This window comes from Nannobrachium achirus, assembly GCF_963921795.1.
Source record: "Nannobrachium achirus genome assembly, chromosome: 1".
NCBI classification, from domain to species: Eukaryota; Metazoa; Chordata; class Actinopteri; order Myctophiformes; family Myctophidae; genus Nannobrachium; species Nannobrachium achirus.
Window position 1 is genome coordinate 833772 of NC_137810.1, and position 72089 is coordinate 905860.

The 72089-nt window shown below is 40.6% G+C and overlaps 1 protein-coding gene across 1 annotated transcript; it reads left to right on the top strand.

Annotated features, from left to right (window-relative positions):
- Positions 1–471: 471 nt before the first annotated feature.
- Positions 472–27619, top strand: zbtb37 (zinc finger and BTB domain containing 37; the record flags this gene model as incomplete). The annotated part of the gene is made up of 12 exons (XM_080749435.1): positions 472–502; positions 6751–6904; positions 7911–8041; positions 8734–8831; positions 14448–14584; positions 15502–15700; positions 18121–18283; positions 19522–19618; positions 20494–20576; positions 20739–20846; positions 22609–22720; positions 27224–27619. Exons 2-12 carry the CDS (start codon positions 6764–6766, stop codon positions 27617–27619), a joined length of 1665 nt encoding a protein of 554 aa, XP_080605561.1. The 5' UTR covers positions 472–502; positions 6751–6763.
- Positions 27620–72089: the final 44470 nt, after the last annotated feature.

Consider the following 72089-nt stretch of genomic DNA (forward strand, 5'->3'; position numbering starts at 1 on the left):
ACCCTCACAGCGTCACTTCCTGTATGCAGATCAGATGCACAAGCCCTCACAGTTCAGATCAGCAACATTTTAAATGGAAACAAACAACAAAGCGCGGCGCCGCTCGGGACGCTTTGATCCGCCGCGGGGGTCCGACCGGCCGTCCACATCAAAGGGAGCCGCCCGCCTTTGATGTCCACCTCCTGATCAGAAGATATCGATATGTTTTATAAACACAGTGACTCCTCCCTGTAGCGCTGATCTCCAAACACACTGCGGACAAACATCTGTGTGTCACACATCATGCATGGACAGTAGAGCACACCGCAGAGGGTTTGAAGATCTGTTTATTAGTTTATTGATAGTTATTGATCCGGACAATGTGTCATCATGATGACAGCAGGCAGCATGCTAGCAGCTAGCAGCAGCTACACACACTGTGGTGGCAGCTGTCAGATGTTCTATAGATCTGTGAAATCTGAAGCCTGTGAACTCGCCTGAACTGCAGGGCTGAAGCTGACAGGTAAGAGTTGTTCATGTCTTTTATAGATCTGTTAGTAGAGTTATAAACATCACTGGTACTCTTATGGTTGTTATTTAACTTTACAATCTATTGGTAGATTTATAAAAAATACATCTATTTAAACATCACTTATAAATCTATTGGTAGATTTATAAAAAACAGTTGTGTAAAGTAACTAAGTAGATTTACTTAAAGGGGCACTCCACCACTTTTCAACCTATGTTCATATAATTGGTCCTCACTCAAAAATAGCTTTTTTCTTTTTTTTTTTTTTTTCTCAGAGGAGGGCTGTGGGCAGGTCAGAAACCCATAGTCTTGTGACATCATCGATTGCCAATCCAGTTTATAGAAACTGCAGGCTTTCTATTCCTGAAAAGTTGCAATTTTAAAGTGGAAGCCATTGTTCTCGCGATAATAAAAATCTAAATATTTTTTTCAAAAATATTGATTACATTTTTTTTTTTGGAAAATGATGATGTCACAAGACTATGGATTCTGAACTTCCCACAGCTCTCCTAGGAGACTTGGACTGAGTAGGGGGAAAAAAATTATATTTTATCATGAACATTAGTGAGGACCTATTATATGAAGACAGGTTGAAAAGTGGTGAACTACTCCTTTAAGTACAGTTTTGAGGTATTTGTACTTTCCTTGAGTATTTCCTATTTCCAATACTTTCACTTCTACTCCACTACATTTCGGAGACAAGTATTGTACTTTCACTCCACTACATTTATTTGAAAACTTTAGTTTACTTTGCAGATATAAATTATAATTTTATAAAACATACATAAACCACTTAAGCCCTATTTTATACCTTGGATATTTGAAAATAGCAGATCTACAAGCTCACAACTCGTCGTGAGCTTGTAGATCAACTATTTTCAAACATTTTGTACTTTTACTTTTGGTACTTTAAGTACATTTTGATGCCAACACTTTCATACTTTAACTCAAGTACATTTTGAAATCCAGACTTTTACTTGTAACAGAGTATTTTTTAAGTTGCAGTATTGATACTATTACTAAAGTCAAACGTGAGTACTTTTTCCACCAAAATATATTGATATAATTACCAGTAAGACTCCCTAATCGGGAGATAAGCGCCGTCAGGTCGCAGCGTGATTTTAGAGCAAAATGTGTAGGAGCAGTGTCCAAAAAATGTGTTTGAAAAAATCGGCCTGATGGTGGCGCTATATGGGACAGATCCATGTTGAAGACATGAGTGTAGAGCAAGTGTGTACCGATTTGTGTGATTTTAGGGCAAAATTTGTTGGAGCAGTGTCCAAAAATGTGTTTTGCAAGAATCGGCCTCATGGTGGCGCTAGAAGAGGGGCATGTGAGAATTGATGGTTGTGGTTTGGCAGGCAAGGAGTGTGTGTGCAAAATTTGGCTTGGATCGGGGCAACGGTTGCGGAGATATGAGTAGGGCAAGTGTGACGTGTGACAGACAGACTGACGGACAGCTGGTCGAGGTTTTGATAGTAACTGCAACCTGACGTTCGCAACCAGAAGCAACATGTCCATTCATTTCCCCCCAAGCCTCGTTTCAATTAGGGATGTCAAAAATGGACCTTTATCAAAATCGATTATTCTATAGCAATAATCGAATATTATTCGAAAATCGATAATTAATTATTATTTATTTATTTTTATTAAAAAAAAAAAAAAACATTTTTTTTTTCTTCTGTTTTTTTTTTTTTTTTTACTGGATTTCAATGCACATTTACATAATGTACAACATGGCTCTTCAGGTAATTGGTAGCCTAACTACTACTCTTCATCTTTCTTTTTAGTGTGCCAGTGTACTGTTCACCTAATCTCTCAAGAACAGATTCTGTGATGCTTTACAATACAGAGGACGCTGTTTTCCCTTTTCTTTGATGATGGCCACCAAGTACCAAACAATCAAGCCTGAATCAATCACACCTGTGTCTGAGACAGGGGGGGAGGGGAGTGTGTAGCAGGCAGCTGCCACTCTGCTGTGCTCCTTCACTCTGTCTACACAGTTTACAGTTGGTGCTGGTGTGAATAATAAATCAATGGCCATTTACTATTATCATTAATACTATTGTTAGCCTATATTCTATATATTGGTTGAAACTAACTAAGCCAAAAAATAGTATAAAAAAAAAAAAATATATTAATATTTTTTCGATTTTCGATTATGAAATATTAAAATCGAATATTGATTAATCTAACGAATATTCGAAAATCGATTATTCGGTGACATCCCTAGTTTCAATCACCATGATATGCGTTTTGTGAAAATATGGTACAATTTATGTTATATTTGATGTTAAAGCATAGGAGGGGCTTGTGATGGTTCTTCTTTGTGTGCTTTCCCATGTATCCCTACGGTTGCACGTGACCGCCAATTGGCAGCAAATAGCATTCAAGATGGTACCATTTCTACCAATGAATGTTGTTTCTACAATGATGGCGGCACCTGTACAACGGATATGACTTTTATGTTTGGATGTATGGGCTGTCAAGACCAGAAAGTAGTTTTCTGTGTGGATGTATGGGCTGTCAAGACCAGAAAGTAGTTTTCTGTGTGGATGTATGGGCCGTCAAGACCAGAAAGTAGTTTTCTGTGTGGATGTATGGGCTGTCAAGACCAGAAAGTAGTTTTCTGTGTGGATGTATGGGCTGTCAAGACCAGAAAGTAGTTTTCTGTTTGGATGTATGGGCTGTCAAGACCAGAAAGTAGTTTTCTGTGTGGATGTATGGGCCGTCAAGACCAGAAAGTAGTTTTCTGTGTGGATGTATGGGCTGTCAAGACCAGAAAGTAGTTTTCTGTGTGGATGTATGGGCTGTCAAGACCAGAAAGTAGTTTTCTGTGTGGATGTATGGGCTGTCAAGACCAGAAAGTAGTTTTCTGTTTGGATGTATGGGCTGTCAAGACCAGAAAGTAGTTTTCTGTGTGGATGTATGGGCCGTCAAGACCAGAAAGTAGTTTTCTGTGTGGATGTATGGGCTGTCAAGACCAGAAAGTAGTTTTCTGTGTGGATGTATGGGCCGTCAAGACCAGAAAGTAGTTTTCTGTGTGGATGTATGGGCTGTCAAGGCCAGAAAGTAGTTTTCTGTTTGGATGTATGGGCTGTCAAGACCAGAAAGTAGTTTTCTGTGTGGATGTATGGGCCGTCAAGACCAGAAAGTAGTTTTCTGTGTGTATGGGCTGTCAAGACCAGAAAGTAGTTTTCTGTTTGGATGTATGGGCTGTCAAGACCAGAAAGTAGTTTTCTGTGTGGATGTATGGGCTGTCAAGACCAGAAAGTAGTTTTCTGTGTGGATGTATGGGCTGTCAAGACCAGAAAGTAGTTTTCTGTGTGGATGTATGGGCTGTCAAGACCAGAAAGTAGTTTTCTGTTTGGATGTTTGGGCTGTCAAGACCAGAAAGTAGTTTTCTGTTTGGATGTATGGGCTGTCAAGACCAGAAAGTAGTTTTCTGTTTGGATGTATGGGCTGTCAAGACCAGAAAGTAGTTTTCTGTTTGGATGTATGGAAGGTCAAGGCCAGAAAGTAGTTTTCTGTTTGGTGTTTGGGCTGTCAAGACCAGAAAGTAGTGTTTTGCCACTCAGTAGGCGTTCCTGCATAACTTCCTGGTATGATGATGATGATGTCACGTGCATACCCTCTATTGGTGGAGTTATAGACATTACTGTTACTGTATGTTTTTATTGTTATTATGTCAAATATAAACATAACCAGCAGATACATCTACTGTCAACATAATACACACATGACTTCATTCCTTTTTATTATTGTCATGTTAAAGGACCTATAGTCAACTTTTTCTTGAAAAACGGACGCTAAAAAAAAAAAAAAAACGAAAATATAAAAAAAAAAAGATTAAGCGTCATACATGTGTTTCTATTAAAAAATGTGTTAAATAATGATAAAATAATAATTGTCAGGCTGACTTTGTTTACATCCCTCTTCTATTCTTTTATATGGATTGATAAAGGATGTAAACAAAGTCAGCCTGACAACGGACAAAATGATTATTTTATCATTATTTTTTTGTGGTATTTTTTTAATAGAAACACATACATGAAGCTTAATCTTTTTTATAAAATATTTTCGAAACATTTTTATTTTAGCAAGAAAAAAGTTGACTAGCTACTTTAAATATAAAACATGACTTTATTGTTTTGTTAGTATTAGATATCTAACATGATATTTCAACATAAACAACTCAAACCAGTTTGTTACTTGGGGAACGGTGACGCAGTTGGTATTGCTGTCGCCTCACAGCTAGAAGGTCCTGGGTTCGATTCCCGCCGGGGGACGCTGTGGGCGCTGGGGGGCGTGTTCTCTCCTCTGTGTCATCAGCGCCCACACCCTAGGTGGGGTTGGTGAAAGGGCCTTTCTATGTGGAGTTTGCATGTTCTCCCCGTGTCTCCTAGGGTAGATACCCTCACAAAAACATGCAGTAATCCTGGTCTCTATACTGCCTCCCCCTGGCCAGCCCGGGGCGCCTGATGGAGGGGAAAGGAACTGGTTGTAATAACGTGTTCCTTCCACACGCTACGTCCAAACCGGGGAAACTCCCCCTGTCAGGTGATAAGAAGCGGCTTGCTCACTCCTCATGCACTGAAGGAAGCATGAGCTGAGTTCAGGGCTCTGCCCAGGTTGGCAGAGGGAGAGCAGAGCCCAGGATTACTGCGCAGGCAGTTGGCACTGGGTGAAAAATGGGTTACAAAATCGTGGGATAAAAATGTAGAAGAAAAGAAGAAAGAATTTAGATTGAAATAAACAATATATGTTTAATATTCCATCTTCTTCGAACTAGGGCATTAACCAAAAAGTCGACAAGTCGACTGAGTCGACTTCATTACACAAATCCACTCCCACCAGAGAAAGTCGAAAGTCGAATCCTTTGTATTTTTTTCTATCATTATTTTTTCTCCATGTGTGCGTCTGTACAGCATTCAAACAGTAGGATTGCTTATTGTCAAGGACGGAATGATCCAATATTACAGTGCTACATTACATTTGGTATAACATGGTTCTATTGTGAAAATAGCCAATCTACATGCTCACAACGCCTCGTGATGCGAGGCGTTGTGAGCATGTAGATCTGCTATTTTCACAATTTCTGCCTCTATAAATTTGACAATTTGGCCAATGTTTAATTTGTCATTTTAGAGGTATTAAAAAGTCCTTAAATTGTCACTTTAGAAATGTGCAGATACCCTCTATACATAAACTATACTTAAACCTTATGTTGTTTTTTTTTTTTTTTACAGTTGAGTGAGAAAACAATGTTTCACATTAAGTTAATCATCTGGGGACCCCCCAAAACAATTGGGGGGTCGTGTGTGATGTGATGATGTCATCAAACGATGAAGTCGACTTCAACTCAACTTTTTACTGAGTCGAGTCGACTTGCAAAAACCACAAGTTGTTAATGCTCTAGTGGGCAGCATACAGGCTGTATATATGATGTAGTGTTATATTCACAGATCTACATGCATCATGTGTTATATTCACAGATCTACATGCATCATGTGTTATATTCACAGATCTACATGCATCATGTGTTATATTCACAGATCTACATGCATCATGTGTTATATTCACAGATCTACATGCATCATGTGTTATATTCACAGATCTACATGCATCATGGATGGTGTGGGCAGCATACAGACTGTATATATGATGTTATTATATTTCACAGATCTACATGCATCATGGATGTTATATTTCACAGATCTACATGTATCATGTTATGTTTCACAGATCTACATGTATCATGTTATATTTCACAGATCTACATGCATCATGTTATATTTCACAGATCTACATGCATCATGGATGTTATGTTTCACAGATCTACATGTATCATGTTATATTTCACAGATCTACATGTATCATGTTATATTTCACAGATCTACATGTATCATGTTATGTTTCACAGATCTACATGTATCATGTTATATTTCACAGATCTACATGTATCATGTTATGTTTCACAGATCTACATGTATCATGTTATGTTTCACAGATCTACATGTATCATGTTATATTTCACAGATCTACATGTATCATGTTATATTTCACAGATCTACATGTATCATGGATGGTGTAGGGAGCATACAGGCTGTATATATTATATGATGTTATTATATTTCACAGATCTACATGCATCATGTTATGTTTCACAGATCTACATGCATCATGGATGTTATTATATTTCACAGATCTACATGCATCATGGATGTTATTATATTTCACAGATCTACATGCATCATGGATGGTGTAGGGAGCATCCAGCTGGACATCCCAGACTTTAGGAACTCAGTGCTGACTCATCTGAACTCTCTGAGGGTCCAGGGTCGTCTCTGTGACATCATCGTCCAGGTGGAAGGTCACAGCTTCAGGGCTCACAAGGTACACAATTAACCTTCTCACCTGGAGCCACTAGATCAGGGGTTTTATATATATATATATATATATATATATATATATATATATATATATATATATATATATATATATATGTATATATATATATATATATATGTATATATATATATATATATATATATATATATATATATATATATATAAAATACAGTATATAATAATTATGATTTACCTTCTGGTGGCCAACAGTGGACTCTCTGTCCACTGTTGGCCACCAGAGGGTGCTGTTCACCAAGCTATGCAGTCAGAATGACTCCCAAAACTGTAAGGCAAAGAGCGGTAAATAAATGAATACATCTGGCTAACCTCGCCTCGCCAGGCTTTCTGGGAGAAAGTCTGGTATTCGTTTACTAAACAGGTTGGTTGATCCGGTCTGGAGCGGATCACATCTTACATCATTTTGTATTCAAAACGGACTACAGTTTGGCTGGAACTACCGACCGGAATCAGTTTGAACCCAGTTTGCCTATGCTCAAAACTGTGTTAAAACTGATTCCGGTTGGTACAGTAGTTCTGGCCAAAGTGTAGTCCGTTTTGAATACAAAATGACGTAAGATGTCATCCGCTCCAGACCGGATCAAAAGCCTGAAATTAGAAGTGATCCCAGGCTAACGTCTGGCAGTAAATGACTTAACAGTGCTGGATTTTAAAAGTCGGTTGTTTCCGTGTGACCTGGCGGTCGCTTCTCGCCCTTAGGGCGTCTTACTTGTTAATGTATATCCAGGTGATCCTCGATGCGTCCTCTCCATACTTCAGAGATCACATGTCTCTCTCCCAGATGTCCACAGTGTCTCTGTAATCATAATAATAATTATAATAATAATTATAATCATTATATTTATATTTCTAGGTGGTCCTAGCAGCCTCCTCTCCATACTTCAGAGATCACATGTCCTTGTCCCAGATGTCCACAGTGTCTCTGTAATCATAATAATAATAATAATCATTATATTTATATTTATATATCCAGGTGGTCCTAGCAGCCTCCTCTCCATACTTCAGAGATCACATGTCTCTCTCCCAGATGTCTACAGTTTCTCTGTCCGTCATCAGAAACCCCAGCGTCTTCGAGCAGCTGCTGTCCTTCTGCTACACTGGGAGGTAGGTTACCATGGTTACTGTCCTACTGTCTTCCTACTACACCAGGAGGAGGTATGTTACCATGGCTACTGTCCTACTGTAGTTACCATGGTTACACTGTCCTACTGTAGTACACTGGGAGGTAGGTTACCATGGTTACTGTCCTACTGTAGTTACCATGGTTACACTGTCCTACTGTATTTCACTGGGAGGTAGGTTACCATGGTTACTGTCCTACTGGAAGGTAGGATAATCCCTCTAGGGATGGGACCATATGAACATTTCATATCATGATTATTGTTTCTAAATAAATGGCGATTTACAATATCATCACGATAATCCAAATATCCCCAACATCCTTTACCCTGAGGCGGAACGTTTGCAAAAAAAAGATTAGATCTAAAAGCTCACGACGCGATGTAGATCGGCTATTTTTTGTACAAAGACATTTGATAGAGAGTGAAAAAAAGACTGTATCAAGTATATGGTATACGTATATTATTAAGTACATTTTACCAATAGAGGGTTTAAATGGTACCGGATATGCAGCTGGGAAAATAAAAGGTGAATTGATCCCAGTGCATGACGGAGGACGATATCACCATAAATTTCAATCTCCAGGATAAGATTATCGTCGATAAACGATAAAATGGATTATCGTTCCTTACCTAACTGTACACTTCACTGCTAACAATGGCCCCTCCCCCCTCTAGGCTCCGCCTCCAGCTGTGTGACATCATCAGCTACCTGACAGCAGCTTCCTTCCTGCAGATGCAACACATCATAGACCGCTGCACGCAGATCCTGGAAGGTACATAATAATAATATAATATATTACATCATAGACCGCTGTACACAGATCCTAGAAGGTACATAATAATAATATAATATATTACATCATAGACCGCTGTACACAGATCCTGGAAGGTACATAACAATATAATATAATATATTACATTATAGACCGCTGTACACAGATCCTGGAAGGTACATAACAATATAATATAATATATTACATTATAGACCGCTGTACGCAGATCCTGGAAGGTACATAACAATATAATATAATATATTACATTATAGACCGCTGTACGCAGATCCTGGAAGGTACATAACAACTATAATATAATATATTACATTATAGACCGCTGCACGCAGATCCTGGAAGGTACATAACAACTATAATATAATATTTTACATTATAGACCGCTGCACGCAGATCCTCGAAGGTACATAACAATATAATATATTATATCATAGACCGCTGTACGCAGATCCTGGAAGGTACATAACAATATAATATATTATATCATAGACCGCTGTACGCAGATCCTGGAAGGTACATAACAATATAATATATTATATCATAGACCGCTGTACGCAGATCCTAGAAGGTACATAATAATATAATATATTATATCATAGACCGCTGTACGCAGATCCTGGAAGGTACATAACAATATAATATAATATATTACATTATAGACCGCTGCACGCAGATCCTGGAAGGTACATAATAATATAATATAATATAACACATATACCAGTAAGACTCCCTGATCGGGAGATAAGCGACCGTCAGGTCGCAGCGTGATTTTAGGCCAAAATCTGTAGGAGTAGTGTCCAAAAATGTGTTTTAAAAAATCGTCCTGAAGGTGGCGCTAAATGGGACAGGTCCATGTTGATGAGATGAGTGTAGACATACTGTGTACCGATTTGCGTGATTTTATTAGGCGACCCCCATACCAACCCTATCTTTCAAACATGGCAGCCATGTTTGTTTACATAATGTAAAAACATAATGGCTGATATCTCATGAATGCCTGAACGGATTTCCAAGCTGATTTTTTTGTTTGAAAGCTGTGAACAGCGTGCACACACGTGGTGCAATCCGTGCACTATGAATTAAACCATGGAAGTCTATGGAGACCATGGCATCGCGGACCTTCAAAGAGATTTAATTGATAGCAACAAAAGTGTTAATATAATATTTTAGTCAAGGGGCCAAAACTGAAAAGTGCTTCAGAAATGACTTTTGCGGCTATGTTTGGGTAGAAGCTGACAACCTTTCTTTGTGTTAGAAGGTACCTATAGTGTTTATTGTGTGTTAGAAGTTACCCATAGAAGACGTTTTAAGGTGGTTGGCATTTTGAATTTATTTTCTGGTGACTTTTAGAAGCCCTTCAATAGTTGAATGCCCATTTCATGCTATAGTCAAATAATCAGATTAAACATCATAAGCATTTGATTAATTATTTACTTTTAAATGTATTTCTTTCTATGTTATATTAACTCATTGAGTGCCAATCCCGAACTAGTTCGGCTTTATTAGCGTATCGTAGTGTGCCGATCCCGAACAAGTTCGGCTTTTAAAAAAAAAAAAAAAAAAAAAAAAAAAAAAAATTTTTTTTTTTTTTGGAAAAAATTTTTTTTGAATTTTTTTTTTTTTTTTTTGGACCCCATCAAATCTGGTGAACATGATTTCAATCGCGATTTTGCATGTTCCACCCCCATACAACCCCATCTAACATACAGGGCAGCCATTTTTGTTTACATTACATGTAAAACATAATGGCGATTATCTCAAGAATGCCTGAACGGATTTCCAATCGGATTATTTTGTTTGAAAGCTGTGAACAAACTGCACAAATCCACTCCAATGCAATCCAGGATTGCATTGGATTTTTTAGAGCTCATTCTTCTCTGTTTTTTTCCCATGCATGAGGTGTGCAAGGTTTAATCATGGCTAAGTTGACGAAAATAAGGCTTCTAAAATGCTTGGTAGCCAATAGCTAACTTCAAGCTAACTTCATCCTCTTCCTGTACATGCACAAAGGAAAGTGTCCTTTCCTTTGTAAAAAAAGTCATGGCTCCAGGGCTTGGGCATGCATTACCAGCATATCTCTATTATTCTCTGGTCACTGGGCGCCCTCTAGTGGTGATAGGCTGGCACTCAATGAGTTAAAGGAAATAGATAAAATAACAATATGGAAAGTTATTTTGAATGTCATTGCAATAGATTTGTAAATATTATGGTAAAAGGCAACTTCTTAAACTCATTGCATGCCAGGCCCGATAGTCCCGAGATTATTTCAATGTCTTTCCCCGCCAAGCCCGATAATCCCGAGAAGGAAAAAAAAAAAGAAAAAAAAAATGGGGTCAAAAAAATGTTTTGCTTGGGTGTTGGGTGTTCAGAGACAATAAGGACAGACCTTTAAGTTAAGGCATAAGAACTGGTACTTAATAGAGCCCTCTAGATCATAAAAAAAAAAATAGATCATAAAAAAAAAAAATAGAGCCCTCTAGATCATAAACATTCTCCTATTGGAAGATGTGATATCTATATATATGTGATATCTATATAGATGTGATATCTATATATATGTGATATCTATATAGATGTGATATCTATATATATGTGATATCTATATAGATGTGATATCTATATATATGTGATATCTATATAGATGTGATATCTATATAGATGTGATATCTATATAGATGTGATATCTATATATATATGTGATATCTATATATATGTGATATCTATATATATGTGATATCTATATAGATGTGATATCTATATATAGATGTGATATCTATATAGATGTGATATCTATATATATGTGATATCTATGTGATATCTATATATATGTGATATCTATATATATGTGATATCTATATATATGTGATATCTATATATATGTGATATCTATATATATATGTGATATCTATATATATGTGATATCTATATATATGTGATATCTATATATATGTGATATCTATATATATATGTGATATCTATATATATGTGATATCTATATAGATGTGATATCTATATAGATGTGATATCTATATAGATGTGATATCTATATAGATGTGATATCTATATATATGTGATATCTATATATATGTGATATCTATATATATGTGATATCTATATATATATGTGATATCTATATATATGTGATATCTATATAGATGTGATATCTATATAGATGTGATATCTATATAGATGTGATATCTATATATATGTGATATCTATATAGATGTGATATCTATATATATGTGATATCTATATAGATGTGATATCTATATAGATGTGATATCTATATAGATGTGATATCTATATATATGTGATATCTATATAGATGTGATATCTATATAGATGTGATATCTATATAGATGTGATATCTATATAGATGTGATATCTATATAGATGTGATATCTATATATATGTGATATCTATATATATGTGATATCTATATATATGTGATATCTATATATATATGTGATATCTATATATATATGTGATATCTATATATATGTGATATCTATATATATGTGATATCTATATAGATGTGATATCTATATATATGTGATATCTATATAGATGTGATATCTATATATATGTGATATCTATATAGATGTGATATCTATATATATATGTGATATCTATATATATATGTGATATCTATATATATATGTGATATCTATATATATGTGATATCTATATATATGTGATATCTATATAGATGTGATATCTATATAGATGTGATATCTATATATATGTGATATCTATATATATGTGATATCTATATAGATGTGATATCTATATATATGTGATATCTATGGAACTGTACAACAAAGTTGCATGGCATCAGTATGATCTCTTTTGATTCTTCATCAGTCCAAAAAATGATCTGGTATCCTCTGCCAAGGTTAAACATTCATTGTAGGTGATGGACCAACGGTTTAACCAGGGCATCATGTTCTTGAAATAATAATATTCATCATTACTCTTGCCAGCATCAACTGATAGGCTATTAGCTTTGCTACCTGCATTTTCATTACATTACCACATTAGTAGTACATTTACATACAGTATGCAACTTTGCTCAACATTATTGCAGCAAATTTAAAATAACTTGTCAGTACTGATTTGTGAGATTACAAACAGGCTAGAATACATGGCAAGGGTTTAAACATTAACACTGGATAGGTTGTCTGCTTTTACCCAGAGGTGTTATCTTACCGCTAGGTCAAGTCAATAACAGATTTGGCTCCCTGAGAACTAGGTGTGACTGCCCACACAGAATCAGCCATATCCTCCATCCCACCCCCCCCAAAAGATATTCATCAACACTTTAGCCAGCATCAACTAATATTAGCTTTGCTACCTGTATTTCCATTACATTACCACATTAGCAGTACAATTACATTTGCAAATCTGCTCAACATTATAGCAGCAAAATCCGATTTTACCACTTTTAAGTATACAGTGATAAAATGACCTAAAAGTTATTTTCAGAGATGCCAACCAGGCTAGAACCCATCACAAGGGGTTAAAGATTAGTTCTGAATATGTTGGCAACTTCTACCCTGAGATAGCTGCATATGTCTCAATATCAGCTTCGGCCCCCGACTATTTTACATTATAGACCGCTGCACGCAGATCCTGGAAGTTACATAATAACCCGGCCTGGTGGCAATAATTACCATGTGTAGTGGGTGTGTGTACTGCTAGTCTGGGCTATGCCTCCCGGCCTGGTGGAGATAATAACTGGGTGTGTGTAGGGTGGGTTAGATGGAGAACAGTGCTAGTCTTGGCTATGCCTCCCGGCCTGGTGGAGATAATAACTATGTTATAATGGGTGTGTAGGGTGGGTTAGATGGAGGACAGTGCTAGTCTTGGCTATGCCTTCTGGCCTGGTGGAGATAATAACTGGGTGTGTGTAGGGTGGGTTAGATGGAGAACTGCTAGTCTTGGCTATGCCTTCTGGCCTGGTGGAGATAATAACTGGGTGTGTAGTGCAGGTTAGAAGAGGAACAGTGCTAGTCTCGGCCATATGCCTTCTGGCCTGGTGGAGATAATAACTGGGTGTGTGTAGGGTGGGTTAGAAGGAGAACTGCTAGTCTTGGCTATGCCTTCTGGCCTGGTGGAGATAATAACTATGTTATAATGGGTGTGTAGGGTGGGTTAGATGATATAGTAACTGTATCAAAATATCGTTTTTAACTTAAAAAATCGAAGTATATCGAAATGAAAACAGCTAAAATCGTATCGTTTAATTTTGTATCGTATCGAATCGGCAGGGCAAAGAATCGATAGTATCGATACTCGAAAAAATGAAAAGGAGTGTTTTAATTACTTTTCATTTCCATAAATGTGTGTAATCTCTGGGTTCATGTCAAGGTGCAGGTTTGTCAATATACAATGTTCATGCATTTGGCAGATAATCACTGTGTTTACTTATGTCAGTTTGCAAACTGACAATACATACTTCAAACAATCTCTCTGTGTGTGTGTGTGTGTGTGTGTGTGTGTGTGTGTGTGTGTGTGTGTGTGTGTGTGTGTGTGTGTGTGTGTGTGTGTGTGTGTGTGTGTGTGTGTGTGTGTGCATGTATAATGTGTGTGTGTGTGCAGGGATCCACCTGAAGATCAGCCTATCAGATCTGGACGATGACGTTGACGACGGCGTTGCCACAGCGACGGCCGGGAGGCGGGGCACCGTGGTCAGAGGAGGCGGGGCCAGAGGAGGGGTCAGCCCACAGAGGTCAGAGGTAGGTCAGGGGTCAGAGGTGGGCGGGGCTCAGTAGTACACTTACAGACCAAAAAACGGAGATCTACGTTTTTGGCAACGTGAATAAAAAAATTAAATAAAGTGAACTCTCTATTTCTGGCAGGACATTTGAAGGTGCTCATCAGTCCTATGATGTCATTATTTTAAATGACTGTTAGTGTTAACCAACACTTAACCAATCAATGTCACGTACCCTTGTTTATTATAGTGATGTATTATCTGCTTAAAGTTGTACTATGTAACTTTTTTTATAAAACAAATCTTAAAATTCTCCTAACTATTAAATCACAAAAGTTTTAGAAGATCCGCGCCGTGAATTTCAGCCTGTAAAGCCTTCTCTGTATGTAAACTGAGATCCTTGCCGTGGACCGGATCTCGCGCCAAAATTGCGTCATCACACTACCGGCCAATCACAGCGAGGGTTATACAACTGCCGGCCAATCACAGCGCATCTTGAAGTGGGGTCGCTATGGCAGCCATATTTGTTGTCGCCCGTTTGTACCATCCCTTCTCTAGGTAATTTCGCCTACCAGGCAGGGTGAAGGAGTCCGTATCTCTGGAATTACTGAACGCACAGGAACAAGGGACCCCTTAAAAGATAGATCTCAGCGAGGTGGAGGCAGACGCGGGGGTCTGAAGGTACGAAAAACGTCCGAAAGACGCGGACGCGACCGCGGTTTGCTATAGGGCTAATGACCACTAGTTGGGCATCTTACACAGTATGGCTTTAACAGTTTTCAGCGTAACTGATTTAAACGTAACAGTTTTCAGCGTAACTGATTTAAACGTAACAGTTTTCAGCGTAACTGATTTAAATGTAACAGTTTTCAGCGTAACTGATTTAAATGTAACAGTTTTCAGCGTAACTGATTTTAAACACAACTGGTTTTTTTTCAGCGTCCCAGAGGAGGCGGAGTCATGGAGGATGGAGGGCGGAGTCCAGAGGAGGAGGGGGAGGAGCTAGTGGGCTCAGCGGTGGGAGGGGGCGGGGCTGGGGGCGGGCCCATCCTCAGGATCAACCGGGCGGGGCAGTGGTACGTGGAGACTGCAGCCATGATGGACAGCGTTCACATCAAGACTGAGGACGAATGGATGGGTGAGTAGGAGAATGATACACTAGACTACACTACACCATGCACACTACACTACACTAGACTACACTACACCATGCACACTACACTACACTAGACTACACTACACCACACACACTACACTACACTAGACTACACTACACCATGCACATCAAGACTGAGGACGAATGGATGGGTGAGTAGGAGAATGATACACTAGACTACACTACACTACACTACACTACACCATGCACATCAAGACTGAGGATGAATGGATGGGTGAGTAGGAGAATGATACACTAGACTACACTACACTACACTAGACTACACTACACTACACACACTACACTACACTAGACTACACTACACTACACCACGCACACTACACTAGACTACACTACACCACGCACACTACACTACACTAGACTACACTACACCACACACACTACACTACACTAGACTACACTACACTAGACTACACTACACCACACCATGCACATCAAGACTGAGGATGAATGGATGGGTGAGTAGGAGAATGATACACTAGACTACACTACACCACACACACTACACTACACTACACTACACTACACTACACTACACTACACTACACTACACTACACTAGATAGACTACACTACACCATGCACATCAAGACTGAGGACGAATGGATGGGTGAGTAGGAGAATGATACACTAGACTACACTACACTACACACACTACACTACACTAGACTACACTACACCACACACACTACACTACACTAGACTACACTACACCATGCACACTACACTACACTAGACTACACTACACCATGCACATCAAGACTGAGGACGAATCGATGGGTGAGTGGAAGAATGATACACTAGATCAGGGGTCTTCAACGTTTTCAGGCCAAGGACCCCTTAGTTGAGAGAGATATGAAGTAGGGACCCCTTAGTTGAGAGAGATATGAAGTAGGGACCCCTTAGTTGAGAGAGAGATGAAGTAGGGACCCCTTAGTTGAGAGAGATATGAAGTAGGGACCCCTTAGTTGAGAGAGATATGAAGTAGGGACCCCTTAGTTGAGAGAGATATGAAGTAGGGACCCCTTAGTTGAGAGAGATATGAAGTAGGGACCCCTTAGTTGAGAGAGATATGAAGTAGGGACCCCTTAGTTGAGAGAGAGATGAATCAGGGACCCCCACAACCTGTTCATAGATTCCATATAGTTTCATTGTTTGACAGCACGATCGTCAGTGTATTTTGGATTCAATTTGTGTTTTCAGATATTTAACCACTTGAACCGTCAATACTTAACACATCTGGTGCCAACCCCGAGTTTCCCGAGTTTGGGCCGTTTTTGAAGAAAAAAACATTTTTTTTTTTTTTTAAATTTTTTTTTTCAAAAATGTTTTTTGGACCTCCAGAAATGTATTAGGCATGATCGCGATCGCGAAATTGCATGTTTAACCCCCATACCAACCCATTCTTTCAAACATGGCAGCCATGTTTGTTTACATCTGAAGAAAACATAATGGCTGATAAATCATGAATGCCTGAACGGATTTCCAAGTGGATTTTTTTGTTTGAAAGCTGTGAACAGCATCTACACACGTGGTGCATCATCTAGGCATGGGCGTGCACGATCCGTGCACTATAAATTACATGGAAGTCTATGGAGACCATGGCATCGTGGACCATTGAAGAGAAAAAATCACTGCAACTTAAGTGTTAATAAACTTGACCTTTCACTCTGTACTTGGTGTGCTTTTTTTCCCCTCTACACCAAAGCTCTTTGCCAAAAATAGCCGATCTACAAGCTCACAAGCGTTATGAGCTTGTAGATCTGCTATTTTTGGCTAAAGGTCTCAGAATATGGACGCTAGAGTTCAAGGTTACGTTTCTATCACTCAAAGATTTGGAGGACCCCCTGTAGTAACTCTGAGGACCCCCTGGGGGTCCCGGACCCCCTGTTGAAGACCCATATATTTCTTGCAGAGCAGACCTTATAGTGAATTATTAGTGAAATAGAACAGTTTTAATTGGTACATGTCTATGATTTTTCATGTTGCCATATTGTATCGTTCTAGAAAAGCAATAAGCCACAAGAGGCCAGTGGTTACCTGTATTTTACACCGGCTGAGAGGGTTGGAGACACTCTGCTGCACCTCGTGTCTCCCTACGCCTCTCTGAGAGGGTTGGAGACACTCTGCTGCACCTCGTGTCTCCCTACGCCTCTCAGCCGGTGTAAAATACCAGGTAACCACTCGCCTCTTGTGGCTTATTGCTTCATTATATGACGTGATATGAAAGGTCTATGGGAATTCAGAATGGGGGAAAAAAAACGTGAACCAGGTAGGATGGGTAAATGATGTCACACTTCACTGCTCTTCGCTAACTAGAAAGGTGTGGTTTCCCATTTATAGGCATATGGGTGATTGTATTTGTGATGTCATCATCTTCAGGAGGACGAGCGGACACTCAGGACCAATCAGAGAGAAGGGGCGTGGCCGAGGAGGAAGATGAGGAGGAAGAGGAGGGGCCTGCCGTGATGATTGACACGTCTGGGCGGAGCTCTGTGGGAGCCAAAGCAGCTCAGCCAACCAGCAGCTTCCCTGAGACTGACAGGTATGATGGACAGGCAGCTCGGCCAATCAGAGGCCTCCCTGAGACTGACAGGTATGATGGACAGGCAGCTCGGCCAATCAGAGGCCTCCCTGAGACTGACAGGTATGATGGACAGGCAGCTCGGCCAATCAGAGGCCTCCCTGAGACTGACAGGTATGATGGACAGGCAGCTCAGCCAATCAGTAGGCCTCCCTGAGACTGACAGGTATGATGGACAGGCAGCTCGGCCTATCAGAGGCCTCCCTGAGACTGACAGGTATGATGGACAGGCAGCTCAGCCTATCAGTAGGCCTCCCTGAGACTGACAGGTATGATGGACAGGCAGCTCAGCCAATCAGTAGGCCTCCCTGAGACTGACAGGTATGATGGACAGGGATCTCAGCCAATCAGAGACTCACAACTGGTTTTCGGGTGTCTTTGCACGATTCTATTATATTTTTTTATATTTTATAGATTTTTATAAGACATAACAATACAAACAATTAGGGCTGTAACGATACATTTAACAGCGATGCGATACGCATCACAAAACATGGTTAACGATACATGGACGATATTGGTTCATTCATGGCGATACGATACGATTCCAATCAATGATTTAAAATGGATGTAGTAACTATTTAGCAAAGAAATGAAATCTGTGTGAAACGTGTAAAAAATCTATTAATATGGAAGTAAATGCTGTGATTATCTAGCAAATACATGGACATTATATTTCAACACACATGGACAAACTCACCTTGACATGAACACAGAGATTACACACATTTATTGATAGACAGCCGCTGACGTCCATATGGACGCGGACGCAGGCTTCAGCGGCTCTTGCTGATTTATTGATAGACCAAGAGTAGCTCTATGGAATGGAAAGGTCATTAAACCCCTCCTTTTCATTTTCCCTCTTGAAATTGCCAAATACAAGGCACAAATACTTAGTTTCCATACAATCAATTATTTGCATTGCAAAATAGTAATGGTAGTGAAGTCCTCATGATGCGACGCTTGTAGATCTGCTATTTCCACTAGCAAGGTTCTTTTCAAGTATAAAGTTGTCAAATGTGTGTGTGTTTGTGCATGTGCGTGTGCGTGCGCGTGCGCGCGTGTGTGTGTGTGTGCGTGTGTGTGTGTGTGTGTATAGTCCTACAGGTAGTGTGGTGGTGGTGTCAGACAGACAGAGAGCTAATGTGTGTGTGTGTGCGTGTGCGTGTGTGTGTGTGTGTGTGTGTGTGTGTGTATAGTCCTACAGGTAGTGTGGTGGTGGTGTCAGACAGACAGAGAGCTAAGAGTGAGTCTCCAGGATCCAGGATGGATGAACACCGTCAGAGCAGCTCACAGGTACCAATAATACCAATTTGTATTTTATTTCATATCATTATTTTTCGTTAAGCTGTCACCTTTACAACGAGGTACAGCTTGTTAGCATCAGGCATTCGAGGCATGAGCTACACAGCCAAACGTGTGGGTAGCGCCGACCACAATTTTGCCAAAATGGCTTGCAATGCCGTTCTGCTGGCATTTACTCTCGTTTTGGGCTTCCCTGACACTGAGCTTAACATTAACAAAGTGTAAACATGGCCAATATGTGTTGTTTTTTCTTGTCCTTGTGCAATCATTAAATGCTCCAAGCAACAAAGGTGAACACCAAAAGAACAGTATTGCAGGCCTGCCAGGCCATTTTGACCATTTATGGAGGGGCGCTGCCCACACGTTAGGCTGTGTTGCTCATTCCACGAATGCCAGATCTTTACAAGCTGTACCTTGTTGTAAAGATGACAAATCAACAATAACAATGATATCAAACACAATACCATTTGGTATTATAAAAGGGGGGATATAATGGACCGAATTTTGGCAAATCTTGGGTCTGCGCTACCCACACATTTGGCTGGGTTGCTCATTCCATGAATGCCTGATGCTTACAAGCTGTACCTCGTTGTAAAGGTGATGAATCAACAATAACAATGATATAAAACACAATACAAATTGGTATTATTAAAGGGGAGATATAATGGACCAAAGTCAAGTTTCCTTTCTTTTTGTGCTGAGTTTTATCACTCTCTCTGCATGTCTGGACCCAGTGTAGTATTAAATACATGTCTGTACCCGGACAATGTTACTATGAAAACCTCCACCAGCTGTCAGTCAGACCTCCTGTTTGTCATGGCCAGGGGGAGGAGCCTATGTGTTAACTTCCTGTTTGTCATGGCCAGGGGGAGGAGCCTATGGCGTTGGAAGTGGGCGGGTACGAGGAGTACCTGAGGGAGCAGGTGGGAGGGGACTCCCGCTGGTTCAGGTAGGAACTGCATCTGTATTATCAATATTAAAGTCATTAATACTGGTTCAGGTAGGAACTGCATCTGCTTTGATAATTATCATTACTAAAGTAATTAATACTTATTATTAAAGTAATTAATAGTTATTATTATTAAAGTAATGAATACTTATTCTCTTAAAGGTACAATCCTCGTCTGACGTGCATCTACTGCTGCAAGTCCTTCAACCAGAAAGGAAGTCTGGACCGTCACATGAGGCTGCACATGGGCATCACCCCGTTCGTCTGCAGGTAACGTCCTTATATGGGCATCACCCCGTTCGTCTGCAGGTAACGTCCTTATATGGGCATCACCCCGTTCGTCTGCAGGTATGTCCTTATATGGGCATCACCCCGTTCGTCTGCAGGTAACGTCCTTATATGGGCATCACCCCGTTCGTCTGCAGGTAACGTCCTTATATGGGCATCACCCCGTTCGTCTGCAGGTAACGTCCTTATATGGGCATCACCCCGTTCGTCTGCAGGTAACGTCCTTATATGGGCATCACCCCGTTCGTCTGCAGGTAACGTCCTTATATGGGCATCACCCCGTTCGTCTGCAGGTATGTCCTTATATGGGCATCACCCCGTTCGTCTGCAGGTAACGTCCTTATATGGGCATCACCCCGTTCGTCTGCAGGTAACGTCCTTATATGGGCATCACCCCGTTCGTCTGCAGGTAACGTCCTTATATGGGCATCACCCCGTTCGTCTGCAGGTAATGTCCTTATATGGGCATCACCCCGTTCGTCTGCAGGTAACGTCCTTACATGGGCATCACCCCGTTCGTCTGCAGGTAACGTCCTTATATGGGCATCACCCCGTTCGTCTGCAGGTAACGTCCTTATATGGGCATCACCCCGTTCGTCTGCAGGTAACGTCCTTATATGGGCATCACCCCGTTCGTCTGCAGGTATGTCTTGCACCTGATACAGTAGGTTATTCCTGTGAACGTTGGCGTTGTGCGTTGGCGCATGCGCATCGCAATGAAAAGTCTATGGGCGATAACGGATCTACCAGCTCCTGGTAGTTGGTAGTCCGACTACTGAGCCTTGGCCAAGGCATGTCGGGTGATAACAGACCCATCCCAATGGAGGATAACGTGAACATCGGCTGGTCCTTATATGGGCATCACTCCCTTCGTCTGCAAGTATGTCCTTATATGGGCATCATGCCCTCATCGTTATGGCAACAACCCATTGCCTGTTTGGCTGAACAACGTAGCCGAGCCATTTAGCTTAGCAGACTGTGTTAAACCCAATCTCTGCCTTTAAAAAGTCTCTTTGAAGTTCCAGGCTGCCACGAGTCTCCATAGACCTCCATGCAATTCATAGTGCACGGCTCATGCACGCCCATGCCTAGATCATGCACCATGTGTGTGCACGTTGTTCACAGCTTTCAAACAAAAAAATCTGCTTGGAAATCCGTTCAGGCATTCATGAGATAGCAGACATTATGTTTTTACATTATGTAAACAAATATGGCTGCCATGTTTGAAAGATGGGGTTGGTATGGGGGTTAAACATGCAATTTTGCAATCGCGATCATGACTACTACATTTCTGGAGGTCCAACAATATTTTTTGAAAAATGGCTGCAACTCGGGCAACTCGGGGCGTGGCACCAAATGAGTTAATTTGTCTGCTAACGATGGCTTTTCCTCCCGGCTTTCTAAAGTACAAAATTCTGTTTTTATGCTCAATTTATGCAGTGTACAGTATGTACAGTATGTACAGTATGTACAGTATGTATGCTTGGAGGGTGGCAGATCTTCAAGCCTAGCCTCACTTAGCCAGACATACCTGCCAATGCAAAGAAAAATGGCCCTGTAGTCTGGTTATGCGAGGCTACTTCAAGCCTACGTTATAGCCTGTCATTGTAGGTGGGAAATGAAAAGTTGTGTCCTACAGATTATTTTTTCCCCTAACATATTGTGATAAGTATCATATCTTGGACTTGATGTGGTGATATTATGGTACAGTGAGTTTTAACTATGGTTCCATCTCTGTGTGCAGGATCTGTGGGAAGAAGTACACCCGCAAAGATCAGCTGGAATACCACATCCGTAAACACACCGGGAACAAGCCTTTCCACTGCCACATGTGTGGGAAAAGCTTCCCCTTCCAGGTAAACAAGCTGGACCATAACTTACACACGGATCATCATGTTTTCTATGGACCATAACTTACACACAGATCATGTTTTCTATGGACCATAACTTACACACTGATCATGTTTTCTATGGACCATAACTTACACACAGATCATCATGTTTTCTATGGACCATAACTTACACACAGATCATGTTTTCTATGGACCATAACTTACACACAGATCATCATGTTTTCTATGGACCATAACTTACACACAGATCATCATGTTTTCTATGGACCATAACTTACACACAGATCATGTGTTTTCTATGGACCATAACTTACACACAGATCATCATGTTTTCTATGGACCATAACTTACACACAGATCATGTGTTTTCTATGGACCATAACTTACACACAGATCATCATGTTTTCTATGGACCATAACTTACACACAGATCATCATGTTTTCTATGGACCATAACTTACACACAGATCATCATGTTTTCTATGGACCATAACTTACACACAGATCATGTTTTCTATGGACCATAACTTACACACAGATCATCATGTTTTCTATGGACCATAACTTACACACAGATCATGTTTTCTATGGACCATAACTTACACACAGATCATGTTTTCTATGGACCATAACTTACACACAGATCATCATGTTTTCTATGGACCATAACTTACACACAGATCATGTTTTCTATGGACCATAACTTACACACAGATCATGTGTTTTCTATGGACCATAACTTACACACAGATCAGGTTTCTATGGACCATAACTTACACACAGATCATGTTTTCTATAGACCATAACTTACACACAGATCATCATGTTTTCTATGGACCATAACTTACACACAGATCATCATGTTTTCTATGGACCATAACTTACACACAGATCATCATGTTTTCTATGGACCATAACTTACACACAGATCATGTGTTTTCTATGGACCATAACTTACACACAGATCATGTTTTCTATGGACCATAACTTACACACAGATCATCATGTTTTCTATGGATCATAACTTACACACAGATCATCATGTTTTCTATGGACCATAACTTACACACAGATCATCATGTTTTCTATGGACCATAACTTACACACAGATCATCATGTTTTCTATGGACCATAACTTACACACAGATCATGTTTTCTATGGACCATAACTTACACACAGATCATGTTTTCTATGGACCATAACTTACACACAGATCATCATGTTTTCTATGGACCATAACTTACACACAGATCATGTTTTCTTTGGACCATAACTTACACACAGATCATCATGTTTTCTATGGACCATAACTTACACACAGATCATGTTTTCTTTGGACCATAACTTACACACAGATCATCATGTTTTCTATGGACCATAACTTACACACAGATCATGTTTTCTATGGACCATAACTTACACACAGATCATCATGTTTTCTATGGACCATAACTTACACACAGATCATGTTTTCTATGGACCATAACTTACACACAGATCATGTGTTTTCTATGGACCATAACTTACACACAGATCATGTTTTCTATGGACCATAACTTACACACAGATCATGTTTTCTATAGACCATAACTTACACACAGATCATCATGTTTTCTATGGACCATAACTTACACACAGATCATCATGTTTTCTATGGACCATAACTTACACACAGATCATCATGTTTTCTATGGACCATAACTTACACACAGATCATGTTTTCTATGGACCATAACTTACACACAGATCATCATGTTTTCTATGGACCATAACTTTCACACAGATCATGTTTTCTATGGACCATAAGTTAACTTACACACAGATCATCATGTTTTCTATGGACCATAACTTACACACAGATCATGTTTTCTATGGACCATAACTTACACACAGATCATGTTTTCTATGGACCATAACTTACACACAGATCATCATGTTTTCTATGGACCATAACTTACACACTGATCATGATTTCTATGGACCATAACTTACACACAGATCATCATGTTTTCTATGGACCATAACTTACACACAGATCATCATGTTTTCTATGGACCATAACTTACACACAGATCATCATGTTTTCTATGGACCATAACTTACACACAGATCATCATGTTTTCTATGGACCATAACTTACACACAGATCATCATGTTTTCTATGGACCATAACTTACACACAGATCATCATGTTTTCTATGGACCATAACTTACACACAGATCATGTTTTCTATGGACCATAACTTACACACAGATCATCATGTTTTCTATGGACCATAACTTACACACAGATCATCATGTTTTCTATGGATCATAACTTACACACAGATCATGTTTTCTATGGACCATAACTTACACACAGATCATGTTTTCTATGGACCATAACGTACACACAGATCATGTTTTCTATGGACCATAACTTACACACAGATCATGTTTTCTATGGACCATAACTTACACACAGATCATGTTTTCTTTGGACCATAACTTACACACAGATCATGTTTTCTATGGACCATAACTTACACACAGATCATGTTTTCTATAGACCATAACTTACACACAGATCATGTTTTCTATGGACCATAACTTACACACAGATCATGTTTTCTATAGACCATAACTTACACACAGATCATGTTTTCTATGGACCATAACTTACACACAGATCATGTTTTCTATAGACCATAACTTACACACAGATCATGTTTTCTATGGACCATAACTTACACACAGATCATGTTTTCTATAGACCATAACTTACACACCGATCATCATGTTTTCTATGGACCATAACTTACACACAGATCATCATGTTTTCTATGGACCATAACTTACACACAGATCATCATGTTTTCTATGGACCATAACTTACACACAGATCATCATGTTTTCTATGGACCATAACTTACACACAGATCATGTTTACTATGGACCATAAGTTAACTTACACACAGATCATCATGTTTTCTATGGACCATAACTTACACACAGATCATCATGTTTTCTATGGACCATAACTTACACACAGATCATCATGTTTTCTATGGACCATAACTTACACACAGATCATCATGTTTTCTATGGACCATAACTTACACACTGATCATGTTTTCTATGGACCATAACTTACACATAGATCATCATGTTTTCTATGGACCATAACTTACACACAGATCATCATGTTTTCTATGGACCATAACTTACACACAGATCATGTGTTTTCTATGGACCATAACTTACACACTGATCATGTTTTCTATGGACCATAACTTACACACTGATCATGTTTTCTATGGACCATAACTTACACACTGATCATGTTTTCTATGGACCATAACTTACACACAGATCATGTTTTCTATGGACCATAACTTACACACTGATCATGTTTTCTATGGACCATAACTTACACACAGATCATGTTTTCTATGGACCATAACTTACACACAGATCATCATGTTTTCTATGGACCATAACTTACACACAGATCATCATGTTTTCTATGGACCATAACTTACACACAGATCATCATGTTTTCTATGGACCATAACTTACACACAGATCATCATGTTTTCTATGGACCATAACTTACACACAGATCATCATGTTTTCTATGGACCATAACTTACACACAGATCATCATGTTTTCTATGGACCATAACTTACACACAGATCATCATGTTTTCTATGGACCATAACTTACACACAGATCATCATGTTTTCTATGGACCATAACTTACACACAGATCATCATGTTTTCTATGGACCATAACTTACACACAGATCATGTTTTATATGGACCATAACTTACACACAGATCATCGCGGTTGTATTCTTTTTCTTCTCCACGTGAAAGAAAATACTTTATTTTATTAATTGTCATAATTAATGATATATTTTATTTATTATCTTCTTAACACATGGGCTGCTAAGGTTTATAACATTTATAGCTGTTGTTGCTGCCACCATTGACTTACGCTTTGTTTTGACGTGCCTCGCAAGCTTCGTGCGTGTGCATGTGCGTGTCCAGAGAAGATTGAGGAGGATAATCCATTTGTTTACAAACGCTCGCGAAACTAAAATCCAAAAATCGCGGTAAAATCGCGGTAAAGTGTCGCCGTGAAAACAATCAGCTCTCTGCTTCCATGGGGCTGTTTTCACTTCATTCTTAGATAAAGCCGTTCTTATGTTTCAAAGTAGAATCTAAAGCAATGTTAAGTCCTTCCGTGATGTCTTCCCTAGAGGGGCTGCCTGCACTGACTGGGTGACGTAATGGACTCAGGTCATTCAAAGGGCAGCTGCAGGCTCAAAAAGTTAACTGTTTGTTGCCTTGTCTGTGAACGAGATAACTTCCTGTGGCAGGGGGACACCTAGTGGCCATAACTCGTCCCTGAATGAGTTTGGCTCCCCAAGTGTTAATGGATGATTGATGGATGAGCTGAACCAATGATTTAACAGAACATCCCGTATTGTCCCGCCCCCCGCCCCCCCCCCCCCCCCAGGCCATCCTCAACCAGCACTTCAGGAAGAATCACCCAGGATGCACCGCTCCCTCCAGCCAGCAGGGGGAGCCTCAGCAGGCTCCTCACAGCGTCACCGCCTCCCCCGAGACCACCACCACCTCCTCCAGCTCCGCAGCCTCCACCCTTCACCCGGAGGCCCCCACCACCTCCCTGAGGGGCGGAGACCAACACCTCCACCCGGAGGCGGGTGGTAGCACTCTGCGGGGGAACCATCCGCTCCCGGAGACCTCCTCCACCTCCTCCTCCCTGAGGGGAGGGGGAGGGGCCGCCCAGCACCAGGAGGTGTCGCCCAGCCAGGAGGAGGCGGAGTCAGGGGGAGGAGCGTTCGGTGACGCCCCCCAAGCCTCCGTCTCTACGACCGCCGGACCCGACTGATCCAACGCCTCGTTCTGCAACCTTGAGCTTTTTTTTTCGGGCTTTTAGACGTCCAGTAGGCTATTTATTATAGGTCCAAAACGCTAGTCTAAAGTTGGTCCAACAGTGAAAGTTTTATAGACGTTTAAGCTTAGACTAGACCTTCAAAAAAATAAAAACGTTCATTTCCAGACGTTGATTAGACCGATGTGTAAAAGTCAATGTTTTTTTTTTTCGACATCCAGGTGTAGCCTAGACGTTGATTAGCTGTTTTTTTAAGCGTCTAAATACTGTATTTACCGAAAAATGCTCATTGGGTTAGGTTGAGGAGGAGGGGGAGGAGTTAAAGAGGTTAGGTTGAGGAGGGGGAGGAGTTAAACAGGTTAGGTTGAGGAGGAGGTCATTCCTCCTCACATCAAAGCTACAGAATCAATGCAAAACAGTGATTTAAAAAACCACAAACTACCTTCAGAATCCATGCGGGAAAACGTTTCAAAACTGATGAAACTCAACGAAAACGTATGCGAGTCGTTATAAAACAACGTTTTTGCATTCTCACTCCCTACGGCGTCGTAATGTCGACGTTGGCGTTCCGACGCCAAAACCACGGAACCTTGTGTTCGCTCGAGTCCACTTCTGGCGTCGCTCAACGTAAACCCATTTAGACCTGAGCTGATTGGGTTTCTGAAAACCTTCAAATTCTATTCAAAATCAAATTAACCGATGTTGCTACCGGTATGTGTAATATATATATATATATATATATGTTTATATGTAAGCAAACACTAATGAGACACAGAGGAGGCTCCCGGGTTGAAACCAACGTAAACACAGGTAGCAACGGGTCTAATCGTGTTATAAACCAACGTCACAACAATACGAGCAGCCTGGAGTGAGAATGATGAAGAATGAACATAAACAAACCACACAACACTCCGACAACAACCTCACAAACCAAACAGTGCAGCGAACACCGTTTTATTAGTTATTATTATTGTTTTATTATTATTATCGTTATCATTTCTGATGTTTTCAGTCTTTCTACTTTTCTATAAACCGGTTTAAACAGTTTCACACAACGTAGCAGGAATCCCGTCCGATGTGTCTGTTCATCGTATGAAACTACCAGACGTTGCCAAACCACTTCCTGGGGGGGGGGCTCCCAGAACCACCGTTTCCTCAAAACCGTCAAACAACTAACCTGACTCCGCCAGATGGTGGCAGTAGTGCGTATACTGCATATACCATCCTGCTTTTACCATCTGGGATTGCTCGGGCAGACCCCATGTAAGGGGCGGGCCATTTTTTCAAGTTCTTTAGCAGGTGATTGGATGGGGTCATCTGTCTATCACAGTCTGGGAGTGCCAACTCCAACCACTCATATTGGCCTGTCTGCATGACGTTACACCCAGACTCCGCCTCCTGGGTTTCCACGTGGTCTGCAATCAGACTATATTGGCTCAGAGCCGCTCAGAGCCCGCCCCTAGCTGCCGCTGATTGGTCCGGCCCGGGACTTTACGAGTGTTATCAACTCTCCCTGAGCGGACTCAGATGGTAAAGTAGGGCGGTACGCACTGCTGCCACCATCTGGCCGAGTCAGGTTAGCAAACAACTGGTTATCGATAAAAAAAAACAAGGAGAAAATGTTTAGTATTTTCTACTATCTTTTCTACTATTTTCTACTATCTAAAAAGTGTCCTCTCCAGACCATGAAAGCAGTTTTTACTATGGTGAAAGAAATGCAAATGCCCTTCTTTCCATGCCATACCTGAAGGCAGTATTCAAGAGAATTGCCTTGTCCAAACTCTCCTGAACTTGAATGCAGCATCTTATGTTGAAAGAATTGCCCTCTCTGTGTAGAAATCCATGCCGTTACGCCACATCTCCAGTATTCATTTGATTATGCTTAGTTCACTGTGGTATAAAGCACCGAAAATAGCCGACCTCCAAACCTTGGAGCTTGGAGGTCGACTATTATCGATATTCCCACAAAAAGGCCCTTTTAGAAATGTCAGCCCCTGCCCCTCTAACGTTCTCTGCACGTCCCTGGTCTTCACTACAACAGTTTCCCTTTTATATTGTTGTATGATGTGGATACAGTGTCATCTTATTATCTCTGCACAGACAATTAGCTAACACTAATCACTATTGGCTAAATGCTTCCATAGCAGACTTGACTCATGCGTATTAATAATAATAATAATCATCATTTTGAGTGAAACTGGTCCGGTTTCTGGGAGAATGCCCCCCCCCCCCCCCCCCCCCCCCAAACAAACAGGCGTTATAAATATATAATATATAATATATAAAATCAATCTTATTGTTGTTTTGCCTCGAGACAATCTGTAAACAATCAAGCAGCCAATCAACAGCCAGCTCCTGTCTGTCTGCTCGTTAAAAGTGCCACGCCCATATCAACGGCTCGTTAACCCCTTAAACCCCAGAGGGAGGTTAACCCCTTAACCCCCAGGGCTCTGTCATAGTGTCTTCTGTTGTTGTGGGGAAAGATCTAGCTGTGTATAGACCTCATATAGATCATATTTATATTATATATATATATACATATATATTAGGGCTGGGATGCGATTAAAATTCTTAATCTAATTAATTACAAGCTCTGTGATAATTAATCACAATTAATCGCATTTTAACATTTTGCAGTACGAGTGAATCGACGAGTAAGTAAATCTAAATCTCACATCCACTGGGCCAAGCAAAGCGCTCTGATTGGCTACTTCTCCCTTTGCGTTTGTTGTCTCTTCTTGGTTGGTGCATCGCTATGATCGGTATGCCCGTAACTGAAAGTTCTGTGGTGCAAAAACCAAGTGCGATTAAAATGCGTTCATTTTTTGAATCGCGTTAATTTTCTGTAATTAATTAATCGCAATTAATCAGTTAAAGTCCCATCCCTAATATATATTATGATCTCTCTGTGAAAGGTTTCCTCACACAACTCATGGGTTTAAGAGGTAAAAAAAGAAGAAAACTCTTGCATGGAAAAGACGAACAAAGAACTGAAACTTTTAACGTGTCAATTATTAGGAGAAACTCTTCCTGGCCGTGATGTTTTTATTTTATTTTATTGTGTTTTATTTTAAGGATAAGGACGATGCAACAGACACACAACAGGAAGAACAACAACAGCAACTACACACAACGTAACCTCAGATATAAGCTACACACACACAGACAGTTATACCTCTAATGTACACAAACATCACTACACACTCAACACACAACAGTTTATACCTCTTCAACACAAACAGATCTCTAAGATCACATGGATCAAACAGATCTCTAGATCACATGGATCAAACAGATCTCTAAGATCACATGGATCAAACAGATCTCTAGATCCTCACGGATCAAACAGATCTCTAGATCCTCATGGATCAAACAGATCTGTAGATCCTCATGGATCAAACAGATCTCTAGATCCTCATGGATCAAACAGATCTGTAGATCCTCATGGATCAAACAGATCTCTAGATCCTCACGGATCAAACAGATCTCTAGATCCTCATGGATCAAACAGATCTCTAGATCCTCATGGATCCAACAGATCACTACGCAATAGAGCCCTGACACAGGGCAGCACGCCAGCCAATCACAACGCTCCTTTCAGCCACACCCCCTGAGCCTGCCATTGTTGTAAAGCCCCTATCAGAGTCCAGGGTGAAGAGCCTATTCACCGCAAATTTTAGGTGTAAAGCTATCCACCTAAAGTGAGAAAACAAGTGGAGGCCATCATAGTCAGTCACGGTGAAGTCCTATCACTGTGACTAACTGGTCTAGATCGACCAATCAGTGAACGGGGTGAGGGACCGATCCGTCTGATAGTAAAAACAGAGAGATGTGTCGGGGTTCGCGGTGGAAAACTCTTCACCGTGAGTAATGACGTAATGTTGTAGTTTGATGACTTAAAAAGACTACACCGCGGTGGATAGCTTATCACCGCGGTGCCTACTATGATAGGGGCTTAAGCCTGTTTTCTGAAAGTTTCCCCCAGAACCCTTGATGTTGAGGTTCAAAAACTTTTTTTTACTTTTTTTTTAACTAGGGATGTAACGGTGCATCGCAAGACGGTTAATTATCGATTCAAATCACCGCATCCTGATGACCATTTTTTCCAACAGCAGGGGGCAAAATCTAATTCTGAGTTTGCTTGTACTTTGCAGCGCGGCTTGTTTTCAGCGTTCCTGCATTTAGTGACGTTAGCGATGTTAGACCGTTAGCGATGTTAGACCGTTAGCGATGTTAGACCGTTAGCGATGTTAGACCGTTAGCGATGTTAGCGATGTTAGACCGTTAGCGATGTTAGACCGTTAGCGATGTTAGACCGTTAGCGATATTAGACCGTTAGCGATCAACGCTGCAGTTATCACACAAAGGCCCAGCAGGGGGCAGTAATTCCCTTACTGCGACGGCAGAAAAACAAATGGTGTGGTACGATGTGTACTTCCGTAGGATGTTTTTGCTCAAATTGAAAATGATGGGTGTCAACTTTCTGGGGGTCATCTAGTTTGGGACCTCCCAGAACAGTACGCCAGCCAGTTAATGTCCAATTTTCTTAATATTAGAGTTGTTTTGTAGGTTTTAAAACTTTCATTTATTACACTTTTGAAGCCGCCAGATTTTTGAACGCATCGCACCACACTAAAAGTGACGGGAACTTGACCTGACTTAAAGGACCAGGTCACCTCTGGGACAACCAGATCTTATTTTATTGTTGTGTGGGACACGATCAACACAATCTTGAGTTATTTTTTGTGTTCAATCTGTGTTTTTAGATATGTTAGTATTTCAGCATGCTACAACTGGTCATATGATGCATTTTGCATCATATGACCAGTTGTAGCATGCTGAAATCGGCTGAAATACTAAAATATCTAAAAACACAGATTGAACACAAAAAATAACTCAGGATTGTGTTGATCGTGTCCCACACAACAATAAAATAAGATCTGGTTGTCCCAGAGGTGACCTGGTCCTTTAAGTAAACCTTTTCTTAAAGATTATTTTTTTTATAAATTGTATTGTAGTATCGTCGTTAATCGTATTGAATTGTTACATCCCTAGTAAAATAACTTTTTTCCCCGTAAACATGTGATGGATTCATTCAGTTGAGGAAGTCCATGGGGTTCATATATAAGTGGTGAAAGGAGCATTTTGATTGGCCGACGCAGCAACACTCAGATAACGCCCGTGACGTGGCGACGTTTCTCTCTCACCTTTACGTTACATCTCCGTTTAACGTTCGTATCCGGATATTTTTATAGGTGACTTTTATTGTGTTTTTCGGGACACTCCTGTGTCCTGGCGTCTCATTGGACGCTGTGTTTGTGACGGACGCCTGAGAGACAGAATGTGATTGGAGGAAAGATTGGGAGGAAGAGGACGTCCCTCCTCTCTAGGACAGAGAGGATTGTGGGTAATTAGGAGAAGGAGGGGCGTGTCCTCTGCTGTCAAAGACCATATATGGATGCGTGGCATCACTTCCTGGAAAACGACAGGAACGGAGGGGGTGTGGCTGAGGTCAAAGGTCTGACCTTTTTAAGCGAACGTTTAGCCGCCGAAAAAACTTCAAGCACTTAAACTTAAAGACTGTTTAAAACTAAACGTTTTAAACTGAAATAAGACTGTTTAAAAACTAAATGAATTTCATTTTTCTGTTTTGTTTAACTGAACCATGGAAAAGCTATGTCCATATATGGACGGGTGACAAATTAAAGGACAACCGACAAAGTGTCTTAGTAGTGGAGTGGTGGTTACAAAGTACTTGAGTAAAAATACTCCTGGTCAAAATGTTACTCGAGCTGCACGTGAAAGATGCTCTGTCAACGTCGTACTCGAACGCTGACTTAGGCGCATGCTTTTAAATGTACTTAAAATAATCAGATAATCAGAGATTAAAACAAAAACAGGGTTCATTGGAAAATGCATTTCTGTACATTTAGGTCCCGTCCGAGTGAAAGTCGTAAGCTTCCAAAATAACATTTTACGTACAGAAACTCAAAATGTTTTTCTTTAGGAACCCGAATAAATGAAGGTAGTTTCTGTCCACGGTCAACTCCATTATTTCAGGGTTTTCCTTGAATCTGTTTCCCGTCTGTATTTCACTACTACATATTTAAATAAGTAGGAGGAGTCTGTATATCACAACAACTACATATTTAAATGAGTAGGAGGGTTTATTTTGTGTGAATAATTAAGATCATAAATACTACAATGTCAAACTAAAATGTTGAACGTATCGCTCGGGTAGCACATCTGGTTTATCTGTTACGTTGATTTATTTTCTTTTACAGTGCTGTGAATTGTACCTTTATTTTTTTTACAGTGTATGAACGGTCCTTTATGCAACGTAAAGCCAGCTAGCTGCTGATTGGCCCGCAGGCTTTCAGTGGGCAGGGCTTTAGAAGAAACTCTGCGTTCACGTCAAGCGGGAATCGCAGCGGAAACGATGGCGTTAGCGCAGGTGAGGTGGGGGCGGGGCTTTAGCGTCGATGCGGGCGTAGAGAAACGGGAATCCATCCATCCGTCCATCTTGGACCGCTTATCCAGAGCCGGGTCGCAGGGGACAACGGTTCCAGGCTTCCCTTTCCTGAGCAACATTGGCCGGGTTTCCCAACGCGTACCTGGCAGTGATTAATTCATTTACTGTCTTTTAAACATCCACTGAAGGGGTTAACTGCTGCGGCGTCCTTACATCGTTTAACGTGGGGACGTGCGTGCACATGGCGCACCATCTGTGCACGGATTATGTTCCATGCGTGTGTAGAGACGATCCCAGCTTTCAATTACAAAAATCCGCTTGAAAAAAGACCTTTCCATCGCTGAGCTCCGTCTCCTACTGTTTACAGGGAAGCTAACGGTAGTTGTGCAATAGTCCCGCCCCCAGACCGGATACGGAAACAGATCCGACCCGGATACGGAAGTGACCGACCGGAAGCACTTCCGGTCGGGCGATTAGGCTTTTTTATCGATAAAACAGCGATTTTACTTTTTAATGTTTAATAGTGATTAAAGCTTATTAATCTCTGGGGATTATCGGGTCTGGCAGAGAGGAACATAGGGATTTTAACGGGACTATCGGGAGGGGCGGTAAATGAGTTAACTATAAGGTGGTGTCTTGAGAGACGATCACTAGGTTTGAGTATACTTTATTGACAGAATGTAGGCAGCAGGAGAGCGGAGCACTGTACAGCCTGACATATAGAGCACACTACGCTATGAGGCAGCATGACATGTATAACTGTGATACTATACTAAAGCAGGCAGCATACTAACAGCCTAGGAAACAAGTACAGGCATCTATATAGTAATCTAAGCAGGAGCATAACTTTGGCGATGGATTCTGTATTCGTGTAATTTCCCGCAGGCCCACGATCACACGTGTACCATGTACGGCGAAGTACATGTATGGCCATGTACATCGTGGGCTTAAACATATCTCTGCAGGCAATGACCTGAGACCCCCCGCGGGGTCTGACACAGAACCTACGGTGGAGCTGGGGTGGTGGCGGGGCAGCAGCTTGCAGCAACAATGACTAACTACCGGGCAGGTCTACCTATGTATTGTGGGTAGGGGGCGGGACACGCAGGTCCCGTCCCCGCAAGCGGCGCGCACACCACGTGATCGTCTTCCGAACTCGCAATGTCCCTCCGTCGCATCATTAATTATATGTGGCCGTTTCCCTCCCCCGGCCTGAACGCAGAGTTTGTCCACACACTCACACCTCGACGGAAAAACCTTTCAGGATATAAAAACACAACCAGGAACTTTCAGGAATCTCAACTCTTATCTACGCTTTGTTTACTGTTTTTATGTTTTTATGTTCCCACTCTTTCTACGTAGCAAAGAGATTTAAAACTAAACTTATGATAATCGCATCGGCAAAAAAAAAACAGTTCCGCTAGCTAATCTTGATAAGTGCTGCTTTAACCCTTTCAAGTAACTCTTAATCGTGTAAATAGAAGCAAGCTAGATGCACACACACACACACACACACACACATGCGCGCATGCACACACACACACACACACACACATGCGCGCATGCACACACACACACACACACACACATGCGCGCATGCACACACACACACACACACACACACACACACACATACATGCGCGCATGCACACACACACACACACACACATGCGCGCATGCACACACACACACAAACACACTCATGCGCGCATGCACACACACACACACACACACACACACATGCGCGCATGCACACACACACACACACACATGCGCGCATGCACACACACACACACACACACACATGCACACACACACACACACACACACGCAATTTCTCAAGGAATTTCCACTTTTCAGGTCAACTGGTTTCTGGGTGCGGGGGTTTAGTAATTTACTGACATTTCCTTATTTTTCTTGGTTTATTTTATTATTATTATTATTTTCTTTAATAATTGGCCATCATCGGTTCAATTGTTTCACGTTTAAAACGTTTGCTTTTCAGTGGGTTTTTTAACACACAATCAACATATCTGCACATTCTCACAGAATCTTTGTTTGTTTCTTATTCAGATCATCTTCTAAAGTGACATTTATCTGAACCCAAACGTATGTACAGCATGTCAGTGTTTCTCAACCTTTTTTTCTGCATGGGACACTTTTCATGTCCCAAGAATCCATGGTCACACCAACATAATACGGGGGTGTAAATATCCTCACTGTCGGGAAGAAACCTTGTATCTCCAAGTTTCAAATTCGTACGTTTCTTCACAAAGTAAAGCCCTGCTTCATCATACAAGGCTGTCGCACAACAGTAGTGAAAACAGCCGATCTACAAGCACACAGCGCCTCGCGGTTCGAGGTGTTGTGTGCTTGTAGATCGGCTGTTTTCACTAGTTTAAATCATTTTTAAAATGATAAATACAATACTGGCTTTCAAGCAGTTTCAAGGGGCACACTTGACCCTTCTCAGGGGCCACCAAAGGTCCCCAGGACCAGTGGTTGAGAAACACTGCAGCATGTGTTCACGTCTGTTTAAGAGTTTATTCATTTTAATGAACTGCAAACCCCACCCCTAACTATAAACCCCGCCCCTAACGCTAAACCCCGCCCCTAACTATAAACCCCGCCCCTTCACACTGATGCAGGTACTTTGGTCTTAAGTTTTTCTCTCTTTTTTTAATGCCAAATAAGGTTCTGTTTTTTCTGTGACTTTTGCTGTAAATCAAGCCAAATGAGGTAATAGCTCACAGTGAAGACGCTTTTTTTCTCCTTTTCTTTTTTACTATTGTGTGAAAAATGTTTTTATCATAATTATGAAGATAGACTTATGTATGAATATCCAATATCATTGACCATAAAATGCCTACTTATGAAATCAAATCATTTAGATAATATTATGCTACACGACGTCAGAATATATGCTTAATATAAAGTACAACACATGGAATTAGTACATTGATTTGTAATACTGTACATGTTAAGGAAGCGGTACGCTAACGCTATTCTCTTGAGACAGATCATATTTGTTTTTTGTTTTATTTTTTTCTGTGAAGTTTCATTTATTTTTAGCATGTTAATGAAAATACAGTCCGAATTTATTGATTCTAACTATATTGGCTGACAGAGCTGTAGTACCACCAACAAACAACAGGAGGTTCGTACACAGCGGGAGTGAGACCAATAATAAACCATACAAACACGCGTCGTTAACCCGAAATGCATCGGAATTAACGTAGGTTAATTAATTAATGTAGGTTAATTAATTAATGTAGGTTAATCGAGAAGCAGGGTTTGCAAAAAATTACTTTGTTCAATTATAAATGAATAAATATTGATATAAATTATATAATGGAATCGATAAATAATCAATTGAATTGATTAGTCTAGATCTACAACACATTGTGAGCTTATAGATCAGATAATTTCATGATAAACCCTTTTTAATGAATGGTTCATTAATGGTAATGGAGGTCAGACTTATGAATTAACCATAATGAATTAATCATTAATCATATCGTCTGTAAATATTACACATCAAACTATGAATTTGGTGACGTCTCATTCATACAGATTGATGCTTTCATTAACGGCCAAAAAACCTTTAAGACGTTTTTTATCGTTGAAATTTACGCTGTTCCTATTTGGGATGAATGACAGGCTCCTGCTGTGTACAGACTCTTATACTGAAACTACAGACTCTTATTCTGAAGCCACAGACGTTAAAGAGCGTCATGATGTCATAACATCTGTTTTTAACAAAGTTTATAAGAAATCTGAAACGTAAGCCGGTACAATGTGATTGGTCGGCTCTGCTGTCAGTCATGTAGGTCAAAACGATGTGATTGGTCTTAAGTGCAAACAGGAAGCAGTGCAGCCCAGAGACGATGAAGGCTGATTTAACTTAAGAACAACTTCGTTTTTTTACAAGGGTTCATATTTTAGATCGTAATCAGAGAAAAGAAAAGATGAGTGTTAACACGTTGCAGTCCGAAATAGAATGGGGGTTGGTAGATTAGCCGTGAAATTTCTATTATTGTATTGTGATCTGAGACATAATATTATGTTTATAAACATGACCCCGCAGCCCCTCCATCTTGAACAGCGCCGCTGTTTTTTCTTTTTTTTTTCCCCCAGGCCAGTAACTCACCATGATTTTCTCGATCTCCGTTGGGATAGAATGGGGGTTTTGGCCGATCGTCGATGTCCCCGTGCGTTTCGCGTGCGCGATCCTTTCACGTAAATGTCCCCGCAAATAGTCCATGTGTGACTGAAGAACAGACCTGAAAAGTTTCGCTAGCATAGCCCCAAGCATGGCTGCAGGAGGAGCTCGAGTGTGTAGACAGTAAACGGATGGGTGGAAGGTGCCTTGGAGAAGGAGAGGCGCTGACGTCACCTCTGCTTCATGCACGGTCTGCATGAGCCATCAGTGCACGAGTGGTGACTAGGGAAGGTTAGACGATCGCCGATTTTCGGATCAAAAGCTTTTATTCCGGTTTTAAAGACAAAGTCCGGGAATGTGCGACGTGGCTGAGAGTCCCTGGGGGGAGGTGCGATATAGTACGGTTTTAACATTAAGGGGCTCCCCTTGGCTTAGAAGGTGTTAACATGTTTTCATTTAAAGATGCGAGGCAATCTTTCATGGGCAGATGTGACTTATGGAGGCTAGTAGTGTTACTGTAAATAGTAGTAAAGAAATCGCTGGCTTATCGTGTCTAAAAATACATGTTTAGCCACTTGTACGCATGCCCCCAACCACTGAAATCAAAGTAGTTAAAATCGCTAAAACGATAGAAAGCAGTAAATGAAAACATTTGAACACCCATCTTTTCTTTTCTCTGATTACAATCTAAAATATCAACCCTTGAACAAACCAAACCCCATATGAACAAAACTGTCCTTTAAAATGTCTTTTTAAAGTGAAATGGGCCTTTAAACGTTGACATATCTGAAGTTATGCCATTTCCTGGGCTTGAAAGCTCTTGTTGTGATTGGTGGAAGTACCACAGGAAGTCCGGCCCTACGAACCCTGTCATTGGTCATTGTTTAAAGGGGAATTCGGGACTAGCACCGTTCTTATCGTATCTGATATTTTTCCAATCGTTAACCCCGTCGTAGGAATGTGAGAATAAATCACCTCCGACGGGACTCTGTTGCTGCGCCGTCAGGGGACCTTGAGCCACGTGAGACACTGAGCGAGTTGTCGCGTCGAGCGTTGCGAAGGTGGCATGAGCGTTAGAAGTTATAAACCAGAGATCCAGAATAGTAAATCTTCATTTCCCTGACTTTTGTCAACAGACCGAATGATGACAAAAACCTACTGCCGTCAACCCACTGAATGATGACAACAACCTACTGGTAGCTCCGTAACGACTTTAAGCTCGATGAATTTCAGGACGGCAACGCCTGGCGGACTACGGCTGCTATGACGTAATCGCCGTAGCGATCAAAATGGTTAAGCAAAGCCTCGGCGGTGACGGGTTCCCACCCCTTTCACTGAACGCTTTGGTTCCCATGGCGACGCGTACACGCAGCAGACGGAGTAGGCGCTACGTGGGAAGGGACCTTCTGCCGTAGTAGAGGCGGCTGCGGCGACGGCAGGTTTATCTATCGAGTGCGGATCATTTCCGTTTATCGTTGTCATCTGCCGTTGCCGTAGCGTTGCTTAAGGTCGCTAGTATCTCGGCTACTGCGACATTCAATCGTCAAAGACGTGACAAATTCCCATTCGGTGCTGATGGTGATGGTGATGGCGTTGGAAGCCGCTGCACAGTCACAAGTTTGCGGAGACGTTCCCGCCGTTAACAACTTGGGTGCCAAACTCGTTCAGTAACGAGTTAAGGCCACTAGGGGTCACCCTGCCAAAAGGAGTTGTCTCCTAATAATACGGGGGTGTAAATATTGTCACTGTCGGGAAGAAACCTTGTATCTCCAAGTTTCAAATTTGTACGTTTCTTCGCAAAGTAAAGTCCTGCTTCATCATACAAGGCTGTCGCACAACAGTAGTGAAAACAGCAGATCTACAAGCACACAACGCCTGAACGAGGCAACAAAGGGTTAACTTCTACAGCTCTGCGTGCATGCTGTGACCTGTGAATGACCCTAGTCCATACGTCACCCCGTAGCACAGAGAGAGAGAGAAAATATCCCGAGCTGGTTGCATTGATTTCCATTCTAGCCTGAAACATAAAAAGGGCTTTATCTATGAATGAGGTGCAAAGAACGCCAGGGAAGCAGAGATCTGATTGTTTTCACGGCGACACTTTACCACGATGGTCGGCCGCGGTTTGGATTTTAGTTTCGCGAGCGTTTGTAAACAAATGGATTATCTTCCTCAATCGTCAGCGGACACTCACGTGCACACGCACGAAGCTTCCGAGGCTCTTCAAAATAAAGCGTGAGTGAACGGCGGCAGCAGCAACAGCTAGAAATGTTAGAAACCTTAGCATCCCATGTGTTAAGAAAGTCTGATGTAAAAAAATTGTCGAGCGATACAAATAAGCGATTTAGCTTTAAATCCCACGCCTCGCGGTCGAGGACTCGGAGCGGCAGCTAGTCCGGAACGCCCCTTTATGCAGACTTCTGAACAACGTTTAATCCAGCGATTCTCAACCACTTAACGCTGTGTTGAGGGGAAGGATGGGTGGGCCAGTGGGCCAATGGGTGGCCACCAACACCTCTGAACCAAGAAGGAGAAGTTCACCAAAAGACATGACTTAGTTTCTATTACTTCCTTCTATTCACAAAGTTTCATAAAAGCTTGAATTCGTGGATGATTATTTCGGTTTTTAGTTTGTTTTATTGTTGCTGACGTTCCTGAGACGATGATTTAATGACCAGCTGAGTCTCCATTAGGGACAACACAACCAAATTACATTGAATTTAAAGGCTTTATTTGCATGAGAAGACATATGTTAATATTGCCGAAGCAGAAGTGGAACAATTCAATTAAATTGTCTGGTAGAGTCTGGTTCGGGCAGAATTTTGAGAATTTTCTTTGATTGATTGAATATTTTATTAGACAAAAATGGAGGACAGTACAAGTATAGTCGATACAATAATAGAAATGTAGTACAGTACAAGTTAGGGCATTAACGAAAAAGTCGACAAGTCGACTCAGTTGACTTCATTACACAAGTCGACTCCCATCAGAGAAAGTCGAAGTTGGAAAAAAAAGACTTTCTATTGTGAAAATAGCAGATCTACATGCTTACAATGCTGAGCATGTAGATCTGCTATTTTCACAATTTCTGCCTCTATATATTTGACAAATTTGGACAATGTTTGATTTGTCATTTTAGAGGTATTAAAAAGTCCTTAAATTGTCACTTTAGAAATGTGCAGATACCCTCTATACACTTAAACTTTATGTTGGTTTGTTTACTGTTGAGTGAGAAAACATCTCATCAAACGATAAAGTCGACTTCAACTCAACTTTTTACTGAGTCGAGTCGACTTGCAAAAATCACAAGTCCTTAATGTCCTAGTACTTGGTAAACGAGTAAACACCCTGCCAAAAACGAACATCTTTAGAATGTGACAAAAACTAAATCCATCTCCATGAATTCAAAGCTGCACAGTGTTTGTGTAATCAAAAGAGAATAAATCATTGTTTTGGGATGAACTGCTATTTGAAGGGTTAAGTCCAGGTTAAAGGTTAATTTAGCATCCTGGTTTCATGTTCACAATAATAATAATAATAATAATCATCATCATAATGTGAAGAAGGTGTTTTTTTAACCACTAGATCAAAGGTTCCAAATGTTTCCATCACTGATGCATCAAACTGAATAAACTGCACTTTAAGTGTTACTGTGAAACTATGACTGCTCATTACACTGTGTGTGTGTGTGTGTGTGTGTGTGTGTGTGTGTGTGTGTGTGTGTGTGTGTGTGTGTGTGTGTGTGTGTGTGTGTGTGTGTGTGTGTGTGTGTGTGTGTGTGTGTGTGTGTGTGTGTGTGTGTGTGTGTGTGTGTGTGTGTGTGCGCGTGCGTGCGTGCCGTGCGCCCAGATGGGGAGTCATTCTATCTGACACATCAGGTACAGTAGAATGACATTTACCCAGATATAAAAATGTTGGTGATTTGCCAGTGGATAAAATCATGTGAATAATTTAGCAAATAAATTGTCTGAAGTATGATTTTAGTCATTTTTGGATAAAATGAACAAAATGCCCCAGGGGTAAGTTGAGACAATAATTTATCCTAACATGAATCACAATTCATATTTATGTCTGTACTATTGTAGTGATAGTTTAGCCATGTACAGATATGAACTTCATATAGACCTACAAAACGATCCCCAAGTTATCATCCCATAGATAGGGATGAAATCAGCAGCACATTATCCCATAGCTATGGCCGGTTTGGGCCCAAACGCCCCAGTTAGTTGGGGCTTTGGGTCGTCTATCAGCCTTTCCTAAGGCTGATAGAATGTGCTGTTTGGGGCTAGATCAGCCTTCATTATGGGCAACGCGGTCACGTGACCGAAAATGTCATCATGTTGGCGGTGGTTCGAATCTACTTGATTTTCTGAAATGATTTCCACCCCTTTTTGAATCCCCAAATCTTTCCTGTGGCATTTTCGTGCCGATGTCTTAGTATCAATAAAAATCCAACCCAAATGTTTTATAACTACAATTGTGACGTGGTTATTCCTCTGGGTGATTCCTGCACCGCCCCACGGCCCGTGGGCCACGGGATCAATAAAGGAATCTATCTATCAATCAGTCGAGTTTTTTAATCGTTTTCGTACGTGTCAGCGTGTATTATGATATTCCTACTTGAAATTTACGTTCTTGATAGTCTAGCGGTTAGCGCTGGTGGCAGTAAGAGGATTAACGTCTTACCAAACGCAAATTGTGGGGCAGGTTCGAGTCAGGGGAGGGGATAGACTGCGGTCTGCGGTCATTTAATGACTTATTGCAGCGTGTCTGCATTAGCTTTTTTTTTGCTTAAAAGTACATTTTATAACTAATGTGTATTTTAGTAATGTAAATATAAATACAAAATATTGGGCCGTTTGCCGTTTGGGGCATTTTCGCCTGACGTTCTTATCAGGAGCGAAAGTATAAAAAAAAAAGAAAGAAAAAAAAAAGAGAAGACGTTTGGACTGCAATGTTGCCAAGTTGGGTGATTTTTCCGCCCAATCTGGCTATTTTAAGACTTATTGGGCTTGAAAATGAGTATTGGGAAGGGCCTGCATGAAGAAAATGGGCTTGTTTTGAACAGATCCGATTGGTTTTATTAACCTCGTGACACCCACTTTTTCGCACTGATTTCTTTCTTCTGCTCTGATCTCTGATCCAGTCTAGAACCATTATTTGGCAACCCTGAAACACCTCAGCCTTCCTTAATGCTTATAGCGAGGTAATCAAAGAGCAACGTGTTGAGCTACAAAATAAATAAAGTGCTTACCCATGTCTAATTTCGATCAGAATGAATGTCGTTCAATCAGAATTACGTACGCCTTGCCCAGATGGCTTAATAAAAAGATTTTTTTATCCGATCGGTCCTGTTTTCCCATGTAGTTCCGGGTTTTGTCCGCTTGGGGAACACAGGAAATACAAGGGCAAACAGAAACCGAACTGATTAAAATGCTTATTATTAAACAATTCAGGAGTGGCATACGTAATTATAGTTAAACGGCATAAATTCTGACAGAATTGAGTCTTGGAGAAGCACTTTATTTTTGAAATTTGACGTTTATAGCTCAAACTGTTGCACTTTGTAAAAATTGCTATAAGCAAGGTTAAGGTGTCAACATGACTGGTGGCCGCCGTGTGTCTCACCTGTTGGATATCCTAACACGTGACGCAGGAAGACCCCTTTGAACTCTATGGAGGGAGGCCAAACGCGTACAGTAAACAAAGACGTCGCATCTCGTTTGATTGATTGAATACTTTATTATAAGTTTGCATTGGAAAAGGTACGGTTCATGACAGTACAGTTCACTGGCACAAGGTCAACTAAAAGGAGATCCTAGTAAGCGTTGCTGCTTATTTGGACAGGAAAGTCTGATTTTGATTTGATTTGAAGAATTTATTACAAGTTTGCAATAGAAAAAAGTACAGTTTCACGACAGTACAAATCACTGGTACAGGGTTAGGGTTTAGGGAACTAAAAGGAGATCCTAGAAAGCCAAGGCTTATTTCCACAGGAACCACACAGCCCACAGTCTAAAGATCTTGATAAACTGGTGAGAACTGGTGAGTACAGAACACCTTTTTTTTTTTTTTTTTTTTTTTTTACAACACTTTACCATAATAGCGTTTGCTCAAGTGCCCTAATGACATTCCATTTCTTCTTCTTTTTTCCCTTATTTTCTACTATGTTTTAATCATTCAGTTTGAAGATGGCAGACACTGTAAATGGAGGTAAGCCAGGGTTTCCTGCAGGTGGAGGAAACCCTTCTATGTGCTACTTTTGGGGGAGAGGATGCATGTGCCTGCATACACTGTGTCTGTACAATATGGCCAAGATGTCTTGCTTAAAATGTATACCAAATTAAATACTGGGTGGGTGGTGTGTTGCAACAGTGAAAACATGCATGGTTTCCTCCGCCATCAGTGTTTGTAAATGGTAATGTAATGTGTGTGTGTGTGTGTGTGTGTGTGTGTGTGTGTGTGTGTGTGGGTGGGTGGGTGAATGGAATGAATATGTGTCTATGTAAAGGGCCTGGTTTAAAGGCACTATAAATACACTATTTACCATTTTAGAGGAAAACGGCATATTACAGGTCTATGTTAAACACATAGTCTAAACTAAATCTGCCTGGCAGAAGCTATCTTTAAGGTACTGTTTGAACATGTAAATTGCTGTGATGGAGCTATGAGAGAACCATGGATTATTGTGCAGGTATCTAGACATGTGTTTGTATCCACAATCATTTTTGTTTAAATGCCTGGCTGAGCATGATTGCACGCTGATGGCACCACAGCTTGACATATGGAGCTGTATCTATATACATTTGTAACAAACTCCTTTCTCCTTTTCTGACTAGGCAAGAGAACGATTATATCTGACTCTACCAAAGAGACACTGAAGGCCTTCTACGAGGATGGCATGACCAGTGTTGGGTCTCCACTTGTCAGTGAGGCCTCAAGAAAGACCGGCCTAAGTGCCACAGTTGTAAAGGTTAGTTTTTTCTGTTTGTTCTTAAGTTAACAAATACATCTTTCACAATAGGATTCCAAGAACATTGCAGCTGAGACTGCAATATAGGGAATTTGTATTGTTAATGTTATTTTGCATGCAGACTTGCCCCCTCTGGTCTGTGCACTCACCATGTATCTCCCCAGGTCCTGATGCCCTGATGGCTACATAGGAAACTTAGATGCCTCATCATGCATCCTTGTAATCTGTTTCACCCCGAACCAGTTATACTCAAATATTGATCTTCCCTTTGTTGACATGTCATTTCATTTTTTTTCTATTTCAGAATTGGATAGGAAACCAAAAGCGTTCCCTCCAAGCTCCAAGGTCCAATCCCCTGAAAAACCAGCCGTCTGGTCCAAGGTATTGGACTGGTTACAATCTCTACTGTCAGGAGCAGTTAAAACGTGACCAGGGTAAGTACTATTGTGAATTGAAAGCTTAATTTAGACCAAATGCTTTAGCATGAGGTAAGAGGAGACAATTATTGTACACAGCACATAAACCGGTGAAGTCTTGCTTGCTTGCGTTTTTACACACGTGTTCCTACCTTAGCTTGTATGTAGCTTCTAGTCTAGATTGGTGTTTTTAGATAGTCAGGTTTAAAGTTTAAGTGCACATGCGTCAAACATTGTAGATCTACAAGCTCGCAACACTATCCCAGCCAGCTCTGAGTACTTGGCCTTTTTTCGCTCAAAAGCGGCCTCAATCCCCTCCTCCATTGGTACTGTGAGCTCGATGAGGAACACAGATTTTGCCCTAGTGGACCACACCACTATGTCAGGTCGGAGAGATGTGGTGGTGATCTCGACTGGAAAACGGAGTTGCCTGTCAAGGTCCACCCTCATGTCCCACTCCTGGTCAGGGGAAAACAGCCTCGATGTTTCTCTTGGCCTGGTGTTTTTTTCTTCCCCCACCTTCCGTGACAAAGCTGATGTGGTTCCCTGCTGGTGGTGACTCTAACATTCTAAATATGATCCTAATTTTACCGATAAATATTCAGCAGTTGTTTAGGGATCGGGAGGGGGGATACAATTTGAGGGGAGATTTTAATTTTAAAACATTAGTCAGAAATACTACCATGATGAGTTTTTGTGTATCAAGGGCCGGAGTAACACTATGGAATAGTTTGAGTGAGGAACTAAAGCAATGTCCAAGCATTAAGCGGTTTAAAGGGTTGTATAAAGGTATGTTGTTCACAAGGTACAGGGAGGCTGGGAATGGATAAGTGATTGGTTATTTATTGAGTTATTTGAGTGAGTCTACATTGGGTAGCAGGATTACTTACTGTATTATGGGATATTATTATTATTATATAATTATATCATGTTTTATAGAAAAGAAAGTATTAGAAAAGAAAAGAAAGTATTAGAAAGTCTGTTTTTTGCGGGAGGTGTACAATGTATGTATGTATGTATGTATGTATGTATGTATGTATGTGTGTATGTGTGTATGTGTGTATGTATGCATGCGTGTATGTAGTATGTGGGTTTAAGTATGTAGGTATGTTTGTATATGTATGTGTATGTGGATATATATGTGCATGTTCATGCACATGTATTGAAATATATATTGGTATATAAAATTGTGAAATTTTAAGTTATTTTGAACTAAGTCAGGTACAAAAGGGGGTGGGAGTTTATAAGTTTTACTTCTTCTCACTCCTTTTCGGATATGTTATTATTTTTGATTTGTTTTGTGTTTTTATTACTTGCTATGTTTTCATTTTATATTCTTTATTTTTTGTCTTGTGTTTGGAAGTGCAAAATTGTACTTTTTTTAATTTGACTATTCGAAATAAATATGACTAACTAACTAACTAACTAACTGTCAAAATGTTTTCCTAAAACTTTTGAGTAAGTTTGAGTAAGTGTAGCTTTGGGAACCAACTGTTCCCGAGCCTGTTTCCTTTGAGGCAGCCTCATGTACACTACACCCCTGGTACATGATGCTAATATGTTGCAGGGACTGCTGCCAATCCTACCTGTGTTTCTGGAGTACCATGCCATAGTCATTATTTTCCATTTTTGTTATTTTAGCTAGGGTTTAGTCCTCCCAATGTCAGGGCGGATACACTAACCACAATGCCCTTCTATATCTTTTCCAGGCAAAATGAAAGACATGGGTGCCTGGTCACGTTTGACTGAAGAGGAGAGGGAGGTGTATAATAAAGACATGGGTGCCTGGTCACGTTTGACTGAAGAGGAGAGGGAGGTGTATAATAAAGACATGGGTGCCTGGTCACGTTTGACTGAAGAGGAGAGGGAGGTGTATAATAAAGAGATGGGTGCCTGGTCACGTTTGACTGAAGAGGAGAGGGAGGTGTATAATAAAGACATGGGTGCCTGGTCACGTTTGACTGAAGAGGAGAGGGAGGCGTATAATAAAGACATGGGTGCCTGGTCACGTTTGACTGAAGAGGAGAGGGAGGTGTATAATAAAGACATGGGTGCCTGGTCACGTTTGACTGAAGAGGAGAGGGAGGTGTATAATAAAGACATGGGTGCCTGGTCACGTTTGACTGAAGAGGAGAGGGAGGTGTATAATAAAGACATGGGTGCCTGGTCACGTTTGACTGAAGAGGAGAGGGAGGTGTATAATAAAGACATGGGTGCCTGGTCACGTTTGACTGAAGAGGAGAGGGAGGTGTATAATAAAGAGGCAGCAGCTGTGCGGGAGTTCAGGAGAGGGGAGCAACTCACACCTGAGTTGAGGGCCTGCAAAATAAAAATACATGTGGACCGGATAAAGCAAGAGGTTTGTCAGAGCTACTGTATTTATTCTCAGTGCCCATGGAGTTGCATTAAGACAGGCTTTACTTTAGAGACTTTTTAATGAATGTTAATGGGATGGGAGTATCTCAGCCCCATTTGGGGTTAGAAATGGTGTCAGCCAGGGGGGAATTTTGAGTCAAATTTTATTTAATTTAAATATTAACTGCTGCTCAACTGAGAGCCTGTAATACTGGTTGCATGGTTGGTGAAACACGTGTGAACCACGTGATGTATGCAGATGACCTGGTGGTCCTGAGTCCCAGTAGTTCTGCTGGTCTACAGCAGCTCCTTGACATATTATGTTCTGTTTATGGTGTCCAACATGACATAATATACAATGCCAGCCCAGCAAAAGCGCTGTCTTTATCTGTAGAACTAAAGAGGACAAGCACCTTAATTGTCCTACATTCATATTATCGGACAATAGTCTTGAGGTCTAGAATAAAATATCTTGGTCACTTGAATGTATCATATTTACAGACATTGTCAAAAGTTATATGCTCAAGCTAACACTTTGGCTCCTAAGTTCAGTCGTTGTTCTACTAATGTGAAAGTGTCATTGTTTAAGACATATTGCAAACCGCTTTATACTGCTCATCTGTGGTCGTTTTATAAGAAATCTAGTATGCAGGTTGCAAGTAGTATATAATGATGCAATGAGAATACTCCTTAAAAAAACCCAGAGGAGGCAGTGCTAGTCTGATGTTTGTAGTACTGTAAATAAAGTAAATATTTCTTGATCTTTCCATCTATTCCCTATTTTCCAAAGCTTGTAGGCTTGGAAGATCTACACGTTGAGGTGGCCACTCTTTTATTTGACAGCAAGAGCCCCGACCCTCTCCTGAATGTCAACTGTTTTTCCACACCAAGGGCAAAAGGATTTCTGGAAAAGGGCGCAGCAAGCCAATTTGGAGCATTTTTTAATGGTAATATCATCTTCAAAAGAATGTCACCATATTTACATGTAATTTTAATGAGCAGCAGTTTTCGACTGAGTGCAGTGACAACTTTTGTGATTGTCCCCAGTAGTTGTTCTGATCTTGAAGTACTTAATTTGTCACTTTTTCGGGGGTGAATGGCATTTGCCAGTAACTACTGCAGGTAGTAACAACGTATTATTGCTGCTATGGCATTAGCTGCACTTGTTGCAAACAATTAAATTCACATTCATGATCTTTTAAGGATTAGGCAAGCTCATTTGTTCACTTCATAGTAAATACTGTGTTGAAAACGTGTTCTGTCAATTATTTTTAGCCAGTTCATCAGCAGCAACTGTGCCCAGTGCCAGGCCAAATGCCACTGTGGTCTATCGCGCGAAAATCCAAGAAGTACAAGACCTCTTCAACCAGAAATACAGTAAGCTTTTTTCTGCTGTATTCTAATTTCCAAACACACGTTTAGTTTTAGAATACACTTCAATATGTATTGCATAGAGCACAACATCTGTTGTAATTTACGCATCCTACCTGTGTCATGTTTTTTTCTTTTTTCTCCATAGACTTGTTTAATATCACGTCAAATAAGAACTGTTACAAAAATAAACAAAATTAACCTGGCGGTTTGACTCATATCGATATTAAACATCAACTGATGGCGAGAAAACGCTAATGTATTAAATATGAGTGACTGACTAGTGTAAATAATAAAGAGCCACCTCCATGACAATATCGCCAGGGGAAAAAAAGCTGTGCAATAATTAAATATTAACCAATGACCCAATCCTTGCCAATACAGCTAGCAAGATGATGTGGTCATGTCCATTGTTATGTTCAGGGCTGCATTGTGATTTCTGTTCTCTCTCTAACCCTCTCATTCTCCTTCCCTTGGTCTCTCTGTCTGTGTCCTGTTATTTCTCATTTAAAGAGGATGCTGGTGGTTCAGGGCGATTGCCATACAAGTTAGTGCTGGACACCAAGAAGCTCCACATTCATGTTAGAGGTCTGCCCGAAGGGGAAATACTAAAAAGGCCGGCAAGCTATGGACAAGACCAGCTGGACAAGATCCTAAAAGCTGCAGACCAGATTTCCTTTCATTTGAGTACGTATCGATATGAATTGTGATATAAATACATGATATTGTGTATTTGAGTACAGTTTTGTTGTGGCTTTTGCATAAGCCAAATAATAAATGTGTAATATAATCTTCCTTAAATATTGTTTATTTTTAACCAGGCACACCGGTAGATCTAGAGGGTCTGTCAGCCCAGTCCCTTCCACAAGGTATAGCTCAAATTACAGCAACAAACAATTATGGTGTAACTACACAAGATAATTATGCTTCCTGATCCACTCCTACTCTTCTGGTATTATGGAATAGATAATTAATGCGGAGTGGATCATGATTGAGAAATAAACCCTTCTCAAGGGTGATTAGACCCTTGACGCCATATAATGTCACCACTATAATAATGTAATAAAACAGGGTCTAAGTGTTAACGTTTCTTGTGCTGATTGAGGTTCATAAGCAGAATTAATGTTACAGCCAGTTGCAATGTGACAAAATGGTACAGTAGGAGTAGTAGAAAGCTTATTTGTGAAAAAGGGGGAGTCGTTTAGTTTGTCTATGTCGGAGTCTGATGATTTCTATTTATTTCTTCTCTCCAGACGGTGATGTTTCCGGGAACACAGAATCAGTGCAGCCAGCTGTGGATGGTCAGCATTATTTCATTCATATGACAATGTATTTCCGTTTTATCTGCAAATGAATATATAATTGACATCTAACAGTGCAAGGGACAACCTCTGTCCTCTAGTATGAGTCCCTCTCAGATTTACAGCAGGTCTACACTACAGAATCTGATCTTCTTCTCTCTCTCCTGGTGTTTACTGTTCTCCAGAACTGATGGACATGTCAACCTTCCACACTTCCACATTGGCGCCAGTTGTTGTGGATGGTGAGTATTCAACATGGGTCTTTTATTATTTTATTATATGGAACCAAACGTTAACAATAACCTCAGCAACTTGAAATAGAACTTTGTAAATGCATTATATATTCCATTTCTTGGCTTCTGACATGGCAGGGAACAGCAGTTAAGACTAATTCTCCCTCTGGTCTCATTTTATGGTCCTTTTTCTTATAAAGCATCTATGTTCTTGGAGCTCTTCTGACATTTGGATCTGTGTAACAGATAACAGTAGTAGTGTGTAACAGTATTATGCATAATAGTGTACATCCAGTCCCAGATGCTTCCCATGCCTTTATCCCAACACATCTTAACACATGGATACGTTTGGATCTATACTAGGTTTCACTGTGTGTGTGTGTGTGTGTGTGTGTGTGTGTGTGTGTGTGTGTGTGTGTGTGTGTGTGTGTGTGTGTGTGTGTGTGTGTGTGTGTGTGTGTGTGTGTGTGTGTGTGTCAGTGTCAAATGGAACAACTGAACAATCTGAATGTGGAAAACAATATATTCTTAAAGTCTTGATGAAATGAAAAGACTGTTTACATAGCCACTTTGAAAGTATGTTTAAAAATATGTTAACTAATGTCATGTTTTTGCACATCTTCTATCTATTTATTCTTCAGATCAAATTACTTCAAAGAAAAAGAAAATGAAAAAGCGGACATCAGTGGATCCTTCCGAAGCAGTGCTTACAGCTGTCAAAGCCGTCCGTCCGTCCGTCCGTCCGTCCGTCCGCCCGCCCGCCCGTCTACGTGTCCTTCCGTCTGTAGACAGCTAATGTCTGTATGCACACTCCCTGGGTGCCAGAGTAGAACCTCTGCCCCAATTTATCCACATGGGCTTGTTTCAGCACCATCAAAAGGTTGAGTTTTGCAACATACATTTTTAAAACAAAATGCCTCAAATAATACGGCCTCAGATTACAGTGAAATGCCTAAAAAGACATGGCACCCTTATCACATTGGACTATTAGGGGCCTCTCCACTGGCAAATTACTGTTTCGGGTTCTTTCTCCCGCCTATTGAATGGCAACTTTCTTGGAACCTTGGTTCGTTCTTGCGAACCGGCCGTGAACCAACTTTTATGGTTCTGAACCAACTTGGTTCTCGGTGTAAAAGCTCACCTCTGGTTCATCCCATAGGCAGGAGAAAGAACCTCTGTTTCATCCCATAGGCAGGAGAAACAACCTCTGTTTCATCCCATAGGCAGGAGAAACAACCTCTGTTTCATCCCATAGGCAGGAGAAAGAACCAGAACCATTTCTTTGCCCAGTGGAAAAGGCCCCTTATAGTGCCACCAAGAGGCCACATACCACATATATGAGCTGGCGGAGACCTCTGCTTGTCTGCTTTCTTCTTTTTTTTTACTTATTAGCCTGATTTGAGATCAATTCTATTCTAGCTCAGCTTATTACATCACTTTTTGCCTGTTTTTCAGATCCAATCCCCTTGAAGAAAAAGAAGCAGAAGAAGCCGAAAGCAGGCAAGACATCAGCTGCCAACGGTCAGTAAATACTGTCATTTTTCATGTAACAAAATGTAACAAATTGTCATTGCACTTCAGAAAAACTGAATCATTTCTGTATCAAGTATGAACCTCAACAAGTCCCCGGTTTTAATGGTTAGATTCCGTGACAATGTAGTCACAAATAAGGAAGAGGTCACTTAGAGCTGGACCTCTGGTCTGGGCCCCCTAGTCATACTAGGGTGAAATCAGTGTGAGTGAAGTGAGACTACACTTCGGTAAACTAATCTTCACCTTCTCTGGAGTATGAATGGTTCAAGGTTCAGAATGAGGTTCAGAATGAGCCTTTATACTGTGGTGGTGGACGCTGTCCGTGCTGTATGTGGCTCTGATGCGGCTCGCCGTGCAACACTTTTTCCGCCTGGCTCCGTGAAGAGCCCTTCACAATAAAGTCTCTCTTAACATCCCAATGAACCTCATTTTACACAGGTGGAGCCGCCCCTGTCCTGTGAATGACTTCAAATCATGGCTCCATTTTAACAGTAACTGGTCAAAGTTAAATCCCAACCCAGGATAGCCCCCTATGTTTTGATTCTTCTCTTAGGGTACCTATAATAGTAAGATGTCTCAGGGCGACACTTCTTGGCCATATGGCCAGTGATGTATATCGGACCAGTTACCCATATATGGAGACCTCTGCATGATAGTCAACAATGTTACGTCAAAACATGCCCATATATGGTCATTACCAAATATGGGCGTTCCCAGATATGTTCTTAATGTACTGCTTGGTTTAATATTGGCCTAGTGTCCTAGTGTTCATTTTTCATTTCGAACAAATAAAACTTGGTGTATGTAGGTGGCAGCAGAGGGCTAGAGCAGTGTGTACAGCTTATACACAACACACACACAAATGGCGGAGGAAACATGCTTGGCAACAACCCGCAAACAAGGTTTCAGTTACTATCTAAACCTCCACCGCTGTCTGTCTGTCTGTCAGCCAGTCTGTCCGTCACATCACACTTTTCCCCAACTCATATCTCTGCAAGCGTTGCCCCAATCCATGCCAAACTTTGCACACACACACATTGCCTGCCAAACCACAACCTCCACCAGGGCTTATCCAAGGCACTTTACAGAGATTGTGCTTTACATTCACCCATTCAAACACACACACACACACACACACACACACACACACACACACACACACACACACACACTCATACACAAATGGCGGAGGAAACATGCTTGGCAACAACCCAAATAAGGGTTCAGAGTCTTGCTAAAGGACTCTTCGACACTCCACCCCTGAGCCACTGCTGCCCATGTGTCATGGCACTATCCTTTTTGTTTTTTATTTCTTGTGTTTTATTTATGATATCTAATGTAAACACATACAGCGAAAACAACAGTTCTAACATGTTCATATTTTGTGTTATCTGGAATAGGTCCACCTGAATCTGGGTTTGAGGAACTGTCTGAGGAGGAAAGACTGAAGACCTTGCATGAGATAATATATGGTATGTTTATTTTCGTGTCACCCCTTTAACCGCTTGAACTCATACACTGTCGGAGCACCTCTCGTGTGCTTCTCCTTGGGGGAGTAAGTATAGACCTTTTTGTGCTGTGTTGCTGTATAAAGCGGTGCCACTTGACACCGCAGTTATGGTTGTCGTTCTGAGAAATCGGTCTATAGGTGGTTTCTAGTTTGGGTGTTGTATAAATCTTTTTGTATGTGATTGATTAACCATCAACATAATCGTATACAGATGAGGATTTTATTTTTGCATTGATAAGAATTTGTCCAGATTCTTTTCTCACATTTATCTTTTATTTCAACTTTAATCATGCGAGTGATATTCTTCCATATATTATGTCTTTCAGGTCCAGTTGCTCCTCCAGTTGCTCCTCCAGTTGCTCCTCCAGTTGCTCCGGAAGAAGAGCAGATGACAGGCAGTGTGTCAGGCAGTGCGCTTGAAAAGTTGAAAATACTTTTGGACCAAAAAAAATGATTGCAAAAGATCTTCATACATTTTCAAACAACTACTTGTGTATAATTTGTTGTTTTACTTTTGCACTTTTACTCAAGCACTTTTTGAACACTGAAACTTTTACTTGTAACAAATTGTTTACACACTTCAATTTTGTCAAATAAATGGATGTTTTGTTTCAGTGGAGTACCGTGTTGTAAATTATTTTAGAATATTTTAGCGATACAGAAATGTCCCAAATACGTTGTTACAGCTTGCAAAATCAAGTTATTGAGATTTTGTTATGCAGGTATAGCCCTTGTCATATTAGGAAGCATTCATATTCAGTTGAGGGAAAGTATTCTTCTATACAATGTATAAGGTAATAAGTAGACCTTGTAGTTCTGAGGAAGCACCCAGCCTGTGTGTGGCCTTTTGGCAGTTTTTCACACTTATTTCTGCTAGGTAATACGCAACACCATTAAGCCTAAATTGTAATATCAATTTGTATATGCTAGTACTAATGGAGACAATACTGGCATATTTCAGATACATGGCCTCGACCACACAGTCTCCTCGGATGCCCTTTTGGCAGTGTTCCACAAAACAAAGAGTCGCTGTTTGACAGACAACTCTACGTCGGTTGTGGAGTTGACCATCGTAGCCCAGATGGGATTCTCCACCTGGAGTATTTCCTGGTACTCCAGGGATTGGGTAGCTTCTGTCATGGAGGCGTTGAAGTCTCTAACCTTCAACTTGATCTTCTGACCAATTGTGTTGATCTTTTTGGACAGCCTGATCGCAATCTTCTGTCCATCTGCAATACAAAGGATTCATTAATGTTTATGATTGAACATTTTCTTTAAAACAATTAAGACCTGGAATTTTTTTTCCTTTAGTAATTGAAAAATAGCAGATATATAAGCTCACTATGAGCTTGTAGATCTGCTATTTTGGAAAAGTCATTACATTTTTTGAATATACCTGTATGTATTTCTAAAGCAAACATTTGAAACTCAGATTTTGCTTCTGGAACTAAATAATTTGAGATAGGCGTCTGTGGCCAAATATAATTTTGGAGGACCTTGACATGAAAACGTTTGAGCACCAGACATAGAAACGTGTTTTTCAAACACCTTGAAAGAATTTAGAAGACATTTATAAAATCTCCAAAAATGATTCAAAGAATCGTGAAATTTCACAGTTTTATAAAAATAGCAGAAGTACAAGTACAATGATGTCCAACTCCATCACCAGCAATCTTCAGATAAGAGAAATATTTGTCCAACATATTTATGGTATAAAACAGTCTCTCAGGAGGGCTGTGGGCAGTTCAGAAACCTGTCTACCGTTTTAAATAAACTTTATTGAGAATTTGCAGTTTACAGTCATTTTTTTTAAAGCATTCATACAAACAAATCAGAAACAGGCATGTCAATATATTAGAATGTAATTACATTGTACAGGAAAAATATGTAAGGGCATTACTTTTCTTCTTATAAATCCTCCCCTTTTTTTCTTTATTTTATTTTTTTCCCCAGCATCTAGCCCAAAATAGGCCTTTAAGTAGAAAGCACATAATAAAGTAGAAAAACAAAATAGAAATATAATCAATATAAATACAGGGTTACAAGCTCAAAAGGTGCCACGGCTTCAGTACGTTTTTTTTCGAGTCCAAAGTTCTTTGTCTCTTCAGCTCAGTGACTATTTGCTTAAAGACCACCTCTCCAGAGGTGGCCTCTTGCTTCATTGTCATTACACAGCGGGTGTTCATACCACAGACCAATAAAAGTCCTGGTCCATGGTTGAAAGAGTCTCTTCAAAAACACCATACATTACTGCGTTATAAGTTATTTTGACTTTAAAACCAATACGGGACATTTCCCCCCAAACATATTGTGACCTGAGACAATCCAGTAGCAGGTGTTCTACTGTTTCGTCTTCGTCACAATAATTGACAAAAGGGCATTTAGCAGTTCTTACATACAAGCTCCACTTGACCACTGCTCTAACGGCCAGTCGCCGTACAGTTGGTTCTTGCTTTTTAAATAAACTTTATTGATAATTTGCAGTTTACAGTATTTTTTTTTTTTAAAGCATCCAAACAGGCAGATTTTCACTTGTAAAACGATCTTAAAAAAAAACATTTACATTTTGGCTTCCATTAGGCCTGCAGCATTGGTAACTTGTCAGGAATAGAAAGCCTGCTGTTTCAATTAGCTTGGATTCCCCATCAATGTTTTTTTTTTTCTGAACAGCCCTCCTCTGAGACACAGAGTGAGTGAAAACGATTGTGTTATTAAATCATGAACATTACTTAGCTGAGGACCAATTATATGACGATTGAAAAGTGGCCTTTAATCAGTCAGTATCAATGTTTTAATAAAATATTTTAAGGTCATAATTCACCAGCATCCTGCATGGATGTCTGATTTTAGGCTTAAAATAATTCATATCAATATTTGTGTAAATCTTTATGGGGGAAATGAATGGGTTTTCAATCTGTGGCATCACAAAATGGCCGCCCTATAGGTTTTAAGTGCAGCAACTTTGATGCGGATGGAAAGGCTAGAGGACCGAGCACACAGCCCTGGGGTACTCCGGTATGTATAAAGTGTAGTGTAGAGTTGAAGGGGTTAAAAGGTTGACATGATGTAACATGACACCATGCTTTCATCATATGTTACATATTAGTGATGTCATCACTATGATTATTTATAAAACCAACAAACAAACAAACATAAAATACATTCTCAACCAGGAAGTACTGCCATATAAGGCCTGTCCAGGTTCCAGGTGCGGTAAATGATGTTTTAATATCCATTCATAATGTTTTAAATAAGTGTTAAACAGCTCTGTATTGTTACAGTAATTGTATTGTTACAGTAATCATTGTGTAACAGTAAATGATGTTTTAATATCCATTCATAATGTTTTAAATAAGTGTTAAACAGCTCTGTATTGTTACAGTAATTGTATTGTTACAGTAATCATTGTGTAACAGTAAATGATGTTTTAATATTCATTCATAATGTTTTAAATAAATGGAGCCTGCGGTAGTTCTTTTATTTGTGGAAGGCAGGATATGTTGTTGCTATCTCCCTGGGCCTAGTCTTCATTAAGACAGGATATGTTGTTGCTATCTCCCTGGGCCTAGTCTTCATTAAGCAGTCAATTCATTCACACCCCCACAGAGCAGTCCGTCCCCTCATGTTCATTCTCATTGGCTACAAGCTTAATTCTCATACGCCCTCTTACCCACAATGCATCACAAACAGTCTATTTAAGTAACTTCCTGTTCTATGTTCATTCTAGAATGTTTAGCTGTACTACTGGTTGTGCAGCTGTGTGTGTTAAAAAAATCCCTCCACCTCCCCGTCCTCCTCCCTGTACATGTAGTTACTCATGTTATATGTATTGTTTACAGATTGTTCTGTGTTTTATGGATTATGACGGATCTCAAAACATGTGTTTATGGATTATGATGTGATCTCTTGAATCATGTAAATGTAGTTATGTTGTATGTATCGTTACAGATAGTACTGTGTTCTATGGATTATGTATAATCTCAGTACTGTGTTTTATGTATTATGATGTGTAATCTCTTAAATCATGCAACTGAAGGTTCAGTGTTATGTGCATGTAATCTGTATATCATGCTTTGCTCTGGGGGATTTTGATATATCAGATTATGGCTCATGTTCGAGCAGATAATTTGATTATCACAGCAGAGCTACATCGCCAAACTAAGGTGCAATATCATTGCATAACTGGTTAAATCATTGCAATAAATGGTATGGTTAATCTTAACTTGTGTCGTTCATCCTGAGCTGAAACATATAAAAGAAGTGTTAAACAGCTCTGTATTGTTACAGTAATCATTGTGTAACAGTAATAGGGATCTCCCTGTCTCTCTATTATTTATTTTCCTATGTAGTTTCCTCCTGTATTGAAAGTCAATGGGAGCCCAACTTGATTTGGCTGTTGTGGCGACCCTGAAGGTCACCGACTCGGGCGCCCTAGCTAAATCATTAGAGCATGTCCTGGGATACCTCTGTGCAAAACAAATGCTTGCAATGGATTCAGCATGATGACAAACCCCCCCTTCCTCCTGTATAGAAAGTCAATGGGAGCCCAACTTGATTTGGCCGCTGTGGCGACCCCGAAGGTCGCAGACTCGGGTGCAACGCTGAGGAAGGCTGAAGGGCCGAAACGCGTCCGTACACTGTCCATTGAGGTAAATAAAATCATGTAAAAAGGATATTCCTTGAGTGCTGGCGACTACTTCTTTCTCGCAGACTCGGGTGCCCTAGCTAAATCATTAGAGCAAGCCCTGGGATACATCTGGGCAAAATGTGGCGCTTTTAGACTGATTAGCACGAAAAATCCCTAAGGCCTCCGACTACCTTGTGCAGGGACGGACCAATTGGAAGATGGGCCCTGTGCAACCACATCGCAAAGGCCCCCCCCCCGCACCTCTGCGCCGCCCACCCGCGCGAGGTGCGGGTTTGATGACAAACCCCCCCTTCCTCCTGTATAGAAAGTCAATGGGAGCCCAACTTGATTTGGCCGCTGTGGCGACCCCGAAGGTCGCAGACTCGGGTGCAACGCTGAGGAAGGCTGAAGGGCCGAAACGCGTCCGTACACTGTCCATTGAGGTAAATAAAATCATGTAAAAAGGATATTCCTTGAGTGCTGGCGACTACTTCTTTCTCGCAGACTCGGGTGCCCTAGCTAAATCATTAGAGCAAGCCCTGGGATACATCTGGGCAAAATGTGGCGCTTTTAGACTGATTAGCACGAAAAATCCCTAAGGCCTCCGACTACCTTGTGCAGGGACGGACCAATTGGAAGATGGGCCCTGTGCAACCACATCGCAAAGGCCCCCCCCCCGCACCTCTGCGCCGCCCACCCGCGCGCGTCCCGCACCGGGCCGCTCGCGTCCTGTACCGTCCCGAGACCACACCGCACCGTGGCGCTCGGCAGCGGCTAGCGGAGTCCCGAGGCCGAGTCGAGCACTATTCGGACACACCCCAACAAGCCAACACACAATGTGCGCACAACACAACCACACTGACCACAAGTCCACAACCATACCAGACCAAAGATCTGCAACCAGCAGCTACCAATATTTACAAGCAAGCGATCTAACTCTCACACGAGCACACAGCACACACACACACACACACATGGAGGAGGAGAGAAAAGGCTGTCTAACTCCACAGTGTAAGTTAGTTAAATAAAGCCATGTCTTACCTTAAGAAAATGACAAGAAAATATCCAATTTTATATTGAGGTGCCCAGATGTCCCAGATGAAAGTGCTATTCCTTGGATGCACACAACACAACGTGTCATGTCATCGAGCTTCTTTGAACAGCGTCGAAAACGTTAGTTCACGCAATGGTAAATGTAAAATATCCACATGTCCTATCGATGTCTGTATATATTCCACTGTGAAACAACTGTTTAATTCTGTTATTTAGATAAATCTGGTGCCATCATCTGCCATGTTTGACATCAGCGCGCTGTCAAAGAGAGAGGTTCAGGCAGTCACTGTGATTGGTTGAGAAACCAGTAGGCCTATACCTCCCGCCCCCCATTCGCTGTGATTGGTTTAGAAGCCATGCTATGGGTGCTTCAAAGGGTCAAAATAGGCGAATTTCTGATTTTCTTCTTCTTAATCACATTGCGTGTTTATATGATCATAAAATAAATAAAAAGCCTATAAATCGGTGGGCCCCTATTGGCTGTGGGCCCTGTGCACGCGCACACAGTGCACAAGCCATAAACCGTCCCTGACCTTGTGTAACTTGAGTCTCTGTTAGAAAGGCATGAGCTCCAGCAGCAGAAGTTCTCACACAGCTTTGGATCTTCTGCTTCAGGTCAGTGTGTGAGATGTTTGGACCTAACAGCTCTGGAGTGTTGATGACCACCATAAGGCTGTTCTCTACCTCAGTGGTTCTCAACCTGTGGGTCTGGACCCCCAAGGGGCTCCCCAAATTATTTTGGGAGGTCCCCAGATGATTAACTTAATGTGAAACATTGATTTCTCTCTCAACTGTAAACAAACCAACATAAAGTTTAAGTGTATAGAGGGTATCTGCACATTTCTAAAGTGACAATTTAAGGACTTTTTAATACCTCTAAAATGACAAATTAAACAGAACCACTGCTCTACCTGACCAGTGCCTATCACTGATTGATTGATTGATTGAATCATTTATTTGGCAATTTTGAAAAATAAGACAACACAACATATTTACATGTGGAGCAGCACCGGCCGGTTTACCATCCAGGCCAAAAAGGAACATCCCAAATAAGACCTTTTAAAGCTTTCTTTACATTGGAAGTGTGTTCACACAGTCATTAAGATCTCCATGTCCAGTGAACACATGCAGGTCATCCCATTTAGAGGTTCATTCCTCTCTGACCGGTTATTCCCCAACAGTGCCACCCTCAGCTCAGACACGGAAATGAAATACACTCCATTATTGCATGGCTTGTTTGAATGCTTGATTCTGATTGGTCTATGGCTGAAATCAGCGGTCTGATCAAAGACTCAGAACACCTGCTGCAGTCAGGCTGCACTGTGTGAATGTAGTGCCAACATGTCAGCCATGTAAACAAACACACAGCGACATTTACAACTAAACGTTACTCTCAAGAATGTTTTTGATAACATTTGAAGTGAGAAATAAACGACGCAGTGACCAAATATGGATTCTATTTGATCAACACTTCCTTGTTTGCGTGGAGGAGACGTTGTGCTCTGTGGACGACCAGTGCAACACTTTCACTGCTGTAAGTAAGGACATATATTTTTTAGATATTTATTTTTTACTTGGGTCAATGTATTAATTTATTTTAAGGTTTTAAGTTAAAATAAATCACTTCCACCACTTCCTTTCCATCTGTAAAGATTTGCAAGAGTTAAAGGCAGGGGTCTTCAACGTTTTCAGGCCGGGGACCCCCAAACTAATGGGGAGATGGAGCAGGGACCCCCTACCACCTCGTAGGGTGGGGGGGTCGGGGCTACGGCATATTTTTTATTTTAAACATGTACAAGTTACAGCGAGCAGGGTGGGCCGTACCACTACCATTTCTAAACATACTACTTATTAACTGAGAACCATGTCAATAATATCAACAATCTGTCAATTGCATAGTAATCATGTATTCAAGCTATTCAAAATGGATAGAATCATGATTTATTTTTTAACATAAATGTGAAAAATTAAAAAAAAAAAAAAAAAAAAAAAAAAAAAAAACATTTTTTTGAAATCTTTTTTTTTTTTTTTTTTTTTTTACCAATAATTTCGCGGACCCCCTGCTGTACCTCCGCGGACCCCCTAGGGGTCGCGGACCCCCTGTTGAAGACCCCTGGTTAAAGGGATATTCCACTTAAAAAAAAATATGGTAATTTTATCTCTAATCAGGCTTTTATGAACACCCTGAACAGTGTTTAATTTGCTTGATGCAATATTTAGATATTTGATGTAAATGTTACCAGGCCCTCCAGGCCCAGGGCCTCTCCCCACACACACCCATTGTAACTTCAAACTTCATTTTAACCATGATAGATTCATTAAAAACACCCATTATTTATTCTGGTGACTCATATTACCCTCCTAATTAGGCCTACGTGAGCAGGCCGTGTTTTTTCGATAGCCTTTTTCATTTATTTTTAATAATTTTGTTTTGTATTTATTTTTTTCTCATTTTCCCAAAGAAGTATAAAAAAATTAAAAAGGTTATTGAGAAAACACGGCTTGCTCACGTATTAGGATGGTAGTATGAGTCACCAGAAAGAATAATGGGTGTTTTTAATGAATCTATCATGGTTAAAATGGAGTTTGAAGTTACAATGGGTGTGGGGGGAAAATAATATTTACATCAAATATCTAAATATTGACTCAAACAAATAAAAAACTGTTCAGGGTGTTCATAAAAGCCTGATTAGATGATAAAATGACCAAATGTCTTTTTTTTAAGTGGAATATCCCTTTAACATTCCTGATATCAAATCAAATCAAACCAATCTTTATTTATATAGCACATTTACAACAGCAAAGCTGACCAAAGTGCTGAACATAGTTAAAAACATAAACAAAATGCAAAAATGCAAAAATAGTTAAAAACATCACAAAAACAAAGCAAAAAAGAAAGACATCAACAAGTGAAATACATAATGACAGAGCAATATTTAGTAAAAGAAAATGACTGGAACAGAAGCTATGTACAGTCAAAAGCAATGGAGAACAAATGCGTTTTAAGTAAAGATTTAAAATCGTCTGAGCCGATCTAATGGAGAGGGGCAGCAAGTTCCAGAGCGTAAGCACGGTCTCCCCTGCTCCTCTTATTGGTGGAAAGGGGCTCCAGCAGTACCTTAGGGTCCTGGCTGGGACATAGAGGTGAATTAAAGAAGGTGCCAGGCCATGAAGGGATTTAAAAACGAATAAAAGAACTTTAAAATCTATTCTAAATCTAACAGGGAGCCAATGTAAGGAAGCAAGGACAGGAGTAATATGGTCACGTTTTTTGGGTATTGGTGAGGAGGCGGGCTGCTGCATTCTGGACCAGTTGTAGACGCTTGAGAGAGGCCTGGTCAATGCCGGTGTACAGTGAGTTACAATATCAAATAAAACTTTATTTATAGAGCAAATGTAAAAGTGCTGTACAGAGTAAGGAGCAAAACAATGAAAGCAAAAGCATATACTGTAATTGCTGGACTATAAGCCACACCTGAATATAAGCCGCACCAGCTAAATTTTGAACAAAAAACAAATGTTTACATATATAGGCCAGGCCGCTCCTGGCTATAAGCCGCAGGTGTCCTTCCTGCTTCCTGCTAGAGCGCCCCTGGTGGCCGTTAGCTTTATAAATCTATATATAAATCCTTGTTAAAGTCCATTAACTAACTGGCCGTTAGCTGTAAAAATCTCTATATAAGCCGCACCGTTGTATAAGCCGCAGGGTTTAAAACATGGGGAAAAAGCCACGGCTTATAGTCCGGCAATTACGGTACATGTAAACAAGTGTCAACATGAGCACAACACACATACCTGTAAGCACACTAAAAACAAACTTAAGATGAGCTCAAGCTGAGACTAAAAGCCAAAGAAAATAAGTGAGTTGTAAGCACAGATCTTAAAATACTGACAGACTGAGCAGACCTAATGAGGAAGGACAGGCTGACCATGCAGGGGTGTCACACCACATGCTGGGCCCTGGGTACAAGGATTCACTGCGGGCCCCCCATGGGGAGGTTTAACCCATTAGACCAGGGGTGTCGAACTCATTTTGGGGTCAGGGCCGCATTGGATGAAAGGCGACTTGATGAGGGCCGAACCAGTCGCGGATCGGATGGCATGCACACTCACGCACATGTTCGCTCTGTTTTTCTTCCTGTCGTCTCAGCCACTGCTGTAGCTAGCAGTATAGCAGTATATCATTTTACAAATTGTGTTCATTATTAAGTAAAATAGCTACTTTCATTATTGGTATTACAGTTGCAGTTAGGTACGAGAGATGCTATTTGTTTAAAGGAGTAGTTCATCCCCAAAATGACTTTTTTTTTCTTTGATTACTCACGCCATGGAGAATTGAGTTCAATAATATATTTTTATTTTATTTGTCGCATTACTGAGACAAAAATGTGATAATAGTACACTTCCCCCCATTGATTCCGGATGGGGACCAAAATGCATTTGGGTCCCCATCCGGAATCAATAGGCATGCATTTATTGTAATAAAATTTCTGTTTTAGGAATGAGTCTCCATTGGCTCCAAGGCATTTTGGGGGTGAACTACTCCTTTAAGAAGTGCCAATAAGAATAAACCATTTGATAATAGAATAATTCAATTCCTGATAGTCTCTGCTATAATTTGTAAATGGCTAAAAAATATATTATTGATGCAGGACAATAATTATTTTTATTGTATTTTATAATAAAAAGAATAAAAGTAATGAACAATAATGGCATATTCAAAAAATATCTGAATAATAAAACTTTTACATTTTATTATTATTTTATTTTTTAAATAAGTTATTTTCTTAACATTAATTTCCATGTCTAATATGTGTAATCTTTGAGTACAGTTTGAATATTGTAGGTATGTTCAGGTATTATTCATAGCCAGACCCCCCACCCCATTCCTAGCAATGCTGTCATCTTCAAAGAGAGAGAGAGAGCTGGTCACTTAACATTCCAATCAATCAACTCAATCACTGCCAGGTGGGAGAAACCTAGCCTGCAGTGAGAAGGCATTAGTTAGGTTAATTCTTAAAACAATCATAACTCTTGACAGGAATGGGCTATAGACTTATAAATGCTAAATGCTCAGAAATGTATGCTCTACAAGCCTGGGGCCGGATTGAATCATCTCGCGGGCCGGATCCGGCCCGCGGGCCGTATGTTTGACATCCCTGCATTAGACTGAGAACACATTATTGTGCATTATTTTGTGCTTTAAATATTGAAAAGTAGCAGATATGCTTTTGCGACCGAAGGGACTACAGTGGGTTGCGCTGCAGCATGCAAGTTTTCCGCCCCCCATATTACTCAGAAGCTCAGTTGCCAGATGATGATTTCACCACTTTGGTGGGTTTCCAGCTTCAGGACTTCCTCCTGTTTGCAGAGCAAACAGTTCCTGGAGAACCACCACCATGGATAAAACAACACAAGGATGTTTAATTAACTCATTTCAATGTTTTTATTTTCTTTTTATCTCCGTCAGAGTTGCTGTGAAACGTTGCACACACATTCCAACCAGTGATGTCACAATGCCCCTCCCACCTCGTTAATGTTGCAGCTGCTTTGCAAACAACTTGAGACCAACATGCACTCATCAAGCACGGTGAGTTTGCTGCTCCATCAATACGTTGCTTTTAATTTATGGTGAGATCAATCAACCATTATTATTTTACACTGTAACTGAGATGTTTTCATATCATGATCGTTTTGTTATCTTGGTTTGTACAGAGTCAGTTTAATTGTTTTCCCTCTTATTCCAATCAATGTGATGATGTAAACTGGCTCCTGGCTTTAGCTGGCCCTCATCTTCAAGTGTCATGTCAGGCTGTTTGTGGTTGAGATGCAGGAGAACTAGTGGAGAAGAGATCCAGTAGAACTAAGACTAGTAGAGATCCAGTAGAACTAAGACTAGTAGAGATCCAGTAGAACTAAGACTAGAGGAGAAGAGATCCAGTAGAACTAAGACTAGTGGAGAAGAGATCCAGTAGAACTAAGACTAGTAGAGAAGAGATCCAGTAGAACTAAGACTAGAGGAGAAGAGATCCAGTAGAACTAAGACTAGTGGAGAAGAGATCCAGTAGAACTAAGACTAGTGGAGAAGAGATCCAGTAGAACTAAGACTAGTGGAGAAGAGATCCAGTAGAACTAAGACTAGCAGTAGAGAAGAGATCCTGTAGAACTAAGACTAGCAGTAGAGAAGAGATCCTGTAGAACTAAGACTAGAGGAGAAGAGATCCAGTAGAACTAAGACTAGTAGAGAAGAGATCCAGTAGAACTAAGGCGGCATTCACACAGGCACGTTTTATTACGATTAAAACGAATCCTTTAACGTATTGTTGGAAAATACACAACGGTTGGGCATGTGTGAAGACGCATTTGTATTCTTTTTCGAATAAAAGAAACAAATGCAAATCCACAAAAAAACGGTGGTTTCGATGCGCTACCGCAAACGCTTCCCTGTTGGTGTGAATCCATCCGTCTCAAATACAGGCGGTTACACCCCGTTACTCCGAAAGACCGTTTTTCCGAACGTTGACTTGCATTGTTCGGAGTAACGGTGGTTCCAATTTTTATATAAGACCCCGCTATTCCGAAAAGCCTATTATTTAGGCTATTATTTAATATTTAGTCCATGAGTCCCTATAGTCCGTTCACACCGTTCGATCAGTGTTTAGGCGCAGTCCGTTCTCTCTCTCTCTCTCTCGCTCTCTCTCTCTTTAACTTCTGTATCAATCTTGTGATTACAATGTAATAAAATAATATAGTTGAAATGTAACCATCAGATGCCCGCATCAAAGATGCAGCCCTCCAATAAGCCACTCACACATTCAGAAGAAGGCCTTTCTCTCTCCTAATGATTCTAATTTCACTGTCATGTCAGCAGCAGAAGTAGGCTATATCAGACTTCACGCTAGGATTTTAAACTGCCGGTCACCGTGACCGGCATGATTAAAATGTACCGGACAACTGAAAAAAATACCGGACTTAATAATTGTAATGCATAAATTACAAGCAGGTGCACAAACAGCCAATAGCAACAGTTAAAGTAGCCTATTAGGCCTACTGCATGGGACTGAAAACGAATTGAATAAAAAGTAGGCTAAACAAAAAAAAACAGCTTCAATCTTGCATAAGGGAATTAATTGACTACAATCGCGCAGGCTGTGTCTGCATATGTGGCACACTTCTTTCACAACAAGTGTTTCTGTAGGCTATTGCATCATGTTTCATGGCAACAAATTACAATACAATACGTCTTGACAACAAGGTTGATAGATTCATGTGGCCAGCAATTAATTAAAAAATCACACCCGTGTGAACTGAGCGGTGGTCGTGGAGGCTGCGCAACAGCAAAACAAATATATAATAAATAATAATAATAATAATTATAATAATAATTATAATAAAAAATATTAAACAAATATTAAAACAAATTATAATAATAACAAATATATATGGGGGTGGGGGGGGGTGCTTGCTTGCGTGTGAGAGAGAGAGCCATCCATCCATCCATGTCACTCAGGCCACCACTGGGAGAGAGTCCTATACAAATCATTGAGAGAGGGAATGGGTGATGGCTGTTTTAAGTAATGATCGCGAGGGTGAGGGGGGGGTTGAGAGAGGGCGGGGGGGGGGATGAGCGAAGGGGAGAGAATCCTATATTCGTAATAGAGGTGTCTCTATTTTATTTTCGGTAATAGGGGTCCGTCGGAATAGCGGTGTTTTCGGAAAAGGGGACCGTCCCCAATACGGGCAATATATAGAGCCATGTGCGGGTTAAATCCATATAGTTATTTATAAAAGGTTAAATCCCCCTCCAGACCGTCTGCTCTTAGATTTCTGACCATTCTGGCCGCCTCCTCCCCTCATTGATATCATTTCTGATCACCGCTCCCTCGATCGCACATAGTGTATTATTTGTGAGGAGCTGCTCACAGTTAGATGAAAGGAAAGTGCCACTGGAGTCACTTGTATATCATAATATAATACAGGCCGATGTGTGGGTCTCTCGCCCTCGCTCGCGCTCTTGCTCTCTGTGCAATCATGTCCAAATGGAGATGCTTTACGCACGCCACGGAGCGCAGAGAAGGAGCCAGCGGAGGGCGAGGAGAGAGAGAGAGAGAGAGAGAGAGGAGAGAGAGAGAGAGGAGGAGAGAGAGAGAGAGAGAGAGGAGAGAGAGAGAGAGAGAGAGAGAGAGAGAGAGAGAGAGAGAGAGAGAGAGAGAGAGAGGAGAGAGAGAGAGAGAGAGAGAGCCGTTGACCTCTTCATATATATTATATATTCATATCTTTCTAAAAAAAGTAGGCCTATTTGCTGTCTGGTTAATTGCTGGTAGATTTTGCGAGTCCCTCCCGCCGCCGCCGCCGCATGGTTTTATTTTTTGATCGCCCGTTTACGACCGTCGACCGCAGATAAATATTTGCGGGGGTCCTGCGGTTACATTGTGAGTTGAACTTGAAGGAATTATTAAACACAGGGAGATGGAGGAGGCATTATGCAGCTTGGATACATGTCCCGTGGACAGACGTGGACTCAGCGATTCTTGTTTCGCATGACAATGTGTGTGAGCGCAAACGTATCAATTAAATATGCAAGAATGTGGCAACTTCACCCCCTCCCATTCGCACGACTAAACCGAATTATATTATGAGAATGTGGCCTTAGACTAGTGGAGAAGAGATCCTGTAGAACTAGGACTAGAGAAGAGTAGAACTAAGACTAGTAGAGAAGAGATCCAGTAGAACTAAGACTAGAGGAGAGAGATCCAGTAGAACTAAGACTAGTGGAGAAGAGATCCTGTAGAACTAAGACTAGCGGAGAAGAGATCCAGTAGAACTAAGACTAGTGGAGAAGAGATCCAGTAGAACTAAGACTAGCAGAGAAGAGATCGAGTAGAACTAAGACTAGCGGAGAAGAGATCCAGTAGAACTAAGACTAGTAGAGAAGAGATCCAGTAGAACTAAGACTAGAGGAGAAGAGATCCAGTAGAACTAAGACTAGTGGAGAAGAGATCCAGTAGAACTAAGACTAGTAGAGAAGAGATCCAGTAGAACTAAGACTAGCGGAGAAGAGATCCAGTAGAACTAAGACTAGTAGAGGAAGAGATCCAGTAGAACTAAGACTAGCAGAGAAGAGATCGAGTAGAACTAAGACTAGCGGAGAAGAGATCCAGTAGAACTAAGACTAGAGGAGAAGAGATCCAGTAGAACTAAGACTAGAGGAGAAGAGATCCAGTAGAACTAAGACTAGTGGAGAAGAGATCCAGTAGAACTAAGACTAGTAGAGAAGAGATCCAGTAGAACTAAGACTAGCGGAGAAGAGATCCAGTAGAACTAAGACTAGTAGAGAAGAGATCCAGTAGAACTAAGACTAGCGGAAAAGAGATCCAGTAGAACTAAGACTAGCGGAAAAGAGATCCAATAGAAAAGTCATGTTAAGCTTGGCTGAACATGGGTGTCATGTGTCGGGAGATCCAGTAGAACTAAGACTAGTAGAGAAGAGATCCAGTAGAACTAAGACTAGTGGAGAAGAGATCCAGTAGAACTAAGACTAGTAGAGAAGAGATCCAGTAGAACTAAGACTAGCGGAAAAGAGATCCAGTAGAAAAGTCATGTTGGATTGGATTGGACAATCATTTCAACTTCACATCAAAAGATGCATTTATATGGATTACATAAGATACTTATTGTCATGTTAAATATCAATGGAAATATGTATTGTAATCAGTGAAATAACTGAAGTCATTGTGATTCAACTGACAGACAGGATGACAGACAGGTCACACTTGCAAATTAATTCCATCCTTGTCCCTTTTATGCCCATATATGGAGATCCCTGGTCTATGATGTCAGACATTTATGATGTCAGTCATCGCCATATTTGGGAAAAGTCAAGTCAATGGAGACAAATTAATTCACAAATACTAATTCATATAAATTAAACTATAAAACATATCTCTTAGCAAAAGTGGCCACCACACTAATTACCACCTTTAGTGTGGTTGCCCTTTAGAGTAGACTTCCATCCATCCATCTTTCTAGATCAGAGCAACATTAAACCACAATGTTACCTGAGTTACCCCAGATCCCAGGACACACCTACAGTATAGCCTCGTGTAGCCAGGCTTACTCCTCTGCCAAGAGAAAAGCCTGGTGACAATATCAGGCAGAGACCGTTCAACTTACGCTGTGAGAATTTCACCGGAAGACTGCAACGCATGACGTAACTTCCTTTAAACACAGCACTTCCACCACTTCCACTAGAACCAACCAGAAGTCATATTGTGGCCAGGGTGCCTACAGTATAAGATGTGTGGGGATATTTTCCAAATGTTTGCCTCTCAATTTGGCCAATGTTTTACCAGTTTTTATATAGTTTGTTGATTACTATTGATGCAGTAATGGTCTTTTTTCTCTTCTGTCTTGGAGGAATTAAAAAGGTTTTAAAAGTCCTTAAATTGTGACTTCACAGTCAAATATCAAAGGGACACCAAAGCATCTCAAAGCGCACTACAAAGGACCGCTGCACACGGGTTGAGAAACACGGGTTGAGTTACAGTTGAAGGAGGTCAAACCCACTTCCTCACATGAACTCAGCTCACACCAACAGGCAACGCGGAAGAAGACAGAAGGGTCGAAACGCGCCCGTTGACTCTGTCCATTGAGGTAAATAAAATCATGTAAAAAGGAGATTCCTTGAGTGCTGGCGACTACTTCTTTCCTCATATGCTATTTTGAGCCGTGCACCAAAAAGCCTTCATCTAACTTGGAGTGTTGCAGGCTTTCTGCTTTATTGCAGATACCTTTCTCTCAAATCAACAGGCGACATATTTTCTGTCGGCGTCTTTTCTGCACATGAGGTAAAATGTTTCTACTTTATATCTGCTGTGCATTCACTGCTGTAATATATTATCTCTTGTCCTGAATCACATAAATGAATCATTTGTCGTATTATTTCAAATGTCATTTGAGTCATTTATGTACATATATTTTCAGGAAATGTAAATAATAATAATCAGTGTTCCAATGTATATAATGCACTGTAGGCCTCGTTAAGTTGTTGTTAATTAGTTTCATTATTAGTTACATGTGTTTAACATGAAACCTTTTAAAGAGTTTTAAAGAGTCCAGAGCAGAAATATACTACTCCCTCCAGTGTGTGTGTGTGTGTGTGTGTGTGTGTGTGTGTGTGTGTGTGTGTGTGTGTGTGTGTGTGTGTGTGTGTGTGTGTGTGTGTGTGTGTGTGTTTAAAAAAAAACTTTAAATAGCAGGCATAAAAAATATTTACTTTTGTTCTACTCACTCTCAACTTTATGGAAACACATTTTGTTTTTAGATATTTTATTGGAATCAGACTTTATTCAGCAGTTTGTTGTACTTGTGCCTAAAATCGTCATATGGTGTGACATGAAAATAATTGTTCATAAAATGAAAATGGCGTATATCTTTCTTAAGTTACTCACTTTATCAAAGTCCTTTATCATAATTAACCTGTGATCCACTATAGTTTCGTGAAAATTAATTAAATCTGTATATTATTTTCATAATCAACACTCTGTGTGAGGCCCATGTTGTTGATCTTTCAACATATTTTAAATGTATTCTGACAAAATTTTCTCTAAAATTACACAAATATTTGTGACTCTTCCTGATACTATTTTCTATGTAATCCATAAATAGTTTTTTGGTTTCATCATTAATAGAGGTAGGATTTTTCACTATTTGCAATGTCACACCAAATGATTTAGTGTCACACAGTATGATCATATCTTCATGTGTCAAAGCAAACTGTGTTTTAACCTACCTATTAGTGAGTACTGAACTTTACTGATTGATTAAACAATTACCCAGGAAAAACAGCAACAGTAAAATTGCTTTAACATGAAATAACATGGCCTTAATATTTCTGAACAGGATATTATTGTAGGGCTTTAACATGGGATAAGAAAGAATTGTAGTAGATGGATGATGAGGATGTGCACAGGAATGCTACGCACACCTAAGTCTTCTGCCGGCCCACGGCAGAAGGATCTTAAAGAGACAATAAGGTGCATAGCCACACTGGGAGCCAAGGCAACATTTTATTAACACCAATTAGTGGAAACAGAACTCAGCATTCAGGTGAATTGCTTTTTTCCGAAGTCTCCTGAACTTGAACACATCATTTTGTGTTGAACAAATGTATTTAGGAATCATGACGTTCTACACATCTCTACTAGCTAAAGAGTGCTGGGTTGCGCAACTCAGAAAATAGCTGATCTACAAGCTCTCACAGCGCGACGCATTGAGAGCTTGTAGATCAGCTATTTTCGCTATTTTTGTCTGAGGTCCTACCTTAACACTGTCCACTGTCCAGTGAGTGAAAGTACAAAAGTATTAGTATTAGGAGGTGTGGTTGGAATCCCTTTCGGAGCTTGGTGTGGAGCACAGTTAGGAGTTTGGGTCAGAGGCCTGCTCGTAGCTAAGTTTAGAGG